General features: G+C 42.5%; 1 protein-coding gene across 1 annotated transcript; it reads right to left on the bottom strand.

The window, feature by feature from the left end:
- Positions 1-21,593: 21,593 nt before the first annotated feature.
- Positions 21,594-70,620, bottom strand: RYBP (RING1 and YY1 binding protein). Its single transcript, XM_082210744.1, has 5 exons — positions 69,897-70,620; positions 68,436-68,561; positions 30,161-30,337; positions 29,614-29,712; positions 21,594-25,861 (listed from the first exon to the last, which is right to left on the bottom strand). The coding sequence occupies exons 1-5, from the start codon at positions 69,926-69,928 to the stop codon at positions 25,609-25,611; spliced, it is 687 nt and encodes a 228-aa protein (XP_082066870.1). The 5' UTR covers positions 69,929-70,620; the 3' UTR covers positions 21,594-25,608.
- Between the last annotated feature and the right edge of the window lie 1,469 nt (positions 70,621-72,089).

Genomic DNA, 72,089 nt, shown 5'->3' with positions numbered 1-72,089 from the left:
CAAATCAGCACTGATACATTATTATTATTATTATTATTATTATTATTATTATTATTATTATTAAGTCTAGGAATGAGGCGACTGATTGAGAGAATGAGTTAAATGTTTCAAAATGATGCATGCAGCTACTACACCTTCTGCTCCACTTTTCCACTAGTCCCCTTGGGCAGCCATTTAATTTCCATAAACAGCCCTCTTGGCCACAACAGTTGGAAGAGCAGCACTGGGCAGAAGTAGCGACAGCTTCACATGCCATGCTTGCGTAACAGCCTTTAAAAACTAGCAGGTAGGATGGACAAGGATCAGGTGGTCCTAAGTCCAAATAATAGTAATAATAATAATTTATTATTTATACCCTGCCCATCTGGCTGGGTTTCCCCAGCCACTCTGGGTGGCTCAAAACAGAATATTAAAAATGTGATAAAACATCAAACATTAAAAACTTCTCTAAACAGGGCTACCTTCAGATGTCTTCTAAAGGTCAGATTGTTGTTTATTTTCTTGACATCTGATGGAAGGGCTGTTCACAGGGCGGGCGCAACTACTGAGAAGGCCCTGTGCCTGGTTCCCTGTAACCTCACTTCTCACAGTGAGGGAACCGCCAGAAGGCCCTCGGCGCTGGACCTCAGTGTCTGGGCTAAACAATGGGGTTGGAGATGCTCCTTCAGGTATACTGGGCCAAGGCTGTTTAAGGCTTTAAAGGTCAGCACCAACACTTTGAATTGTGCTCAGAAACGTACTGGGGGCCAATGTAGGTCTTTCAAGACCGGTGTTATATGGTCTTGGCGGCCACTCCCAGTCACCAGTCTAGCTGCCGCATTCTGGATTAGTTGTAGTTTCCAGGTCACCTTCAAAGGTAGCCCCACGTACAGTGCATTGCAGTAGTTCAAAGCAGTTAGCATCAAGGAAGCCATAGATCAGTCTATGTGTTTGTGGGGAGCCAACCACCAGACCATCTTAGGAATCCTTCACTTCAGTCTATGAGGCTATGGAATCAGGCCAATCCAGGCTGACTTTTCGGGTGTAAAAATACAAGGTGGTGCTGCTTATTGAAACTCTTGGCATGTGCAGAAGTCAACCCAGCTTTGGCCTTTTGGCCTGCCACTGCACAAGTTGCCTTTGCAAACCTTCATACTGTTCCTTCTATAATATTTGTAATGGCAGCATGCCAAGTGTCAAAGCCTGGGAGATTCCTGTATACGTATGCAGGTTCATACCATAGTCATGCCATCAACACAGGTTCTTAGGAAGATTTAAAAGGGTCCACAGAGCTACAGAATGGAGAGGTAACGCTGCAAGGCATGTCATGAAATGAGTAATGCTCACACACAGAGGAAAGATAGAAAGGTGATGCTATGCTCTCTGTCTTCTGCAGACACTAAAATGTAAGAAAAGTGTCCGTATTCTGGTTGTAAATGGAAGCCTGCAACATTTGAGGGCTCATAACTGGGAGCCTCAAGGGGCGAGATTCTAAACCAGGCATTATCAGAGCTCAACGGAAGCTATGCAGATGTCTTGTGGGAGTTCGCTCTGCCTTTTGAGACTCCAGGATCAGAGCCTCTGGGCGAGCACATGGGCTGCAACCTTTGATCTTCGGCTTTTTCATTTTAACCACACAGAGAACAATATTGCCTCCCTCTTAGCCTCAGAGCCCTTTCCAAGCTTCATTCCAGCGGCAGGATGTAAATCAGAAAGCAGAAGTGAGCGATTGCTCCAGCCGCCACCTAGGCAATTGGAGTGCCATAAATCAAGCCAATCTAAATAAATAAATAACTGAATGAATGACGCACAGGCTCTCCAGCTGGAGCTCTTTCTCTCGCCTGATTGCTATCAGTCGCAATAATTCAAATCAGATGCTTACCGGTTTTTCCTCAGCTTCTGCCCTTCCACTTACCTGGGCTGTCTGTGAAGTCCTGTGAAGGAGGAAATTCAGGAGAGGTTCTCCCTCTCTTTTTAATATTACTACTGCAGTGGAAACTCTAGCATTTGGTCTCCACATGTTCCCATTCATGTTGAGGCTATGCACAGATGAGGTGGCGGCTGACTTGTGGGTGGGCAGGAGAGGGAGAGCTAGTGACGAGGAAGCCTAGTAGAAATAAATGTATTATATTTCAGTTTACTAAATAATAATATTATTCTTATTACCATATTTTTCGCTCTATAGGACTCACCGGACCATAGGACACACCGGACCATAGGAGGGGGAGAACGGGGAGAAAAAATTCTCCCCCTTTCTGCTCAGCGCCCCTTCAGTGAAGCGCCAGGAGAAAAAGAGCCCCTTCCATTTCTCCTCCTGCTTGGCTGAAGGGGCGCTGCGCAGAGAGGGAAAACTGTGCAGCGCCTCTCCAGCGAAGCGAAGCCTGGAGAGCAAGAGGGATCGGTATGCACCGACCCCTCTTGCTCTCTAGGCTTCAGGCGGCTATTCACAAGCCTTCGGAGCACAGCAGGAACTCCTGCTGTGCTCTCTAGGCTTGCGGATAGCTGCCTGAAGCCCCTGGAGCGCAGCGAAAGCAACACGAAGCCTCCAGAGCACGGGGGAGCTCTCCCTCTGCGCTTCAGAGGCTTCACGTTGCTATCGCTGAAGCCAAGGAACCTGCATTCACTCCATAAGACGCACGTACATTTCCCCTTAATTTTTGAAGGGGGGAAAGTGCGTCTTATAGAGCGAAAAATACAGTACTTCTACTACTTACATTTATAATCCAATCAGGGTACAGATACACTATGCCTTTAAAGTGCATTCAAAGTACATTTCCCTCTCAAAGAATTCTGGGCTCTATAGTTTGTTAAGGGCTGCTGGGAATTGTAATTCTATGAGGGGTAAACTACAGTGCCCATAATTCTTTGAGAGAAAAATGTGCTTTAAAGGTACAGCATGTCCTATAAGTCTCACTGAAACAAATGAATAGAGCAAGTCTACCCAAGTCCCCTTGTGACTTATCCTCTCTTTCACTTTTTCTTAAAACATAAAACATTAATTTAGATTTAAATATGAAATATCTTGAGAGTCCCATGGACTGCAAGATCAAACTGCTCCATTCTTAAGGAAATCAGCCCTGAGTGCTCACTGGAAGGACAGATCGTGAAGCTGAGGCTCCAATACTTTGGCCACCTCGTGAGAAGAGAAAAATCCCTGGAAAAGACCCTGATGTTAGGAAAGATGGAGGGCACAAGGAGAAGGGGGTGACAGAGGACGAGATGGCTGGACAGTGTTCTCGAAGCTACCAGCATGAGTTTGAGCAAACTGCGGGAGGCAGTGGAAGACAGGAGTGCCTGGCGTGCTCTGGTTCATGGGGTCACGAAGAGTCGGACACGACTAAACAGCAGTGACATGAAATATATCAAGTCACCTTGCTTCCCGTGGAGACTTGGTCATAATTAACTTCAGTTGACTTGTGGTCAACACATTCAAAGGACTTAAAATGCATGTAATTCTTATAACCAACCTTTGTAATGCACAATAAAGTATTACCCCTCAGTTATGAGGGGCAGGGAGAAAGTAAACCAAGGGTGGTACCCTAAGTCCACCCAGTGAGTTAATGGCTAAGGTAAAACTTGAATTGGAGACTCTCTAGGTCAGCATAATCTTGTGTCTTTTTTGAGAAAAGTAGCTTAATTTCAGAAAAGTGCAAACAGAGGTTGCAGCCTTTGGCCACTATGGCACACCAGATCGGAGAATAATCCTCTCTGCCACAGTGTTTTCACTCTTTCGTCTTATTAAGCAGGGCTTGCCAAATCGGTTGATTTCCCCTCATAAACAACTATGCGAGTTCCCGGTGTCTGTCCCAGACACTTTGCCAGTGTGACTAGACTTCCCTCTGCCTCCTCTCCTAAAAGCCTATTGAAAAGAGAGGTTAATGTGTGGCACTCGTGTGATGACTCAAGGCCTCTGTGGAATTTCTACTTTTCAGAGGGGGAAAAGAAAAAGATTCAGACAGTCACAGCTGCAGGATAAGCTGCTGGCAGAGCTGGCAGTTATGGCAGGCTAAAGCACACATCTGAAAGGGCCTGTCAGTCTGCATTGCTCAAAAAAGATGCCGCCTCCCTTCTAGACCAAAGGTTTCCACTGGAGAGTGAAACCTCTTAAGTATTTCAGTGGGAAATCAATAAGACTCCCCCGCATGACATTTTTTTAAGAGTAGTGGGGGCTCTTGCTGAATTGCCATCTCCTGAATTTTTGCAGCGCTGCAGGAGAGGTTGGCTCACTGGGGCAAACCACATTTGAACTGCCCTCTCGCCCTATGCAAGCTTGGCTCAGGAGAGATGGCCCACTCTGGGATTTATAAAAAAATAATAATTCATGGATCATGGTTTCTCATTCTTGAAAAGAGGCAGGGGACCTTTTCCAGCCCAGTGGCTACATTCCCTTCTAGACTAACCTCTGGGGTTGTACCCATCACATGCCAGTGGTGGGTGGGGCCAGAAGCAAAAATGGGGGGAGGATTCTTATCCCTGCCCTTCTTTCTCTCTCTCTCAAATCCTGTTCCATTCTATTCCTTTCTCCCAGCTCCCTCTGCTTTCCATTCCAGTGCGATTCCTGTCCCCTAATGACCAGTGAAGAAGTGAAAAGCCAGGTTAGGAGCTGTACACCAGCATCATCCCATGGACGGAAAGTTGGGCTTTTACCTAGGCAAAGTGGTGGCAAAATGCACTTCCTTCATTTGCACACGGCCAAAGTAGATATTATGGAGCAGCCTATCAGGAGCTGCCGAGGTTAAAACCATACAGCTGCCCCAGGTGATAAGTTATGACAAGGTTGGGATAGTTCCTTGGGTGAGGACTGGCCACATTAATGCAGGCTAATGTTGAGCACGCTGCTTTACGGAAGTGAGTTGTGGGCAACTTACACCTGCTAGGATTGACGCCTCGGTGCCTTCTATATGTGCTGCATCAGGAAGGTTTTGGGCATCACAGGGCAGGACAGAATCTCAAACTAAGATGTGCTCTCCCATGCCCACATTCCCAGCAGTTCTGTCTCCGCGACGTCTATGCTGGCTTCATCATATATGTAGAATGGAAAGGGGCAGGATCCCCCAGGACGTGCTCTGCAGGGAGCTGACTTCAGGCACCAGACCCATGGGTCTGTGTTACAAAGATACATATCCACAGATGTGGAAGATTAACCCTGCTGTGTGGGAATCCCTTGCAGATGACTGCAGTGCCTAGAGACAGACAGGTTGTGCATCCACAGAAGTGACTAGAGGAGGAATGTCTGCTGGGAGGAGTGCAGTGAGAAGAAACTCCATGGTGCATCTGTAGTAGCACAACTGGATGCCTTTGTACGCCCCAGCTGCAACAAAACATGTCTCTCTCATATCGGTCTTTACAGCCACAGCAAGCGCTGTAACTCTCCAATGGTTTGACCTCACTCCTGAAGTCTCCTGAGACAGATGGATGCCAACAGCAAACATTGGGTCCTCTTGGACAGAGAGGCCAGCCAAATGGCTTCGTGTTTGGGATGGGACCTTGCCTGAGCAACAAAGTCTTCCTGATTCTGGTGTGTTTCTTGGCTCAGCCTCGACACAGGGGTGCTCTACCCTTCTCATGAAATGGAGTCTGTGGAGAAGGGGAGCGATTCCTGTCCCTCTCCTCCATCTTACTTTGCTGTGCTTGGCCCTTTTAAATATTTCGCCCCCAACCTAGAGTGACTTCTGGTATCAGAGATGGGGTGGGAAAAAATTGTTTACATTATTATTATTATTATTATTATTATTATTATCATCATCATCATCATTAGCGTTTATTCATCATTTTCTACCAAAACAAAGGCTCCAGAGCCAGAGCAACTTGCAAATATTTAAAATACTAGGCAGAATTTTATTCCTTGTTTTTCATAAAATCCAAAATTCAACAGTATGTGAGGGAATAGGCAGAATAATGTGACTAAGCTTTAACCTTATTAAAGAGGTGTAAGGCAGAAATCTTACACCATTGCGGCCACTGTCTCCCCTTTCCCCTTCTTTCTTTATACTAGCAGTGGGGGTGGGGGAGGGACATGAATAAAATGGAAATGAAACGAGAATGCTGGACGTACAGTTAGGAGTCCTTGGTCCCGATTTGGCTTCAGCAATGCCAGATGTGCTAGGTCTGTTTAGCAACCCCTCCTTGATGGCTCCAGATGCTGAGCTGACCCCCCACACTAGCGTCACTCTGACAGTCTCTCATTTGCTTTGTAACATTCTCAGGGGCATATTACTTGAAAACCGATCCACACAGAATTGAATTCCATTTCACTAAGGAATCGGCTTTCCTTTCTCTTCCAGTTTATTGGTGCTCAGTCTGAGTCACGCCATTAATCTTAATGGACTGTCGTTTAGCTATGCGAGGGAGGGAGCTGCCCCTTGCTGCTTGCGACATTTTGTCAACTTGAGGATGGACAGAAAGCTGCTCTTGCATCTTCCTGAGAAGCAGCTGATACTCAGCATGAGCCTACACAGGTCAACTCAGAGAAGTCCTATTAAGCTCTACAGGACTTACTCCCCAGGTAAAGTGTGTATAGCAGGGAATGACTCACTTTTTTTGACCCAAGGGATGCAGTCACTCCTTCACCAATCCTCCCAGTGAAGCATGCCAGTGGTTGGTATAAGCATATCTCTCTCTCTCTCTCTCTCTCTCTCTCTCTCTCTCTCTCTCTCTGGGGGGGGGCCGCTGTGGTCTAAACCACAGAGCCTAGGGCTTGCTGATCGGAAGGTCGGCGGTTCGAATCCCCGTGATGGGGTGAGCTCCCGTTGCTCAGTCCCAGCTCCTGCCAACCTAGCAGTTTGAAAGCACATCAAAGTGCAAGTAGATAAATAGATGCTGCTCTGGCAGAAAGGTAAATGGCGTTTCCGTGCGCTGCTCTGGTTCGCCAGAAGTGGCTTAGTCATGCTGGCCACATGACCCAGAAAAACTGTCTGCGGGCAAATGCCGGCTCCATTGGCCTGTAAAGCGAGATGAGTGCTGCAATCCGCGAGTGGACCTAACGGTCAGGGGTCCCTTTACCTGTTACTCTCTCTCTCTCTCTCTCTCTCTCTCTCTCTCTCTCTCTCTCTCTCACACACACACACACACACACCGCACACACCTCTTCATCTGATCCATGTAGATCAGCTGAGACTTATGACCTCTTTCCCCACTCATCAGACCATTTGTCTAATTACCAAGGATGGGGCACTCATCCCAGCATCGTGTTTGCTTTCCCACAATCCCACTTTTATCACAACTTCCCAAACTTCAGGAAGCCAGAGGAAAAAAATTGTGTTAGGGAGTGGATCCATCCCTACATTGCATTTTGCCACCTGTGGTGTAAAGGATCACACCTTTAGTTTGCTGAAGCAAGACGACCAAAATGCAATGGCATTCTTAGAAACTACGATCCCTTGTAAGAATAAGGCAGCCCCAGGCTGATCGACAGCTGTGCAGGATGGCTGTTGTGGACATCTGCTGACATCTGCAAGAGGCAGCTGGGATTTAATTCCTGTCATGGTGCTACAAATGTCTACCAAAGCAAGTAGAAGTAGCATCAATGCTTGGAAAGATAAGTTTGCAGGCAGCAGCAAAGTCCAGTCCCACATTGATTTCTAAATAATAATAATAATAATAATAATAATAATAATAATAATAATAATAATAATAAATTATTTATACCCCACACATCTGGCTGGGTTTCCCCAGCCACTCTGGGCAGCTTCCAACAGAATCTTTAAAATACATTAAAACATCAGTCATTAAAAACTTTCCTAAATAGGGCTGCCTTCAGATGTCTTCTAAACGTCAGATTTTCTTGACATCTGATGGGAGGGCGTTCCACAGTGTGGGCGCCACTACCAAGAAGGCCCTCTGCCTGGTTCCCTGTAACTTCTCTTCTTGCAGTGAGGGAACCGCCAGAAGGCCCTCAGCACTGGACCTCAGTGTCCGGGTTGAATGATGGGGGCGGAGATGCTCCTTCAGGTATACTGGACCGAGGCCGTTTAGGGCTTTAAAGGTCAGCACAAACAGTTTGAATTGTGCTTGGAAACGTACAGTGGTACCCACAGGCACCAGGTCTGCCTTTAAGAGTTATTTGCTCTCATCTTCTTTTAATTGTTTTATTGTTTTATTTTATAAACAATTGTTTAATTGTTTTATTTTATACTATGATATAAATTTTGATCAGGCACCATCTTGAAATCCAAACAGGATGTTTCAGGTGACCAAATAACTATCAAATATAGTGGTACTTCGGGTTAAGTACTTAATTTGATCCGGAGGTCCGTACTTAACCTGAAACTGTTCTTAGCCTGAAGCACCACTTTAGCTAATGGGGCCTCCTGCTGCTGCCGCGCCGCCGGAACATGATTTCTGTTCTCATCCTGAAGCAAAGTTCTTAACCTGAAGCACTATTTCTGGGTTAGCAGAGTCTGTAACCTGAAGCGTATGTAACCCGAGGTACCACTGTACTGGGAGCCAATGATGACCAACCATTGGTCATCACCCTGCACTCAGCTGGGTGGTTCCTAGAAGCTGTCAGCATGCAACGGCAGCCACACCCTGGGAATGGCTTTGACTGGCTGGCTAAACCAGGTGAGGGTAGCTGATGGGTCTCAAACCCTTAGTGAAGATAAGCTCCAGTGGATTGATCAGATAAGACCAATAGTGGATCCAATGATCAAGAAGGCGGTTTCTGCATGCGCTGTAAAGGGAGGTGAGGGAAAAATGGAAAACTCTGATCCTAAACCTTCTCAGCATTCCATGATATCTTCAAGAAGAAAAGCCTGCACAAATCCGCAGTGGAGTCCCTAAGACTGTTGGCTGGTGCCTTGAATGCCTCCTTCTGGCAACTCCTGCAGCCAAGCTGGCGCCAAACATGCTGCTGGTACAGGAGTGAAAAAAACTGAGAAATTTGGAGAAATTGTTTTAATTGTCACACAACAATGGCTATTACTCATGTGTATGTAGATAAATAGATGAGAGATATCCATCCAATTTGCATGTAGTCTTGTCCACCTATTCATAAGTCACCATTTATACTCATTTTATTATGAGTTGTTGTTTTCGGTTCCTGCAACCTTGTCTGTTGCTTTGAGACATACACAATAAGCCCATTTAAAGCAACCATTTCCTTAAAAATAACATTAAAGGCCAGCATCAACCATGCAAAAATAATAAAGCAGTCTAACTCTTAATATTTAGGAGCCAGACCACAGTTTGCAGTTTGCTCAACTCAAGAGAACAGCTCTGTCCCTCCACTCAACCTTGTCCCAATGATGGAAAATGAAATACATTTCAAGAAAACTGACTCATTAAAGGATGGTTTCTAAGGAGGGGGTCTTGGAAGCATGTTCTTCACACAACAGCATGTGTCAGTTAGAGTGGGGCTTTGAAAACTCCCATGCATAACAGAAGTGAAGAATCCCCCTATTGCTTAATGCTTATCTAGCACCAGAGGAGTGCTAAATGCGCCATCAAAAAAGCCCTCCAGCACAAGAGAACTCACTTTTGCTGGTTAAGATGATTTCCTATTTTCTTCTGTGGCCTGAACATAAAAGATAGGCTCACTCCAGCCCCCCCCCCTTTTTGGCAAAGCAATGCACACAAAACACATTATCACAGAGAAGCTGATAGTGCTCTGTAGTGCTGTAGGCTACTGACAACACTCACCATTATAATATACTTCAACTGGTCCTGAGGCTCCTGTTTCCTGCTGAGACTGAACCAGATCTTTTTTCCTCATAAGAATGTCTGGATGTTTTTCCACTACAGCCAGAATCCAGAAGAGAACCATTCTGAACTGGATGCACATTCTAGTACCTGAAGAATTTTCATTTTATTTTCGGACACAAGAAATGCAACAATTTAAGGAACCCGAACTCCTTTTCCTTTTTGTCTGATATCAGAGGTATCAATGTGGGGTGCTTGGATCTTTTTTTGGAACGGCAAAAAATAGTTCAGAGCAACAGCTGATGAAAATAGAACCCAGATCTTCCAAATGATATAGCAATTACTGCCATTTGGTGTTTGTGTTTTAACAGTCACTTAAGGAGTGTGGAAGTTTGTGGGTTAACAGGCAAACCTGTGGGGAAAGAAAACCTGTGCTGTTAGAACTGTTTCTGAGCCTGCTTCCATATTTAAAAGATCATAGAATCATAGAATCATAGAGTTGGAAGAGACCACAAGGGCCATCGAGTCCAACCCCCTGCCAAGCAGGAAACACCATCAGAGCACTCCTGACATATGGATGTCAAGCCTCTGCTTAAAGACCTCCAAAAAAGGAGACTCCACCACAATCCTTGGCAGCAAATTCCACTGTCGAACAGCTCTTACTGTCAGGAAGTTCTTCCTAATGTTTAGGTGGAATCTTCTTTCTTGTAGTTGGATCCATTGCTCCGTGTCCGCTTCTCTGGAGCAGCAGAAAACAACCTTTCTCCCTCCTCTATGTGACATCCTTTTATATATTTGAACATGGCTATCATATCACCCCTTAACCTCCTCTTCTCCAGGCTAAACATGCCCAGCTCCCTTAGCCGTTCCTCATAAGGCATCGTTTCCAGGCCTTTGACCATTTTGGTTGCCCTCCTCTGGACACGTTCCAGTTTGTCAGTGTCCTTCTTGAACTGTGGTGCCCAGAACTGGACACAGTACTCCAGGTGAGGTCTGACCAGAGCAGATCTACATTTGTGGATTCTGATTTTTTCGCTAAACGTGTTAATATTCTGTTCTAGGTAGGAAAGAAACAAATAGAACCTTAATAGAAAGCCTAGGTGCCCAGGATTTTCTCTACTACCAGTCGGTCAATGTGGCACCACTTGTGGTTCACTTTCCATGCTGTAACGATACCATCCACACTCAGTTATAATAAAACTAAGACTGATGCTCTGCATACAGCCATAGAAACATAGAAGTGGTTTTTTTAAGCATCCAGAAAAGAGCATGCTTTGCCGATCGTAATCTTGCCATCTGTGTCTTGCCTGCCTATCTTTTTCTTTCCCCAAATGCCACAATTTCAGGATCATTTGCTATCACGAACATTTCACATCAGTAATTCCCCACTTTCCTTGCTATTGTACTCCAATGTCTGCAAATTACATTATTGTCACAGCATGCATGTCAGGCACCCATCACACTTGACATCTCTATGACTATGAAACCCTCCCTTTGGATTGGCAAGCACAGCACAGCAGTTATTTCTAAAGCCTATCCTTGTTTCACACAAAGCACATTTTAGATTCCAGCTCTGCTTCTTGCTTGCAAATTCATAGTAACATGTGGGTTTTCCATGGAATGAATGGAATCCAGCAGCAAATAATGAATGAGGCATCAGAACATGACTTTTTGCAGTGAGCGCCATCAATATTATTGTGTTCGCCAAAGTTATATATACACCAGGGGTTCTTATTGCTATCACTTATCAATCACAGTTCTCACTTCACTTATTGGGTGAAAACACTGAATGGTGGGAGCAGCTAGGCTGGCTCATTGCAAAGAAATCTTTTAGAAAGATACCTGCATATTTTGCTTCGTAACGTACTTTGAATTTTTTATTTATTTATCTATTATGTTCTTATAGCCTATAATAACATTGCACAGTAATAAAATATACTACCCTAACCCAGATGATGGTGTTTAAGGCAACAGGTCCACAATAACATCCAAATAACATAGTAAGTTCTTATCCCAGAAAACCAATCTGTATAGAAAGTGATAAAACAGTTTGTGTTAACCTGTTTTCATATTTATTTGTATACATAATAAAGCTTTGTCAATCAGTTACAAAGGAGTCTTTGTGCTTCAAACCATGTGCCAATTCCAATTTATTAGTTGTTGTTTTTTGGGGGACATATACTATTTTATTGGACCAATTTGTCAGAGAAGAACCCTCTAAGTTCTTCTACTATCTCATTACTACAAGCCTTGTTAACAAAAGAGAACTCAATAGAAGTTTGAGCTGCAAGTTAGCATTACTTCCCATGAAAAGATTGAACAGCACCAGTCTGGACATTTAGAGACGTTTTGACTCCAACGCAAAATTTTCTTTCTAGGAGGGCTAGAGACTTACTTTTTATAAATGAAAACCCAGAGCCTGAAGCATCTGCTGGGGGCACAATTGGAGACCTTTATGATGTGGGTGGCGCTATGGTCTTAACCACTGAGCCTTGGGGTTGCCGATCAGAAGGTTGGCGGTTCGAATCCCCGTGATGGGGTGAGCTCCCGTTGCTCGGTCCCAGCTCCTGCCCACCTAGCAGTTCGAAAGCATGTCAAAGTGCAAGTAGATAAATAGGTACCACTCCAGTGGGAAGGTAAACGGTGTTTCCAAGTGCTGCTCTGGTGTTGGGTGTTCCGTTGTGCCAGAAGCGTTGTGCTTAGTCATGCTGGCCACATGACCCGGAAAAACTGTCCACAAACATCAGCTCCCTCAGCCTGTAAAGCGAGATGAGCACCGCAACCCCAGAGTCGTTCGCAACTGGACTTAACTGTCAGGGGTCCTTTTACCTTTACTCTTTATGGACAACATGGTACCCACAGGCACCAGGGTGTCAACTTCAGAGCCAAACAGTGGAGGCAATGGCCTAGATCAGGGACCCTCTGCATGTTGTTGAACTCCAACTTCCATCAGCCCCAGCTGGTGGACCAACATCTGGGAAGCTGACAAGATGCCCATTCCTGGCCTAGGCTGTCTCTTTGGTGGTCCCTCTCAGCTGGAGGAGTACCCTCCTGCCAAAGCTTTTGTGGACACCCCCCTTCTCCCATGATATGAGGCTTTAAAAAAAAAGCACTGAAAGAAGCTAACCCACTTGTCAAATTTGTAAAAGAAAGGGGAGATCGGCATTTTACACAGCACAGCTATGAATCCCTATCTGCTCCAGACTTAGACTTTGGAACAATAATGTGCTCAGACTGTATCAGTCGAAGAACAGGAATCACACCCCTGAAGGGTCTGTCCTCCACCCCTAATATTAAAACTACCATGCAAGTAAAATACTAGCACATTTAGAATAAAAGTTATCTGCTATAGCCTTCTTGCAGCTGGGTTGGTCGTTTTCTATTCACAAGTCAATTTTCACACTGTTCACACAGTCTGAATTGGTCCAGGTGCTGGAGGTCAATAGTCTATTGTAATTCTGAATGTGTAGATCAGCTGACTTTAGACCCGAGAATGCACCGTGCCTGCCATGAAGATGCTGCTGCTTCATGGCCACTAATCCACCATCCCACCATAACAAGAGGAATCACACTGTGATAAAGGCACCAGATCTTCAGTATGACAGCCAAGCCTTAGCCTGAAATTACCACGATGGAGTTCTCTCATCAGGGTGTATTCTAGTTATTCCTCGTTCTTCAAGCCCCTCTGGCACATCTCCTTTCTCCTCTTGTCCTACTGCCCCTTGTCCTATGCCCAGTTTTCTTCATTTTGTCCAGCCTCCAGATCTGCAAGCAGTGATAAGTTTCAAAGCCTCCATTATCAGGTTTCATTTCCTTTGGACAAGGGCACACTTGAGCCATGTAGCACATACTCATTGCAGTATGTGCTTGGTTAACAAATATCCCAGCAAAGGAAGCAAAAAAGCACACCTTCCTCAAGCTATACCTGAGCACTAGGTTTTTTGCACCGGCCCCCAGATCTCCCATCCCTTCTATTTTTTAACCATACTTTGTTTACTGGACAGCTTTCTCCCTGAATGTTTGCCTAAATTTACAACTTATACAGGGTCCCCCCCCAAAAAAAAAATATTTGTGTCATGGATCTGTGCCCCAAGTCTTCTAAGAACCTAGCCATACTATTGGACTACACCCCACGTTCTATTTTATTGCAGCCATAAACCCTGAGGCTGCATATACAACATACATTAAAAGCACATGTCTTCTAAAGAATCCTCGAAATTAGTTTGTTAGGATGCTGGGAACTGCAGCTTTGTGAGGGGTCGGCTACAGGATTATTGGGGGGAAGTCATGTGCTCTAAATGCATGGTGTGTGTGTGTGTGTGTGTGTGTGTGTGTGCAGCCTTAGTGAACGCTCTCTTTCTCTCTCTCACTCTCTCCCTCCCCCCCCCTCCTTCTCACAACTCCTCTTTGCCATTTCTCTCTAGCTTCCTCCTCTCAGCTGGAGGAGTGTTATCCTTTCAAGGCTCTGAAGGGTCTCTCATTCCAAACACTTGAGAGAGAGATTCCCCACTTATCAAGGGGCAACCTCCTTCTCATTATCTCCCACTGGCGAAACATCAATCAATACCCCCTGGGCTGGTTGCCAGCAAAGGAATGGTAAGGCTGCAGCCATAATACTCTGCAAAACAAACCTTCCAAACTGGAACTCTTCGCCAAGAAAAACACAGATCCCACAATCCCCAAAAATGGTGCACACTTGCAAAGATATGCACTATTCTCCTGCTTTCTTCGGAGCCCCCTGTGTGTGAGGTTTTGAACAATTTGGACTGCACATCTTCCGTAACTGCAAGGAACCCAAATTTGTTTTTTTGGGGTATAGGACTGCACATTGAATTTTACATGCATGGAATGAACAAATATGACTAGCCCTGTGTATAACCAGTAGATCAGTATTGGAACTGAAGAGTATGAGTCCAAATCTCTCTGCAGCCATGATGCTCAGTATGTGACCTTGGGCAGTTTAATATAATTCAGTCCTGCCAGATTTAAAGTGTTGAAAGGACAAAATGGGACCATCCCTTCAAGGGATGCCAAATTAGAATTTTTTTTGGCAGAGCTCGTGTAAGTGCCGTCACACATAATTGACCACAAGACATATGAAAACCATTTGAATGGCAGTGCCCATCAAATTTAGGAGGCCCTGATCCCCTCAAATATTTTAGGGCCCCCCACAAAAGGATCCCAGCCCCTAGGAGTTGGCCCCTATGATCCCTTCTTAACTAGGGTTGCCATATTTCAAAGTGAAGATCCAGACAGAAAAGTTGAGCTTTTCTCTATTTTTTTGGTCAATGTTGTTGAGCTTTTAAAGCTATTTGGGCGGGGGGCGGGACAGCACTGCTGACAGCCCAATACAAAATGTGGCAACTGTCACTCCCTGGAGCAGAAGTCTATTTGCAAATGCAGTTTACTAAAATGCAAAGGCCTTGTACTCTCTTCCTGATAGAGATCAGGAACAGAAACAGCTGTTCAGTGAACTTTGAAAACACGTGACTTTTTGTTTGTTTCAACAACGCTTCAATATGGCAACACCCCATACTATGTGAGGCCCTCACCTGAGGAAGAGCTGATGAAAGAAATATTGCAACAAGGAGCTGGTACAAACACTGCTCCAGGCTGTTAACAAACAAACACGTCCTCATCCACACACTCAGCTGTGAGCATGTGCAACAGCTCTTTAGACCTTGGCTAATGGCATCTCCCACCAGCTGCATTCATAAAACAGGCGATTTGAGCAGCATTCTCATAACCCACTTACCTAAGAATAAACCCCCTTAAACGCAGTGGGACTTGCTTCTCAGTAGACAAGGACAGGATCACAATGTGTGTTACTATTGATTCATGAAAGACCTTTTACTTATATCTCAAGGGGATTTACAAACAAGCCATTTGAACAGCTAAAAGTAGTTTTTAAAAAGGTACACCACCACTGAAGATATGTAGGTTTAAAAAAAAATAATACAAGGTGAACCCCTTGTCATCTAGCTGAAAAAGCTTGCTGAAATTAAAATACCCGTGTGTGTGGAAAGTGCAAATAATGAAGTGTAACCTTTTCATGCAAACAAGTTCCTATATTCTCTCTTCTGAAGGAAGTTCTGAATCCAACCAACCCACAAATTATTCACTCAGTGGGATCTGGGATTATGCTTGCGTGAGTAGCCAAGTCAGAAGCCTTTCCTGTCCTAGCATTAGGCTTCACACATTACATGAGTGGCATGTGAGGAGACCACACTACAGTAGCATTGATGCCAACTGGGTAACATCAGAAGAGGGAATTGGCAGAGCATGCAGAACTGGAACAATGAGCACACCAGTGCTATGCCTGCAAATGGTGAAAAAGAAACTAGGCCTCACAACCTTCCTTCAGGGCTGCAGCTCACAAAATGTCAGCTTCAGGCCTCCAGATTGAGCATAACCAACCCCATCTAGAGAAGCAGTTCTGGCAATCTCTTACCACCATTTAAAGCACAAATTGGCAAACTACGGCCCCCGGGCCAGATCAGACCCACCTGGGTCCTAAATCTGGCCTGTGCCACGAAGCCAGAACCCGCCACGAAGCAGAGACTCCCAACGATGGCGACAGGAGGAAGAGGCCGAGCGACGGCGGCTCTGCCACTCAAACCCCACACCTGGTTTACCTCAGCGGCGTTTGATTGGCAGAGACATCCCTGCGCTGCGCTGAGGTAAACCAAGTGCGGCCTTTGATTGGTAGAGCCGTGGCTGCTCAGCCTCTTCCTCCTGTTGCCGCTCGGCCTCTTCCTCCTGTCCCCGTCCCCACCCTGGTGCTCCTATGGGCCAGAGAGCAGAGTGGACAAGCTCGCTCTGCCTACCCATGAGAAGCAGCAGCGGCAGCCCCTGGGAAGGTAAGAGCAGCGGCTGGGGCTGGGGAGGACTACTTGCCCCCCTCGCCTCTTCTTCCAGCTCCAACCCCCCCCCCCGGGTGCTGCTTCTCTGGCCTGCCACAAGGTCTGAAGGACAGTGGACCAGCCCGCTGCTAAAAAAATTTGCTGACCCCTGATTTAAAGAGTTGCACTTGCCAGGAATTTTTTTAAAAAATTGTCTTGTCTTGCAGTTCAGGTACACAATTGTGAAATAAGGAACAATGTAACTCCCCCGACAATGCAGAACATGAGACCATGGCCTTTCCACAACTTCCCTTTTCCCATCATGGGGGCCAACCATCTCCAAGACTCCCACATTCTCACATTCAGCCAAGGGTGGGATGAAATCTTATCTGCTCCCAATTATTCTGAAATCCAAAGAGGATTTTTTTTTTTTGGCATGTTGCCATCTTGATAGTGACGCCTCTTTCAAGTTCTGCAAGTCAGATGACCAGTTCTTGGATTACAACATCCAAGCAAGTGCCCTGTGGGATTATGTTTTGTGCAAACATCCCTGAAATGAACAGGCGTTTGGCATGGCCACCTGAAGAGAGTTTGTAAAGACCCTCAGTTGTCTGCGCCCTTTTAGCAGAGTTCAGCTGCCTTGACTTCCACAGTGCCTTATGAGCTCAGGGTGCAGGACTAGATGGCTCACTGGCCTGATTCAGCAGGCTCTCCTTATGTTCTTCCTTTGGTGTTTAGGAATAAAACAGCAGCAGAGCCTACGCACCTCTTTACAGGAAACAATGCCAGTAGAAAATGGTAAAACGGCAGAACACCATTCACCTTCAGTTATTCAACTTGCCCATGAAAACAAGAAAGGCAAAACAATACTTAGAGTGGGGTAGGTAGAAACGAAGTGCTAAAAACAGCTATAGAAAAATAACACTGGGATTGCTTACAGGTGCCTAAATGCAGCTAAACACCACCTCTTTACTCATGGATTCCTGTGTTGGAGAGACAGCAGGTGCCACAATGGTCAGAACCCCATCAAATGCTATATAACTTTTAAGGCACACCAGCACAGTCAGTTTAAACTCGATAGCTCCACTGGCACAGAGTCTCAGTCCTGAAAACCTCTTGTATCTTTCTTCTTTCTTCATAAGCCTATTCCTGTAACTCTTGCAAACTTTTGGAGTAATTTACTTATCTTGCTTTTCTGCGTGACTCTCCAGAGTATTTGTTTCCTGAAATCCCAAGGTATCTGGAAGGCACTCCTGCTCACCCATCTTGGTTCTGAGGCTTCTAGCATCAATATATCAACATGTTCTCTCTCTCTCTCTCTCTCTCTCTCTCTCTCTCTCTCTCTCTCTGATTTCTTCCTTGGTATCCCCTCCCCACAATGCTACTTCTGTCCCTAGGGGGTCAGATAAATAGCAATCTAGCTTCTGTGAAGGAGCCGTTGTCGAACATTCCTTATCCGAGTCATTGAAATGTTTGTGAACATCCTTCCGCCATCACCCCAGCTCAGTGAACAGAGGTTACAAACTTCACTGTTACATGCAGCGCAATACAGATATTTTCCCCACCCCCGACATTGGACAGCTGTAAAAATAAAGAAGGGAAGGTGTTTCAGCCACGTTTACATGGACCCAATTGAGTGCACTCATCTAAAGGAATTAAAATGGTTGACCGCACAACCATCTCTCTCAGTATGCAAGGTGAAGAACATGGAGCAACAGCAACAACACATTTCAAATTAACCCCACCCTTCAATAAGGGTATGGCCATTTTCAGCTCTGTAACAGGAAATTTTCTTCAGAATGAACTGCATTTTCAAAGCCAAATAAAAAACTAACCACTTTTTTGCCTTCTAGCTTTCTCTGGCGTAAACTTGGGATTCCACTAGTTTGCAGCTTTCCTGTCGCAACATCCCAGCCAGCTCTGGTAGCTGCAGCCAATTAATACTTCCTAAATGCTACCGGTTGTGTGGCACACAAATGTGTATTACACAGGGAATTTCACAGTACTTTAGTGAAATCTGTCACATTACACGCTTCAGATATTTGTGACTCACCTGCCTGCAGGAGGAAATGAAGGCCAAGCAAGCACGGCGCTTGCAGAATGATCAGGGTTTTCCGTTCGCTGGCTATGCTGACCGGATCATTTTGTTAAGCATCTCTCAGGAGTGTTTTCATTTTCAGGAAATCTATGGGCATATTTCTTCAAAATACAGTTGGGGGCTGCATTTATAATCCTCTGAATGAATAGACGAGCAAGTTGTTCACAGCAAGAAGCTAAACTGAAAATCTATTGTGACTCTGTGGGTCGCAGCTCATCCACACAATTTTCAACACCTAACTTTAATGCACATATAGGAGACCTGTAAATATCAACAGATAATCAAAATCACCAAGTTCATCCAAAATGTAGTTGCTCATTTTTGAAGGAATCGTAGGACTAGTTAGAATATTTCCATTTAGAAGAATTTATGGGGCAGTAATTTTAGAAAACTGGCTATTTTAGTGCCCTACCCAAAAAATATGTCTGTAGGGTTGGAAAGGCGAAACACTGCACATACACACTGTATGAAGTCGCAGAGAATAACTGGTCTTGTGACCTTCTTCACTATTAGCTTGGAGAGCAATTCCAAAGCCTGCAGTTTCTACAGAAACCAGTCTCCCACTAAGCTAGACTGGGAGTGGGGAACCTCTGGCTCTCCGGATGCGACTGGACCCCCAACTCCCATCAGTCCCAGTCAGCAAGGTGAATTGTGAGGGATGATGGGAATTGTAACATCTGGAGAGCCATAGCTTTCCTATTCCTTTCTAGGCAGTCCATGGGACACACAAATAGGAACGCACATTTGCTGCAATGGGAGCGATAACTTTCATCTAGAAGTCACTTTGCCTCCTGTTGCTTCCCAGCTAAAAATATATATAACTAAGTTAGGTGGGAGTATAAAGAGATGAGCGCCGCAACCCCAGAGTCGGCCACGACTTGTCCTAATGGTCAGGGGTCCCTTTACCTTTTTATCATGTGTGCAACAAAAGTTTGTGAGAACCTGAACATTTCTGTAGTAAAAGTATGATCTCAAGAAAAAACGTATTGCTAAGATCTTGCTCATTTAATACAGATTGTTCCCTTTCTTGCCTGTCAACTGTGTAAGGCGTGTTCCAGGATGTGTCTAACATGTGCTTTGGGCTCCCTAGAGGAATAGCTAGCTCCTTATTCTTGGCACAAATTTTGACAAGCTTCCAACTGAGATTAAAGCGTGTAATGGCTTACACTGCTCCTTTAAGCACTGCCTCTACAGCTCTTTGAAGCAATTTCTATGTACGCTGGTTCTCACCCACTGGAGGATCTTGAGTTAATAGTTTTAGGGATGTTATAACAGATTGTGAACTTTTTGACAAGTATTATAAACTGTCCTTTCCTATAAATGAGGCAAAGACTAACTAGTTGACATTGCCTCCTTGCTCCTGACTCAAAGTCACACTTGATAACCAGCTCTTGCTACTTTTTAAGAAAAGGCTGTTCATAGAAACTTCACCCAGTCGTAATGATTAAAGTCTGCCTGGGTTATGTAGCCTGGGAGAGCAGCCCTGGTTCTGTGGCTTTTCTCTATAAAAAAAAAGCAGGTTCAGGTTGGATTCAGACAACCATTTTACCCAACAGTAATTTACATGTAACTACTTGATACTGGTTACCTTAGCCCAGGCATAGGCAAACTCGGCCCTCCAGATGTTTTGGGACTACAACTCCCATCATCCCTAGCTAACAGGCCCAGTGGTCAGGGATGATGGGAATTGTAGACTCAAAACATCTGGAGTGCCGACTTTGCCTACGCCTGCCTTAGCGTAGAAGGCAGGTATAGAAAGGTATAGAAGGTATAGGTATAGAAAGAGCAAACTATGGGTGATTTCTCTTAAACAGGAGTAAGTTCTTCAATGGGATAGCTCAGTAAGTAGAGTATGAGACTCCTTAATCTCAGTGCTGTGGGTCTGAGCCCCACATTGGGCAAAAGATTGCTGCACTGCAGGGAGTTGGGCTAGATGGCTCTGGTAATCTCTTCCAGCTCTACAATTCTATGATACACTTGAATAGGATGTTCCTGCTTGTCACTTTCATAAACTTGCCATGCCAGATGCAGATATGTCGTATAATAGTACTCTATACCCACACTCAAACTCTGGTTGCTGAAAAGATAACACAACTCTACTACTGAATAATGGAGACATAGCAATTCCCTTTCAACAGAAATTGCCACCTTTGACAGGTACTAATGGGCAGGAAAATTTTGCCTAACCAATATGTGGCTTTGCTCATCCAGTCACAAGTGTTTAAAAGCTAGCTTTTACTGCTGATGTTTAAACCTGTTTCCACTACTGAAAGAGCCAGAAAAGCACAAAGAATTAAAAAAAAAAAAAACCTGATGTACTACATGGCCACAAAGCAGTATTTCAGAGAACGAAACTGTCAGCATATCACGATGCTACCTTAAAACGTTTCAAATGATCAGCTATCTAACTGTCTCAAGGTCTTTGGGATTCTGAGTAAAGACTGTCACTCGTAGGATTAAGTACAGGAAACAAAGTCACCTGGTTTGGACATCAGGCTAAGCTAAACCAAGGGCTTAGGACAAACATGTGAGCTCACAGGACAGAGAACACAACCATCTTGCTTCTCTTCTCCTGGGTCAATTTCCTATTGCATCATACTAAGCCACACTTGGCTTAGCACATAGACTGAACCAGGGCTCATGGTTTAGCTCTTTCCAGACTAAGAATGAGCCCAAACCAAAAACAATCCTTCATCACAACTTGTGGTAAGTCTGGAGAGCGCAAAACCATGAGCCTTGGTTGGCATAACAGCCATCATCCAGCAAACTAAGCCAAGCTGTGGCTTAATTCAGTACAGTGCAGGCAACCTAGCTTATGTGTTCACACTAAAACATTTCACTAAGCTTGACACACAATCCAATCTATCAAGATCAGCTGTCTACACAGATTTGCTTAATTGAAATATCAATAAATATACACTTTTTCTTGCAAACAAAGTAAATTAAGCAATACCAAAATCAAACACGGTCTAGAAAAATGCTAGCACAGCAAACTGACTAGTCCTTTCCTCAACACCAAAGAATAGAAATTCAGGTTTAATTAAATGTTACTATTTTATTTGTGAAAAAACTACAAGCAGAATTCATAAATAGACATTTCTATTTAAAGCAGGAAAATGATAAAGTGGCTTCTAATAACAGTCGTGCACATGCCGGTAACAGGAATATATTAACATCTTTTATTTGCTAGACAAAGAGCAGTGTCCAATATAAATTTTCCGAAAACATTTAAGACCTGTGAATTTTTCTGACCAGTTCACAAAACCACCATTGACACTTTTAGCATGAAGATTAAACAAACTTAACAGGACTGTCAGCTCTAAAGACTTTACAGAGCAGAAAACTTTTAAAAGCGTTATACAAGCTGTCTTTCTGGGCAAATGAAAAATATAGCTCGTATAATACATTAACGTAAAAATCCACAAGATAAAATTATGTCTTGACATACTTAAACAAGCATTCTCTATTTGTCTCCAAACAAACAAAGCTAAAGAAATAATGTAACCATCTTTACACAGTAAATTAAGGTTACAAGTCATACACAAGAACAGAACTGCTTGCGCATTAAAAACTGTTCAGCTCCATTGTCATATTCTAAATGTTGGCTCTTAAAACCATTTTTTTCGGTTACATACAAGCAAAGGTTATTATAGTCAGCAAGTAATAAATTTTCAATAATTTACGTTTACGGTTGTTGTCGTTTTTAAAAAAGTAGACGGAAAATGGTACTGATAAGGCAGCTGGAAGTGTCTCAATGAGTACAACTACTGCCCAATTTTTAAATCTAACTGATTTTTAACAAGCAAAAGATTTTCAATTAAAACTGCCTATCCAATTGGTTTTCTTCTTATTCTTATTGTTCCCTTTGCATGACTATTTCAAACTGAGCAAGTCAAGCAAGCTGTTGTGTGTATGGTGTGCACGTGTGTGTGTGTGTGTGTGTGTGTGTGTGTTTGTCTGTGTGTATATATAAAGTGTAAAAATTGAAACTTGCAAATGTTAACACTGTGCTTTGTCCTCGCCTGCTTTCTGTGCCACTTGCTACGAAGCATTTCTGGCCCTTTTTCTACACTAGTATTTTAAAAACATGCTCTCAAAACTACTGTATGGCTAACTGAAATGCAGAAAGGTGAAGGAAATTCCATTTTTAAACATGCTTTTCTTTAAAAGAAAAGGGAGGGGTTGTTGTTATCGATTGCAGAGTTCGCAACGCAACAGCTAAAAATGCGGCCCAAAAGAAGTTTGAATGCTTAGCTGACAATTTCAGCCAAATGCAGTTTCAGCAGTCACACCACTTGTGCCAAAGACAGATTTGCATACTTTATTCTAACAGGTTAACATGCCAGAGGCACATATTATTATTATTTTTAAAAAAGGGAGAAAACTAAAGAAAACCCAAAGAGGATTTCATTGAATTGGTAAGCCAGTGAGCAGTTTGTTACTGTTAAAGCTTTTGTTACCTAACCTAAAGGGCATATTCCACCAGGCAGAACCCGCCAACCCCTGCTGCTATGCACTATTTGAATGACGGCCCACAGAAAGCCACACTAAAATGACTGGAGCAGCAGCGCTTGGTGGGTGGTGCTCACCATATTAAGCAATTTTATTCAACACACACAGTTTTTTTCCTACTCCAAAGGCCTTATTCTAAGAAGCCACCGAAGATGCACTCCTATTGCCCATGCCCGTAGATCAGGTTTTTGCTGGGAAGGGGCCAAATGCATACAGGCCTAATTCTTTCTGGTTCATTCATTTAAAAAAAGCTGTGCAAAATACACACATCTGGGACTTAAGTTCAAAACATCTCTTTAAAAATTATTATTTTTTCTCTCTCCAAAAATAAATTATGGCTGACCAATTTACCTCCCTGAGATCCTTTAAAGGAATAGGAAAACTTGGGAAAGGAATGTCTTTACAATATCATACCAATGCTAAAAAATGTGGATTGATGTGGACTATTAAAAACTACACCTATTGTATTTCAGAGCTTACGAGAATCATCTGGTTTTCCTTTGGTTCTTGTTTCTTTTTTTTCTTTTTAATAAATACTTTTAAGAATAAGAGTTCAAAAAAGAATAATTCGATATATGAACAGTGAGAAACCCACCATGTTCAGAATTGAACTGCAGCTGCCAAGGCACTGCTCTGCTAATCTTACCTCTTTGAGCAGAGCGGCTTTTATTGTGTTAAGCATAGGTTAAAATTTAAGATTGATATGAGAGGAGCTTGTGTTTGTTGCTACTTAAAACTAATCTGATAAAAATGCAACTCTATACAACAGAAATAATTTATTTCAAGCAAGAAATTAGTACAGTAATTTTTCTAGCACCGAGTTCTGCCAAGTGGCCCACCAGGTGTCCATTTTGATAATTGGGAAAGGGGCTACTGAAATTACAGCGAAGCACTCTGGGTCGCCTAAAAAAGCACACACACCATGAATTTTCTAAAACAGTGTTCCATCACTTCATTCTAGTGTTTTAAGTAGGGTAACATGTGAGCTAGGAAAAAACTGCAACACAACTTGAAACTGGAAAGCAGCATACACTCAGAAAAACCTTTCTAGAAAAGAATAAGAAGCTATTTGGCCATTCTGCTCCTAGCTTGCCGGTATGCAAGTTCTTCTCAACTTTAGCCCCCATAGCAGTTTATTTTATCTAGACATGTCTAAACACCAATAAACCCAAAGACATCATCATTCGATGACGGACTGTTGTTGTTGTTTTTAAAAAAGAGATCTCTCAGGATACACAATGAATTAATTAGAAATGAAAGAGCAGAGTCAGACATAAAATATTTGCATTGAGAATAAGCTGTGTGGCATAGTGGCCTAGTTATGATAGCAGGGGCAAGGGTGGCACCCTTAATATTAGGCTGTTGGCTGCCTTAAATCACAAATGCTAGCAGATATCCCCTGCCCCGTAGATATTCAATGTTACCCCCATAACCGATACAGAGCTGGAAAATGGCTAGATAAAATGTTGTGAAACAGTTAAAGTGAGATCAGTTATGCGAGAACTAGGCAACGTTAATGTGCAGCCATCATGTACATTAATACTAGGTATTCTGAAAACAGTGTAGACTGCAATTTTTAAAATTTGTACACTACTGTAGGAAAAGGCTGGAATTTTATTGTTTTGTAGATATCCTACTGGGAATGCAAGTTACCTGGAGCACCTTTTGGATTTAAAAAAAGGAACAGAAAATAAGAAAATAGACATCTATCTTTGTCCAGTACTCTTCAGCCAAAGCACAAGAAGAAAGCCAGGTCCTATCTCCATTTGAACCTCCAGGAACACTCTCGTCAATCTAAAACTGGTTCCGGTTTTGTTTAAGCACTTTCCAAAGGGCACTCACCGTCCCAGATCTTAAATTGTTTCACTTCACAGTGTTTCAAGCACCAGCGTTTCCATGTATTGGTTTCAAATAACCCTATATATATATTTTATTTATATATATATATTTATTTATATTTATATTTATATATAATTTATATCAAAACTGATAGTACACAGTATAACTTGAAGAATAGGGAGAACTGAACTCAACAGGATATGCTGGGGTGGGGGAGAAGAATGAGAGGATGTAGTTTGTGAATACAATAAATAAAAATCCTCCGGCAGCCCTCCCTTCCCACCCGCATCATATCCCCTCACCCAAAACAAAACAAAACAAAAAGCTTCCAATATTCATGGGGGCGGGGGGGGGCGGGATGACTGTGCACAGCAGATTTATAAAAAAGTAGAGTCAGGAGCACATCCAATTATAAATGATTGTTAGGAAAATCATATAAAACAATGGAATACGTAAGTGTCAAAAAGTAATTGTCAGGGTGCGAAATTCGTTGGTGGCCGGATGCCGGTAGCCTTCTCAAACGATCCTGGTGTCATCAGTTCAAGGGGACGATGTTCATAAAGTACGTTGAAGCACAGGAAGAGGAAGAGAAAAAGTGGCACTGGCAGCTTTTCCAGGACTACAGCCTAGTGGACAGATGGAATATTTGAATTTCATACCCTGATTTCATTGAGTTCCCCACAATTTCATGTGCAATTCTCAGAAGGATTCATCGTTGACTACGGACATGTCGCCCTTTGGCGTGGAGGAGCGGGAGGAGCCCTTGTCTGTGCTCTCTGAGCCTGAGCTGCTCTGGTTCTGCTGTTCTGATCCTGCACTGGAGGTCACTGTCGATGAAGATGTGGAGGAGGAGCGAGTCTTTTCTTTAAAGTCTGTGATAATTACTGTGACGTTTCCCACTGTGACTGCCAGCTGCTGGGCGGTACTTCTGTCCACATTTTTCAGTCTGGGCCTTAACAATAATAAAGAAGAATCATAAAAAAGAATGCCAATTACAGACAACAGATGAGCCTTCTGTTAAAATGTGTGTTTTTTCTCTTGGCTAACTTACAAGGAACAGGTCAAAAGACAGCAGAGGTATCAGCGCACTGATGAATGGCTATGCATTAAACGAATCAACTGCTGCCCCTCCCCCCACTCAACACCTGACCTTTTGCTCTCTCTAAATGATGAGTCCAGAAAGGCTTTGCCAAAGCATGCTCAATCCCCAGTGAGCACACGTAGCTGGGGAATCAATTTTGGGAGCTTAGCCAGAAAGAACGGAAATATGACAAGAGCAATCTAGGTATCAAGAAAGCCTCAGGGTCCCTTCCGGAATACAAGGATTCTGTGCTTGGAATTTGTTATCTTGTCAAGTGCCCCAAAGCCGTGATTTTGCAATACAAAACCACAAGAAAGCACCTGCGAGTGGTGCTGTCATTTGCAAAGGGGATATCTGCCGCTACAAACACCACAGGCACCAGCACAACTTGGCATTCCTTTCTACCTGCTGGGAATTTATACAGAGAAGCAACCCAAATAAGCCATGTAGAAAATTGCTCAATAGTCCCTTCTGAATATGCCTGGAGAAAACAAGGTTTGAAAAATTCACAGTCATTATGCAAATCGTTAGTTCTGTCCTGTCTAGAAATAGAAAGTTGCAGTTTATAGCTCATGAACCTCTTAAGAGAGTTCACGCTATCACGCAATCAACATGCCAACTCATAAGGCACCCACTTATATTACATGTACATTCATCCTGTAACAACAACTCAGTACAAAGAAGTGGATTCATTTGAAGGCAGTCCTGCGTTTGTAACTACTGTAATTAAGATTTTAAGAAACCGTGAGTGGCTGCTTTGCAGCAGCTAAAAAATGTACTCTATGGGGAGATTTGGGAGGAGTTCAAATCTTAAATAGCTGACTCAAGGTAAGAAGGGTTAATACAACTAGAACCAGTAGCAGTTTTAAAAGGAGTTATTTTTATAGGGATGCCAAATTTAGTCCAATGCAGACTCTTCTCCTAGTTTGGCGATTCTGCAACACCCAGACCTTAATTTAAATATATGACCACTTCAGCTAAAGATATGAGGTCAATCTCCTGCTGGGAAGTATGGGTTGTGGACAATAATCCTTAATCAATCTTTAATACACATATGAACACAGTCAGCACCACCAAACTTTATTCTGCAAATGAAAGTTTGTATACAAGTAAGTTCTACTCAGAGTAGACCCTTTGAAATTAATTAATCTAAACCACGGTCAGGAATTTCAATGGATCTACTCCAAGTAAGATTAATATTAGGTATAGCCCACAGTTTTGAGTACCTTATCTAACCATGCCAGCAACAATAAGACTACTGACTCTGAACCTCCTTTCACCCTTATCAATTCTTAGTAATCCCAGTTCATATCTGTATTGGATTTGAAATTGTTTGTATATATGCAATTGCTCTAAAATTCTTTTTATTGTTCTGCTAAATTGCTTTGAGATGCTTCATAGGAAGTGATTCAAAAATAAGTATCTTATTATACAATAAAATTAATAATACAAAGATGTCACTGAGATGAAGGGGAAAATATGTCGTCTTCAACTAAGCCTTGTTCCTAGTGCCAAGGGAACAAAAAGGTTGCTTTTTTGTGCCAAGGTAACTAAGTGGTCGCTTCCCCCTTCCTGAAATTCTCAACTCTACAGGAAACCATCTCTAGACCCACAGTCTCCAGCAATAAAACAAAGGCATAGGGAAATAGTTTTGTCTCGTCTCCATTGGCCTGGTCTGGAGGTTCTTCTCACCTGCCCACCTCAAGCCAATGGGGTGCCAGGGGAAAGCCCCGCTGCTCAAGCAGAAGTCCTTGCACAGGGCTTCCACTGGTGGGACTCAGCTGGTTGTCAGGCAAACCAAAGCATCAAGCCTAGGGCTTGTAAAGCCCCTTGCACAACATTTGCAAACCACCCAGAAATCAGTTAGTTGTTGGATGCTTGGGAAGTGCTGCAAAAGAGGCTTTGCAGATGCTGCCAATTAGGAGTGTCTGCTAAACCCCTTTTAGCCAAGACCCACTCTTACCTGCCACCTGTAGGTGGGTGTGGCTTGCCCTGAACAGCCTAGCAGGCAAAGTGAGGAGGCCAGGAAAGCCAAATTTGGCTCGTAGGTAGGATGTTCCGCACCCTGCCATATAATTTCAGACAGGCTGGGATGCTTTAATAAAGCAGAGAGCCACATCTCATCTTTCCACAGCCCATCTCTCCTAATTTCAATGTGCTTACGCTTGATGATGCACCACGCTGAGGAACACCCTCATGACGCCCTACTTTTACTCATGCAGAGGAAAAGGAATTTCAAGTCAGGGTTTGAATGGCTCAAATCTAGGTTTAACATCTCTCAGTAATTTTGCTTGCTACCTACTTTAAGCTCATAGGGTATTCAAAGGTCAAAGTTAAAAATATGCCATAAAGTAGTAGCCACAACCCAAAACAAGGAAACAAAATATTGTGAAAAAAATTGCAAATACCGTTTCTAGATGAGTAGAGCTTGAAGTACTTGAGGAAGTTACTCAGTTTTAAAAGGATTAAAAACAAAAGGAATATCCAGTGCTGCATAGCATTAAAAACATTTTCATCCTATTACTCTACAATTGCCAGCACAGTAGCTTTCCATTAAAGCCAAACTTGCTGGTAGTTGCCCCTCCACCCAAAGAACAAATTAGAGAAAGGAAAACTCGGTTTACCAACTGAAATAAAGCTTTAAATGGTTCAAATCACATCGGCTAAGGTGCTACAACTGTCTGGAAGACAGTCTGTCTGCATGCTTTATAATGAAAGAAACAGCATTTAGATAGCATTAATGGTCATTTCACATGTTATCTCAACAAGGTAACTCATAAGTACTGCCAGAAAAAGAAGTTGCTATAGAATCTGGATTTGTTTCCTTGTTCTCTCTGGCAATGATTCCCCCACCCCACCCCCACTCTCAACTGCATGCAAGAGCAATTAAAAGAAAACTATAGACATTGTGGTAATTTTCTTATTTTTTTCTGGGGAAAGCAGGTATTATGCTAATGAATAAGCAAGTGGTGGGGGGGTGGAAGGCAAAGGAAGGACTGAAAAAAGGATTGACAATCAGAGTCACCTGTGGCAGCTCTTTTAAGAAGGAATGGTGTTAAGCTTCCTATTTGTTTTACCACATGTACATTTTTTTCTAGGGTATTGACACCCAAGCCTCAAAGGAACTATCCTTTCTTTCCCATTTTGATGAGAGGCTTATTGATGGGCAATGGAATCAGACCTCGCAAAGGAGGCTGCAGCCTCTACTGTGGGGGTGATCTTGTGAAAGGGAAACTGCAATTACCACTATATAGGTTTTAGCCTGCCTGACAGCCTGCAGGTCCCAGCACACACAAGTTATAGAAAGACCCAACATTCAGTGTCCACAATCTAGTATACAGTATCTGAATTGGTGAGCTGAAATTATCCCTAATTATAACACCACAACTACCAGAAAAATGGCACTGCAAAGTAATAATAATAATTTGAGGCACAACCCCTTGTCACACTCCATTCCCTGAACCTAGTGATTCAAGGAAGTAAGCTAATGCATGGGTTGCAAGGAAAAATTACCACCCCACTCCCCATTCAGTAGCATGGAACCTAAAAATTTCCCCACTCCAAATAGAAATGCTAATTCAGCAAGCCTATAATCACACAGTTCTTTACTTTAAAACAGTTACCTTGAGGTATGATTTGAGTCACTGGTCTTTGTTGTCATATTCCCAGACTGTATGCTGTTTGCTTCACTTGGGGGATCTTTCACAATATCGGACTTTGGCCTGAAAGAAGGAGACAAGAAGAAATGCTAAAGGGCTTTATACTGTAAAAATATCAACTCTGAAACTTTGACAACTTGTGCCAGAGTGCGCCTTCACACACCCAGCCACGATACAATGAACGCATGCAACCCTCCCACTAGTCAATAAAGCTACAGGCTGCAGTTACAGAAGATAATAATATACTTTCCTCTCCACCCACCCTGGAAAAGGACAAAACATGTCAAGTGAATCAAGAGATTGTGGTGACACGGGCAAGGGAAGAATGACTGAATAAAATCATCTGAGCGTCAGTGGAAATGTGCCTGGAAATTAAAGGTATTCTGGATCTGAGTGATATTTCAAGGCTGAGAGAACAAAAGTGTACATTTCTAGGAATTAAGCATAACGTATTTGATGAGATCATTTGCATGAGCATACAGAGGGGGGAAAGGAAGGTCCAGAAACGTACTTGGTCTTCTTGCTGGTACTCTTCTTTATAACACTTTGACTAATTTCTTTTTCTTTGTCTGGTTTTTTCTCTTCCTGCTTTTCCACCTTCTCTTTCTTCTCCTTTTTAGGAGGCGGTGGTGTAGCATATTGCTGAGCAACTTGTTGTGCAACAAGCTGAGAATTTATCCTAGGTTTCCTAAGAGGTGAGATGGGGAGAAAAAAGTCAGTGACTTTATTTATAAAACGGGTGTGTGTGACTGTAACCAAACATCAATAAAACAAACCTATCAAAACAAGCAGTATTTCTAAGTGGTACAATCACATGTTAAAGGAATGGTTCATGGTGCTTAAGAACTTTCTGAATATTCCCTGTATATAAAATTGAGGATCCTTGTCATCATTGATTTTAGTGAAAATCCCTCTACAGATCTTAACAGAATATAAATGAATGAAACCCTGCCCATTATGTGCCCAAACAGAAGCAGCCCTGGAACTTGAACCTGCCACACTGTATTCCTTCTTTAGGAAATTTCTAGCCATCATGGTTTCTGAAAAACTGCCACTTCAGAAGTTTGGGGATGAAGATGTGCCACACTGATTACCGAAGGCCAAGAAATCACACTCATTCAGTCTACACTTTGAAGTGCTATGCCAACAGACAGCTTTCAGACTGCTTGTATTGTTTCATTAAATGGACACTAGCAAATTGTTAAACATATAAAGCAGAGTTAGTAATGTCTCATTCAACTGTAATTATTCAGAATAAATCCTTCTTCCCTAAAGCTACAAGCCTGACAACTACAACACAGCGATTGTCAATCAGAGCAAATCTAAAACAAATGGTACATTGAGTGTGCCATTAGCAGTCTTGTCTCTGCCAGCCTCCAACTGGCACTGTGTCTTAACATTATTTCCTGCAAACTTCCATGATCATTATAACATATTGACATGTAAACCTGCATGGCCAACAAGAAAGCAACAAATATGAAAGGCATTTTTAGCAAGTTCTGCACATAAAAGATGTACTGAAGTTGATAGGAGCCTGTTGTTGTACTGACTAATAAGTAGCTGCTGTAATAACAGCTAGCAATCTTTCAGTCTATAGATCCAACACATTTTCAAGCCAAAGTACTTGGAGGTGATGGTGTGGTTTTTATTTGCAACCACAGGCATCTACAGACTCCAGTAGGTAAAGCAGTGTGAGATATCATTCTGGCAGTGTGCATTCAGAGAATGGAAATTGAGCTGGTGAATGGCATCCAACTTTGCCTTTGTATGTAAAAAAAAGAACGGGTTAAAATCCACCTCAGATGCACTTTCCATTGTAGGATTTACATAGAAATAGGTATTCTTCCTCATTGGTAACATAATGTGGTTAAAAAAATATGATCCCATGTGTTTTTTCAACCAAAATCCAACCAGAAGGTCCTCCTTCTGATATTCTCTACAATACATGGCTTTATTTTGGGACAATTTACTAGACCCGAGACACATTTGAATTATGCTTGGGTAGAAAAATATCTCTGAAATTGATTCAGGGGAGAAGATTAAAGTGCTATTCTCCTGACACAACACACATGAGCTCTGTTTGGCGCATTCTACTACTTCAAGATACACTGGAAGGTATCCTGGGGTAGAAAACTAACCCTAGAACTGTCTTTGTCAGTTTTTTAGTTTTCCTGGATGAAAATGAAGATCGCATGACCTGGCACATGTCCTTTAGGGGATTTATCAAATGTATACATAAGTTAATATATTAAGTAACTAAAACAGGGTATCAAATCTCAAAAATTAGTTTATAGTTGTGTTGAGAGGGCTGCAAGGAAGCTTGCAGCAGCAAAGGAAGCCGTCAAACCCATTCCCAAATTCCTCCGTGCAGCCTCTCTCCAGAGCAACACTGCATCTAGCACTCCCCTGAGGCGCCAGGCAGCAAGGGCAGAGCACCCGGAGAAGCTCAGGCGCCTGAGTAAGCAATGCCTCTGAGAAGAGTCGCTGAAGAGCAACACTACAAGGGTGGGAGCATTGGTGAAGACTCCCTTGCTTGCAGCAGGGCCTCATAGCTCTTTTCACAGTGCCAAGCAGAAGGGAAAAAATAATTTTAAAGGTGCCACCCAACTACGAAGGCAGCTGCACTACACTGAATAGGCCCCTTTCAGAATGATTTTCTTCTTCACTTGGTGCTGAGATGCTCCAAGCTGAACAACAAAATAACACTCTGTTTAATCCTTTTCTAATGTGGAGCTACACAATGTGAGGGACCCTGAGGGAATTGAAGTAGCATCTTCCTCACCTGTATCAGCACTCCTCCTTCTGCTCTTCTTCTGCTATGTCTACTAGGGGCATGGTCATTTGGGGAGAGTGCATCCTCAAACTTGGAGTGACCTCTTCCCCCCAAATTAAATAAGTACATTCCACTTAAATAAACAGTAAAAAAAAACCCAGTTACTCTTCTAAGTAAAAAGAAGAAGAGTTTGGATTTGATATCCCACTTTATCACTACCCTAAGGAGTCTCAAAGGAGCTAACAATCTCCTTTCCCTTCCTCTCCCACAACAAACACTCTGTGAGGTGAGTGGGGCTGAGAGACCTCAAAGAAGTGTGACTGGCCCAAGGTCACCCAGCAGCTGCATGTGGAGGAGTAGGGAAGCGAACCCGGTTCACCAGATTACGGGTCTACCACTCTTAACCACTACACCACACTGGCTCTCAGCTGGAACAAGAGCTAATAATAAGCCACTTCATTTGCTTGATATTCAAAAATGACAGGCCCAATTACAATTAAAAGAAGACTACTGCTACTGATTTCCTGAGTCCTGGATGAGGTTTCACTTGCCACTGCATTAGGAGCCTTGCTAAACATTTATCACCTGAAGTGCCATGTATATATACAAAGCATATAGATTTCCATCGTCAAAGAAATAACAGCATGCAAATATCTCATTTGCTCTCAGGATTTGCAATATCCCTCATATTTTGCAAAATGGATTAACTGGACATTACTAGTTTGATCTTTCACAGCCTTGTTCTTTACAATAAAGTATTGTATAATAAAGGAGAAATCACCCACAAAACACTATATCCTTGCAGAGCTGACACCACATTTTTTAGATTATCCTACCCAAACTTACAGAGCCTTGGCTATTTTTAGTACTTATTTAAAATGGGAGCTTCCAGTAATGGATGCAGATATGAACTGTGAAAGTATCAGCAGAAAAGTAAGGTGTCAATCTTCCACTCCCTCACTGACCAAAACATTTTCATCACTTCACGGGATCTTGAATTCCTTTTGCTGGTGTTACCCAGTTTGCAATGCTTTTGCTATATAATTTGAAACCAGTCTAATCTGCTTAGGTCTACAGAATACCTAGCACAACATGTGATTTCTTTTTAAACATCAAAACGTGACAGAGAGAAACAATATGCAACAACAATATGAGGCCAATGCTTACTGGAGAAAACACTGAAAATAGATATTTACTTAGCATGGAAAACCGTTATTGATAAATGTTTTCACGGGCTAATAACATCTATGGATTTATTTGCAAACATGACTTTCTGGCAAAAGAAACTACATTAAATACTACCTGAAAACTACTTCAGCGCTGAGGAATCATAGAATTGTAGAGTTGGAAGGAACCATAAGGGCCATCTAGTCCAATCCCTTGCAAGGCAGGAATCTTTTGCCCAACTTGAGGCTCAAACCCATAATAATCCTGAGATGTAGAGTCTCATTGGTCTACCAACTGAGATACTCACATGATAGGCTCTGGTCTCCCCTACTTCTGCTTTGTGCATCATGGTTCTACTAGGGCACTCTACTAGAAAAGTAGATTTTAAAATGAAATGGCAGTACTATGACCCTCTCTAGAAAACTAAGTAAAGGTTTAAAAACGTAACCCAAATTTCTAGCAAAGTTCCAAAGAAGAAAATAATTCCAAGTGAATACACTGCATAAAAATCCTTATTATCCAAAGTAAATGTAAATTCAAGTTTTAGCCACAAAATGTAAAAAATTGTCACAGGCCAAATTTGACAGGAGTGGGTCACAAATGAATTCAGCAGATTTGGTGTTTTGAAGTCCCAAAGTCAGGACTGCAAGGCAGGTAGCAGGCAGCAAGGTGCTACTAATGGGAGCTCCCCCCACTTCCTTTCAAAGGAAGAAACCTTCCCATTGGTAGTGCCTTACTGTCTGTTACATGCTCTTCCAAACTGGCCAGGTTCATGTGCATGAGAGAGAATTCCCTGTAGAAAGCTTTTTTGTACACTTGAACCTATAGCAGGATCCTTGTCACATCAGCTGGTGCCCAGGGGGACATGGTATGATCCTGCTGAGTGCTGGGTTTGGGTGTGCCAGAGACCTCCATGCAGTAAGCTCAGGCACGTGCCCAGAACAAGCTGGCTCCCCCTTCCATTGCATTGGCCAATTGGGGTGTCTGTGTCCTGCTTAGTGCTGGAGGCTCCCTTAATGTGCTTTGCAAAAGCCTTGCTTGAAGCAGCTTGTACTTGTCCTTTAAGTGAAGAGGCAGAGGCAGTGGAGGAGTACAGGAGAGTTGTCTCCCCAACCCTGGTGCCACTAGCTTGAGGCTGAAAGGAGAATAGTGAGCTGCTTCAAAGGGCTTTCATCCCCACTCCGTCTACAAGGTTTCCATTATTCCCACTGTATCTGTGCAGTCCTCTAAGACCAAAAATCCATCTTGACTCAGAAGCTTCTAGCATTAGCATATAGATAACTTGTACCTGTTGTATCTCTCTAAATGTCTTTGGCACACGTTTTACCCTATGGTGCTATGACCTCTCTGAATTACTATTATGTGTCCCTGAACTCTCAATGCCAAATTCTATCCTCCTCATTTGAGCAATAATATACATTTCCCCTGCATCCCCGGGGGATAATTTGTTCCAAACCAGATGCTCTTCATAATGGGGCCGGACACCATCTCATAATAACCCTCTATTCTATTCCACCCTATACAATGCAGGCATATTTTCAACCTATACAATTTACCGGGTCTTTTGCCTCTTTCCCCATACGTTTAATTTTAGAATAACTCCTGCCATATTTTGAATGTATGTACACACTTCCCCAAATTCATTACGCTGCCCTCACATTAAACAGGTAGGCTTTATCAATTTAGTTGCCTTATGTAAAAACGTATGTCTACTACTTGAAATCTGTTTGGAGGTTTGTTTTGGCATTGAACAGTATAAATAATAGTGCTGATTAATGATAATGAATTAATTATAAAGAGCATTTTGTTTGAGGGCTGTTGATGCCTCTTTCCTGGAGTGCCTATTAGATTGCAAAGGGAATCGCTGCTGCTGCTGCCCAACTCATTTCAGACCACATTCCACCCCAATCGTTCTGCCTGGACACTGAGGTCCAGCGCTGAGGGCCTTCTGGCAGTTCCCTCACTGCGAGAAGCCAAGTTACAGGGAACCAGGCAGAGGGCCTTCTCAGTAGTGGCACCTGGCCTGTGGAACGCCCTCCCACCAGATGTCAAAGAGAAGAACAACTACCAGAGTTTTAGAAGACATCTGAAGGCAGCCCTGTTTAGGGAAGCTTTTAATGTTTAACAGACTATTGTATTATAATATTTTGTTAGAAGCCGCCCAGTGTGGCTGGGGAAACCCAGCCAGATGGGCAGGGTATAAATAATAAATTTATTATTATTATTATTATTATTATTATTATTATTATTATTATTATTATTCAATCTCCTCTAGGAAAGGTTAACCTGGTACCTTCCAGGTGTTGTTGGGCTGCAACTGCCATAATCCCTATTTGCCATGCTGGCTGCGACTGATATGGGTTGGAGTCCAGCAGCATCTCCTGGGTATGTTATAAACTATAAAGAACATCACAGAGAACCCTAGGAGCCATTTCTGAGAGTCAGAGGAAAACCCTCTGGCTTCTGCTTAGCTTAATCTAAAAGGGATTTGTTTTAGTATTTTAACTTCTGTATGTTTTAAAGTATGGTTATAAATTTTTCTTTTCACAGATCTGGATAATTCCAGCACTCATCTAAGAGTTCAAAAGCCACCAAACAGGGTATAACCAGACAGAATGGCAATGTTACAGATATAACCTTCCTCGGAGATGAAGCAACAAAACATGAAAACACAGAGCTGCCAAAGTGCTACTTATGAATATATTTTAGTAAGAAGGGTCCCTAAACATTTATGAATGCGATTCTCTTCCTGTAACGCAAAGCACAAAGCAAATCACAAGTTTACCTATTGACTTTGGAAAATTGAACTACATTCGCCCAACTTTGTGCTCCACATGAAGAACTCTGTTACAATGCAATTGTGTACTACACAACCAGATAAACTTTTGCCATGTGCTTGAAAAGTAAACTTTATTTATTATTTGTAATTATGAATGGCCTAATAAAAAATACCAGACAAAGCATGTTCAATAAAATACTCTGTAAAAGCCAAACCAGAATGAAACAAAGCAATTTTGAGAGTTCCACCCCCTCCCTAACATAAAGACACTCATCTACCATAAGAAATACAGTATTTTGTTTATCTTTCAATTGCTGCTGTCAAAATGAATCAGTGGCTCAGAAAAAAATCAGTGTAATTTTTTAATGCTGCTTGTTTCAAAAACTGTACAGCACATTAGATAATATAAATTAGTATTAATTCCAAAACCTATGGATACAATCATGCTTTGATATGAGATTCTAAACTTCACTTCATTCTATCTTCGATGCAAGCAGTGCCACTGAAGAATGCTTAGCAGGTGCTACTTTAAATACTGCTATACAATATGGGCATTTCTTGTCAAAATGTTGTCTTCATCTGCCATTTCATGCAAAACCCTGTTTTTAAAACAAAACCCAGAAAAATCATGATATGCAGAAATTCACATATATCTGACAGAATGGAATGAGCACCAGCAACAATTTAGCATTATTCAAATGCTCAAAAAAGTTGATAGAATCTGTTATTTCTTAATGCTTTTAGACTAACAGAAAGGCATACCCCACAGGATCTCTACAGTTAAATGTGTACCAGTCTGCAGATTTCAACTTCCTTCCCATGTCAATGAAAATTTGACAGAATTACTAGCTGCATTAAGTACTGAGAATGATAAACATGATCTGTATTGGATTATTTAAAGCCCAATTAATGATCTGTATTAGATTATTTAGAGCCTAATTAATCATGTCATCTTCTTGAAAAAACTGAGCTAAACTCACAAAATCTAAATTGATACACATTCAACACAGAAAAATACTTGTCAATTCAACAAATAGGATTCTAAACCTTTTAAAAAAGCAAACTGATTCCACTCAAAAGAGTTTAATTACACCAGACCAAATAGTATGCTATTCTCCTGTGCGAGTCCTGTGACCCCAGCCAGCCTTTTCCAGTACATCATAAGAGCGCAGAAAAACTTAGTGTTGCTTACACAGGAAAATCTCAGTAAAAAATAGTTCATTCTTTATAGGAAACTGCTTTCTTGTGTAAAGGGGCTTTGCTTTCTCTCAGGTGTGATTTAGATAAAACTGGGCAAATGAGTTGGACGCGACTAGCACTATGGTCTAAACCACTGAGCCTCTTGGGCTTGCCGAACAGAAGGTCGGCGGTTCGAACCCCCGCGATGGGTTGAGCTCCCATTGCTCGGTTCCCGCTCCTGCCAACCTAGCAGTTTGAAAGCATGCCAAAAAGTGAAAGTAGATAAATAGGTACCGCTCCGGCGGGAGGGTAAACAGGGTTTCCGTGCACTGCTCTGGTTTCGGTGTTCCGTTGCACCAGAAGCGGCTTAGTCATGCTAGCCGCATGACCCGGAAAAACTGTCTGCGGACAAATGCCGGCTCCCTCGGCCTGTAAAGCGAGATGAGCGCCACAACCCCAGAGTTGTCTGCGACTGGACGTAACTGTCAGGGGTCCTTTATCTTTGAGCAAATGAGTTATTTGGGAAAACTCAGCCAAATGGACAGGGTATAAATAATTTATTATTATTATTATTATTATTATTATTATTATTATTATTAGCTTCTCACTCACTGGTATATAAAATCAAGTGAACCAGGTGAGGGTGAGGAAAGAGTTTCATAGATAGGAAACAGGGAAGAGTGGAGGGATGGAAGCCTCATGCCTCCCAAACTGAATCTTTGACCTAGTTTTTCAACTTTTCCTTCTTTGAAAGAAAGTACTCCTTCTTCCTACACCTCTGTTATGCACAAAATAAAATCAATTTTGTATACTTCAGGAGCAGATACATATATATTTGAAGCTTTCCATAAAAAAAGAAAATAGATACATGTCACAAACTCAGAGTAGTAGTTTTTATTTTATTTATTAAATTTGTAGCCCACCTTTCATCAGAAGTTTACAGAGCGGTTATTATGAAGCATGCACTTGGGTCTTGCTTACTGTGGTCTGAAAACTGTTAGGATATTTTGCACAATAGAGAAAAAGCTAACATTTGTCATATATGCCAATTAAACACATACTATTTTGTATATGTTTTACAAAAGAGACAACACAAAGCCTGCTTAGTAATAGTGGACAGAGCTACAGCAAACACTGATTTAAGCATGAGTAAAGAACTGTACATTCTACAGCTCTAGCCCAATCTTGAAAACCGAAATTCTACATTCACTTCTCATCTTGGGACACGAAATAGATTAGCCGAGTGTTTCCCAACCTTTTTCCAACCATGGCCCCCTTCCGACCTGGTTTCCTTCCTGTGCCCCTCCCCAATGGACGTAGCCAAGGGAGGGCAGGGGGGCAGCTGCCATCCCCCAAATAAGTAAAAATCAATACAAATCTGAGGTTCTGCCCCCCCCCAAAGCCTATCCCCGCTAATAAAAATCCTGGCTACATCCATGCCCCCGTCCTACCAGTAAAAAAGTAGTCATTTAAATGTTTTGTTTGCAAATAGAACATGTTTTATTTATATTTTTTGTAATTTATTCAAAATTACCCTACTGGTCAAAATGGGAGCCTCAGCGATCATCCTCTCCCACCAGAAACAAACCAGGATTGCTCCAAGAAAATGCACGTGGCAAAAAGTAGCACTAGGCCCCTTGTGAGCCACCCCCTTACCCGCTTGTGATTGGCCAAGCATCTTGTATTACAAATACCCTGTACAAAAAGTACATTTCCCCTACAGCTGTGATGTTAAAAAAAAGGAAGATGACCAAAAGTTTCAAAAATGCACGAATCCTGACTTATATGCTGCTAGTATTATACCTAGTCTAGTCTGCACGACAATTTAGAAAAACCTTATGAGGAACACGGAATCAGAATTCAAAATGACCTGAACAAAATGAATTTCAGTAGGGACAAATGTAAGGTTCTGCACTTAGGCAGGAAGAACCAGGTGCACAAATACAGGATGGGGGACATCTGGCTTACTTAGCAGTACATGTGAAAAGGACCTAGGGGTCTTGGTGGACCACAAGAGTCAACAGTGTGATGCAGCAGTGGAAATAATCAAATGCCCTTTCCCTTGCTACTCTAAATTACCCACTCTCAAAGTAGTTGTGTTTGTGTCACTTTTTTCCTTAAAGTTATTGGGAGTGCTGTTAATTGTGTACCTAGCCCCACTTAGCTGTATACCTCTTTCCTCCAAGCTTCTTCCATCTACTGCCTATTCTGCACATTTTTTAAGCCTCATTTTCTTTGGGCTCTCCGATCCTCGGAAACCCTATTCTCTCTTTCCAGACCCCACCTTGTGTGTTTCAATTGAACTTTTCCTTCTTTCCCAGATGTTGAACTGCTTTATTAACTCATCAAATGAACATTTCGGCTCAGCCAACCCGTCACAGACGTCATTGCTACAAGTAAATACAGATGTGTCCAAAGCACCTCACATTTCTACTATCAGCTAAAAATTAGTGAAAAATAAGTAATTCCATCTGTAGGCTAATTCTAGCTCTGCAGCTATAGCTCTCACGCAGAATGAAAGCAATAGGTAGAGCTGACTCAAACAGAGACTGTGTAGATGCCACAATCAATGAAATAATTAGCTCTATTACCACAATTAGGATAATAATTTCTATGATGAGAATTCAGAGCTTGAAAATGCATCAAGTTAAAAAGAAGTAGTTTTAATTGGATTGTCGTATACTGTATTTTCCTTTTGAACAGTCATCTTCTGAAGGCATGTAACAGAAATTCTAGCCATTTCTATAAGAAAACTAAGTCCATTTTATTAACTGGATTACTTTGCTTTAGGTTCCTCAAGTGTTCCAAGGGTGCTTCAAGGTGCTTTGATAGATCAGAAAAGAGAGGCTTAGAAACAGGAGGGAGACATTGCAGGGGGTAGGAGTAGAATGTTGCCTTATTTATCCCCTCTGTAAATGGGCTCCCACGGCTGAGGGTTAAGTGGTGAATGGCTGTTTCCAAGCTGTCTGGCTTCTCTCCATGATTTCACAGCTGCTCCAATACAGACTGCTGCTGGAGAATTTCACATGTGCGCCACAGGCTCTGACAGCAGCCTGCCAAGCTTTTCTTCTCTGCTCCCACAGCATTCATCACAGTCATTACAGCACATGCAGCCCTGCCCAAACTGCCACCAATGAACACTGCCAGTTCTCCACAACCGAGCAGTAAGTGGCTGTCTATGTCTTGCTAGACGCAGCGGCAGCAGGTGTGAGAGGAGGAGAGAAAGGAGTAAACAGTTAATGGCAACTAAACCAGAACATAAAAAGAGGGAACTCTGAGAACAGTTTGCTTTATCCCGCATCCCTTGCCCTCTCATTCCTTTGCTTAGCGGGTTCCAAATCATTCTGGGAAACCCTTTTCATTGCCAAGCCGAGCAAAAATATAGGAAGACCCTGCTGAATCAGGCGCCAAAAGCCCTTCTAGTCCAGTACTCTGTTCTCACAATGGCCAACCAGCCAAAGGCATAACCCAAGAGCAAGAGGGCTCTCCCCACCTGCAATTCCCAGCAACTGGTATTGAGAAGCATACTACATTTGGAGGTAAGAACACGGCCATCATGGCTAGCAGCCATACATAACTTCATGCTTCATGAATGTGTCTAATCCTATGTTAAAGCCGTCCAAGTTGGTGGTCATCAGCACCTCTTGCAGGAACTAATCCCATGAATTAACTGTGCACTGTGTAAAGAAATACTTTTGGCCTGAATCTTCCAACACTCACATTTATTTAGTATTTCAGATTAAGTGTATTTCTGTGCCACTTTCCATTCAAGTGAATCCCAAAGTGGTTTACAAGTGGCAGCTGGTAACATTTTGACTTGGTAGGGTGAGAAGTTTTTAACCTGCTGCTGCCTGAGTCTTGGAAGAAAGACTGCTCCCTTTTTACCTGGCCTAGGGGGCAGGGCCCACACTCACTTTGAACAGCTAAAATAGGCTCCTGGGAGGCCACTCGGATGTTGCTGGAACAACTCTTGGGTTGAGGCAACTGGCTAAAATGTTTTAGAAGGTTCTAATTTTGGTACCTCTGTTTTTGTCAGGTTGGTGTTGGATAAATATTTACAGTGGTGCCTCGCAAGACGAAAGGAATCCGTTCCGCGAGTCTCTTCGTCTTGCGGTTTTTTCATCTTGTGAAGCAAGCCCATTAGAGGCTTAGCGGATTAGCGCTATTAGCGGCTTAGCGGGCTTAGCGGATCAGCTGTTAAGCGGTTTGGGAAAAAGGGGGGGATAAGGAAAAAAACCCCGCAGGAACTCGCAAGACAATAGGAAATTCGTTTTGCGAAGCACCTCCAAAACGGAAAACCCTTTCGTCCAGCAGGTTTTCCATCTTGCGAGGCATTCGTCTTGCGGGACACCACTGTAGTTGGGGTTGGTAGTTACTTTAATTTGGGTATAACTGTAAACTGTTTGTTGTTGGTGGTTTCTATTGATTTATTTGTTGCTTGTATAGGATATTTTATTTTTTCATGTCTGATGTGTTGTAAGCTGCCCAGAGTGGCTAGAGAAACCCAGCCAGATGGGTGGGATATAAACAAAACAAAAACCTTGTTGTTTTCATCACAATATGATTTGTATAGCACATGTGCCAAGTGTCATTGTCTCCTCCTCTCTAAAGAACAAACAACACAATTGTTCTCATCTGTGGGCATTTAGAGAGGGCCTAAGTATGATTTTCAGACAAAACTGACTCCATACCTCTTATTTAGAAATTAAGTCATACCACATGACGCAAGTTTCTGAATTCATGTATTGTTTACATCTAAACATCCATCGCAAAAAAACTGAAAACTTTTAAAATGTAAGTAAAACTTGTTTCCAGTTACATACAATTTTCTGCCCCCCAGAAATCAATTTAATTATTCATTATCCAGAACAAATTTTCTCTAAATTAGATGAACTGAGTATTCCAACCAACAGACAAAAAATGTTTTGGTTTTCTTTTTTCATTTGAGCCAGGGTACACCAGAGCATAGCAGAACATATCTGCAATGCTTGGTTCAGTCCTGAAAATGTGAAATACTAATCTCTGCTCATGTGCAGAGTTCATCACACCAGATTAAACATAGTCAACCTCCATTATGTCTGAGTTTTGGGAGACTATCTTCCTGGTTTGGTGAAAGAAGTGGACACATATTCAGCCAAGCACAGAAACCGAACTTCTCTGTGATAGCTATACTACTGCATCTGCTGAGTGACCCACAGCTTATAAGTGTGTAGGACAGGAAAGAGTGTATGGCTTTGAGATTCTGAGGAGGAAACGTTTAGAAATGTTTTGCCTCCACTGCAAATGACGACGACAAAATAACAGATCATAATAATTGCAGGTTAAACAACAATATTCCTAAATCTTCAATAAAACAATACTAACAAAACACCAGCTAAACATTGTTATGTTCACTCTCCCCCGACCCACACACTCAATAATTATTCACTCTCCTCATTTCATAAAAGCAAACAGAGGGTCCTGATCCAAAAGAAATGCCTACAAACTGTAGTGTAAAGGGCACCCAGTCGCCTACACAGCAATTACACAGATGTGTGTTCATGCGCAGTAGCCCTACTCCCAAGCAGGCTGCTGTCTTCCAAAGCCAGGTTTTCACTGAGAGAATAGGGTAAAATTCATTCATTCTTCCTTAGGTATCCACACGCTCACTCAGTACTGCCACCGTTGTTCCCTGCAAGCAGTACCAGCAAATCAAGAAAGGTGGTGATAGCCTTTAATCGATTTATGAATTGGGTTGCAAACAACTGGCAGCACTCCATACCCCATCATTCTTACCAACAGTTTTGCTATAACTCAAGGCAATGCCACAGAATGCCATAAGAATGCCACAGAATGCCATTCTAATGCAGATGGTTAAACTAGTCATTAACTAGTTTTCTTGAAGGCCCACTTTGTGGAGAGAGTGGTGGACCTGTGCTTCAGCCTAAATCTCTTAAAAGTGATCTGCCTGAAAAGTTCTGTTTCATCACAAGGCTAGCAACGGTTGGTGTGCAGGGGAAAGAACATGTCACTTCTCAGAATCCAGGAGCCTCCAGTTGTTGTATGGGCAACAAAATTAAGCCAAAGTAAAGAGTAAAGTCAGCAAGCCCTAGGCTCTGTGGTTTAACCCACAGTGCTACCCACGTTCAAATCCCCGCGACGGGGTGAGCTCCTGTTGCTCGGTCCATGCTCCTGCCAACCTAGCAGTTTGAAAGCATGTCAAAATGCAAGTAGATAAATAGGTACCACTCCGGCAGGAAGGTAAACGGCGTTTCCGTGCGCTGCTCTGGTTCGCCAGAAGTGGCTTAATCATGCTGGCCACATGATCCAGAAGCTGTACGCTGGCTCCCTTGGCCAATAAAGCAAGATGAGCATCGCTACCCCAGAGTTGTCCGCAACTGGACCTAATGGTCAGAGGTCCCTTTACCTTTTAAAGAGGAAAGTCAGTATCTGCAAAGCATTGGGGGGGGGGAGGCAACACCACCCACCCAGCCTCCTGTCAGCAGAGCTGCTGCCACTTACTGACAGGGCAGGGGCCAGGTGGCCGGAAGGCCTGAGCCAACCTTCCCACTGGCTCACCTCTCTGTCTCTTGGTAACTGTAGAAACTTTGCTGGCAGAAGACAAGGTGTGCAACAGCTGCTCTCCTCACTGGCCACTACTGCTTCACATACGTTCTGGGAATTCCCTCCAAGCTAGGCTACTGAATTACCATTTATCTGCCACTAAAATCTTCTCCTTGAACATTTCACATACCAGTGTTGCTACATACAGCAAGTATGTTATGTCACTACAAGCACACCTCCTTTGCCTTACCTGACTAATAAATGAAACCTGCAGATTGAGTCATACTGTAATGCACAGGCGGATCCCACCAGTATTACTGTGATTACAAAACATGAGGACAATGCCTGCAGAGATATGCAGAGACAATGCTTGCCTTTTCACTGTTTTTCATTGTTGGTGGCTAAATTCATTATTAAGATGAAAGACTGAGGAGTCTACCTTTTCAGAAAAGACAACGTCTAAATCTCTTGGGACGCCACTTGCAAATCATGCTTCGAAGACATTTCTTTTCAAGCAATTTAGGTAATGCAATTCACGACCAATTATAATCAGTAGCATGATCCTTAAATATAAAAGCAAAGCTTCAACAATTGCCTGTTGAAAGGAAACAAGTATAAAGGCAGGTCTCCTATGCATATAGTGTAACATTCAATTTCTCCTGCATTCTTTGCATCTCAAGTTTTCTATAGTAGGTTTTTAAAAAATAAGTCTTAAAATTATATATTGCTTCTTAACAATATTCTCAAATCAATTTGTGAGAATGCTGATATAAATATCTTCAGCAACAAGACCTGTCAACCCCAATCCACACTTCATATGGATTATTCAAGGGAGAAATCTGGGAACAGACCTTGCACTCATGCTTTTCCTCAGTTAAGAGATTGGGTTGAAAATGAGCAGAAAGGGAATGCAATTGTAGTCCACAGCAGTCGGAGGTATGTCAATGGGGAGAAGTTAAGGGGAGTGATATTCAAACAGGCTCAAATATAAAACAGAACATAAACTACAGAGCACATGCTAGGAAAAGTTAACAGAACGGAAAGCTGCAATATGTTCTCAAAATGTGCAAGTCTGGGAGACTTCTGACTCAATTTTTTTGCAGATTTATTCGTTCAGGAGGTCCATTCTTAACCCAAAACTGTTCTTAACCTGAGGTGCGCTTTCGCTAATGGGGCCTCCCGCTATTGCCATGCCATTGTTGCACGACTTCCGCTACTAGGAGACCTACTTCTGGGTTAGTGGAGCTTGTTACCCAAAGCGTTCTTAAGGAGGACGGTATGTGACCCGAGGTTCCACTGTAGTTAGTAATCAGTTCAACAGACTGATCTGAATTTTGGCAGAGTAGGCGACAGTACTCTTGACGATGGCATGGTCATGCCAAATTTGGGGCAGAAAGGATAAGAAATGGCTTGTTTCGAATGTTTGATGAGAGACTTTGGAATCTGACAGGTGGTGCGCCTTCATAAGACTTTGTTAAGAGTGGTTTTTCTGGATAGACTTCTCCATTTGTGCTGCATGCTCTGAGAAACAAGTTGTGTTAGGTCAAAAGAAACACCTAGTATGCACTTTTGTCTAATAGTGTAGCATGTTTGGAGTTTTTTTTACTGAAAATTGATTTTTATGATTGATAATTGGTGACAGTTCATGAGGGTGTCCCCTGCACACGCTCAGTATGAACCTGTTTTGAGATAAGGTTAAGTAGGGGAAGGAGGTAAACGAACAGAATTTTCTGGCTAAGCAGTAGCCTATTGGTTCTGACCCAGTGCCATGACCAGCAATTCTGCAAAGGTGGCCAAGAGACAGAGAGGTTGGGGAGGGGGGCTCCCTCCCTCTGAGGGAAAGTCACCAGGGGAGGTGTTGAAGGGAATTAGACAGAGAAATAAAATGTTGGGGGATTTTAAGTAAACTGAAGTGAATGTAATAGGACGGATGATAGAAAATTGCAATTTAGGGGAAGGAGATAAGCATAAAATGATAAGGGTAAGGGAAATGGCAGGAGATGAGTAAAAGTGGTTTGAGAGGCACAGGGTAAGAGAAAAATATAAAACAAAATGCCCTCTTTGTTTAGACCACAAATTCTTTCTAAAATGAGGAGCTGAATCAGAATACCCGCACAAATAAAATGTGTATTTAACAGGAAACCCATAATTCTACGGGTGCAGCTTTCAGAAACATTCAAAATGTGAACAACTAAGGATTTCTGCCTGACATACCCATAAAATACACAGTTTTCGCTAAAAATGTCAGTCTGCTGCATCTGAAGAACATCGTGCTCCTTCACCACAGCAACATGTAATGGTAATCCAGGCAGAAATTCTACAAATTGTTTACACAATATGGATATGACACATCATCCTGTGTTGTGGTTAGTTCAAGCTTCACCACTACTTTGGGGGTAGATGCCTGTCAGTGTCAAAGAGAGCTAGACTTAAGTCCTAAATTGGTGTGAATAGACTCATGGAGTCTACACAACAGAAACTACAATTCCACACTAAAAGCACCCAACTGGCAAAAATACTATCCACACAGATTGGCAAGAATGGGAAGGGCCTTCAAGGTCACCTACCACAACCCCCTGCCTAGTGCAGGGCCACAAGTAAAACATTCCTCTTAACCCCATCTGTACATTTCACACAGGGTAAAATCCTGTACTGTCAGTTACTTTGAAGTACTATGTTTATGCCACAGGAAGGATTTAAGTTTTAGGTTACTGAATTGCACTGTAACGATATGCAAACTTAGTAAAATGCAAGCCATGTGTAAGGACTGGGGTTAGAACGCTGAACAACTGCACATACTTTATATTAGTAGTAGTATTTCTCTTTCCGTAACTTTTGTTGTAAACCTGAACTCCCATCAAAATGTTGTCCTCATTGGGAGAAGGAAAAAGCCTGAGGAAGGGGCAATAGAGTTCAGAGAGCTCTGAACAAATTATATGACAAGGTATGAGAAATGAACAGCAGTCCGCCAGAATTGATTCTCTATACTTAATTAGCATATCTGCTCTCTAAAAACAGCAGGGACTTTTGGGGACTGGGAACCTTGCAAGGAGGTACAAAGCTTTAAAATGAAAACTTACTCCACTGGTGACACATTTAGGAGAAAATACACAACAATTCCATTCAGGCATCAAAGCATCCTTAATTTTTTTTTAAAAAAACAGTCAATAAAACAATTTAAAATCATTATAGTTAAAACAATAAAACCAGAAGTTCAGTGCTTTATCAGGGGGTTGAACTATTTGACCTTCAAGGTCCCTTCCATTTCCCACTATTTTGTGTGGGTGGTTTGATTGCCATTTGGGCACTGGTCATGCAGAATGGTAGTTTCAGTTGCATAAACTCCCTATGTCTATTCCAGCAGACAGACCAATTTACCCTTCTGCCAGTGACATCCATCAATCTCTTGAGGTAACGGTGAAGACTGAACTAACTTCAACATAAGATACCATATCTTACACATACTGCCTAAATAATACATCTATTCGGGGCGTGGGCACTTAACAGTTGCACAACTCCCAGCATTTTGGAGCTCAAGTGAACACAAAAAGTCATTAACACAACATGAACTGAATTTCCTTCTTAATTGAATATATCATCTGGAACTTCTCAGTTTCTGTCCTCTAATCTGCAGAACAGCTTAGCACATAAGATGCTTTATTTCTGTTACATTAGCACTTTTTGAAAACCTTTCTCAACAAGGTACTGTACTGTATATGTAAAAACCTAATGGAAAACCATACCAGAGGAACTCTTCCGTTCTAACAATACGAGTGTCAGAAACCAAGTTGAGGAGTTCTCGCTAAGAACTCGCAGTTCTGCTGTGAGGCTGTGCCAACTGTAAATTCATGCCAACCATCCTGGCACCATCAGTTATAGACATTTTCTATTTAAAGACTCTCACATCAATGCCAGTGTAGCCTTTCATTATCCAACCCACTTAATACCCACAATCTCTCCGCAGTTCACTTGCTCTGCCTCTCCACTGACCAAGGAATATAACACAGGCTGATGTGTGGATTATTGGGATTCCTATTTTTTCCTCTCCTGCTGGCTAAGTGCTAAGCACTTGGCAGTGTGCCTGACCCACAACACGTGTGGAATTGTCAGCCTAAATATGTCATCTGGAGAGCATTGATGGGAAGCGTAACTAAATGTTGCCGTCTTAGCAAGAGCTCCAGGCTTACAAACTTTGCAGTTTTTGTAAATTCCATTAAAATTAGTTTGTTTGGGGGTTTTTTGAATGTGAGTAAACATGAATTTTCCCTCCTGTGTTATGCAACAGATGAAAAGTCAGGAAGAATGTGATCTCTTACTATTTGCAAAAAGCAGGTTAAAAAGAATGCAAAAAAACTAATTTTCCCACTCATAGGACTTTTTTTTATATGTTTTGTGTGGGGTTTTTTAAGGTTTTTATTTATATACAAAGAATGGATACAGCATTTAACTAGAGAATACAGAAATGATAAAACTACCAATGGTTACTTTAGTAGACTTTTCTGAAACAGGAAAATCACAATTTATAATCTGGTAAGCATAGCTCATGGTCTACTCTGACTGGCTTTCCCAAATCACAAGCAGCAGATCTTTTCTAACAGGCATAGTACAGGCATAGGCAAACTCGGCCCTCCAGATGTTTTGGGACTACACTTCCCATCATCCCTGACCACTGGTCCTGTTAGCTAGGGATCGTGGGAGTTATAGTCCCAAAACATCTGGAGGGCCGAGTTTGGGGGTGCCTGACCTAGTACCTGATCATTTGAATAGCAGATCCCAGTAACTGAATTTGGGGTCTTCTGCATGCAACGCACATGCTCTACCACTAACCCATGCCTCCCCTCTAACTTACAGCCAAATTAGCCATGCTACAGTTCAACAAACCAGGAGGAACGGAAACAATGGCCCCCATGGGCAAGCCCATACAGACCAGAGGTGTGGGTTGGACAGCATTTGGGGCTACAATATTTTTGGTTTTTTTAATAGAAAAAAATGGACCAATAAAATAAAAGGCAGATCTGGCTGGCTATTAAAATTAAAGACTGGTGCAGCATAATCCTAAGCATGTTCACTCAAAGGTTCACCAATAGTGCAACAGCATCAGACCTTGCTCCTTGCCCTCCAAGACAGCCTATAAGAAGGGTGCTCTCCTTGGCTTCTGATGTTCTGTTAAAATTCTGAGGCTGAAACATTTTTATTGCAATGATGGTATGAGGAAACACAATTTTAAAAGTTACTTGCAAACCATGCTGTGCACCTTTTTTTGGGGGGGTCAGAAGGGCAAGTTAGAATTTTTAAAAAGTGGCTTTAGCACAAAACACAATGAGAAACAAAATATTTTCCCCAGTCTCCTGCAAAATCATAACTTAAGTAAATAAATGAAAGCTGTTTGATCTCATTTTATTTCAGCAGGCTAAAACATTACGAGTCCTTATAAGCAGTCTAAATTTTAATTTTTTCTAAATATATCTAGGTTAACTGTAACTTCACTCTGTGTATTACAAGTTCACAGGAAAACAATTTATATTTAAGTATTAATATTTTCTTCCAAAAAATGACAGTATGTATGCAAGAAAAACTTCTAATTCTAAAATTATTTTTTGCTTCCCTTTTGCCAGAACTTATTGACCTTTTTTAGGGGAAACAACCACAACCAGCCCAAATTGTTGAACTCTGTTCCGGAGAGTTCCAGCTGAAGAAAAGCCCTGCCTTTATTCCATGTTCCCTAGCCTCTCCCCATCCCCACCTTTCCTTGGACAACAATCAAACCTACACACCTTATTTCTGTTAGTTAAAATGCTAAACAGGCTTCTCCATTCAAGTGGTATTCTACACATCAGCCTGAAAGAAATGCTATGTCCATTTCACACATATACAGAATATAGAATACAGTGGAACCTCTCCTCACATACGGAATCCGTTCCGGAGGTCTGTTTGTGAGTCTATCCCGGTCACTGGGAAAAGCGCCATTCTGTGCATGTGCCATCGGGCAGAAGCCGCTTCTGCGCATGCTCAAATTGTGGCAAACCCAGTATTTACTTCCGAGTTTGCTGGGGTCGCAAGTCAGATTGTTCACGAGTAGGGGCGGTGGTAAGTCGAGGTTCTACTGTAATCTATTAAAAAACTTGATTCTGCCAAAAGGCATGAACAAAAGAGGAATTTCTAGATCCTAACACCTCTTTATTTCCTACTATGGATACAAATGCACATGCTGATTAAGCATTGTTAGATTTGCACAACTGTTAGTTTTGCACAAACACCAAGCTTTTTGGAGCTCATTATGAAAAATAGCCACTTGCCTGAAGTGAGCCGAGAATTGCCTTTAAGCAGGCAGGCAAGCAAGTTCTACAAAAGAATACGGTATTTTATAGCAGACCACAAATGATGAACTAATAAATATTTTGGGGTGATCATAAATATTATGTGCAGAACAATCCATGTTTACTAAGAAGTTAAGTTCCTCTGAGTTCAATGAAACTCACTCCCAGGTAAGGGTGTAGCCTGTGCGGACTTATTGGGATGACTGCTTTAATACCACATTACTCATTATGTTTTCATTGTTTGTAAAGAAAGGAAGGTAAAGTAGAAGTTTTCATGATAAACAAAATCCAGGCTATACAACAAATAAATACAGATCAACCAGCTGTTTCTTCCATTCAGGCCACGCATAAAATGTCTTCTTGCAGCGATAATAACCCAAGAGAAACCTTGCCGGATCAGGCCAAAGGCCCTTTTAGTCCAGCATCCTGTACTCACAGTGGCCAACCAGATGTCTAAATCGAAGGCTCTCTAAATCTTCACTGTATTCCTACTGTTCAGGTATCAGAAACCAAATAGACCATCATTTATTAAAGTTTGGGGCTTTATAAACTAGCTGTAACCTTCAAAGGGGAGTTGCTCAAATCCCTTGATCGTTTATGGTTTCCCATTTCTGAATTTCCCCCAGCTCTACAATGCCCTTTTCGCAGGGAGGTGACCAGAACTGTCTACAGTATTCCAAACATGGAATCACACTCAATGTGCATAATGGCATTATTATATTGGCAGTTGTTTTCAATCCAACCCTTATGGCTCCCTAACATGAAATTCATCTTTTTTACAGCTATCACACACTGGGTCAACATCTTCATTAAGCTATCCACTATGAGCCCAAGGTCTTCTTCCTTGTTCCAGGAGCTCAATGCCATGAACACACACTCACAACTTCTGTCTGACTGGTAGATAAATGTACGAGTGACATTTCAGGAAGTACACTGAATAGTGCCCACACCCCTTCTAGCTTGCTCCATGCATCTCTGTAGTTTATTGAAGTGGTGACCTAACAAATTCCAAGGTCCAAAATAAACTAAAGGGAGGGGCAAAGCAGTTTGCCCTGACATCCCACTGAACTCACTCCATTCCTTGTTACCTTGACTCTTTGTCAGTGGGGCAGAAACACTTCATCAGCTGGGCCTTGCCTCTTGCTTGTTCATGGCACATTACTGCCTATATATCTCACCCAAAGGTAGAATCAAACAAGCTCAGCAGAGAAGAAGCTGCAAGGGCATCCAGTAGTTGTTGTTTAGATTGTACCACAGAGATTGACCTTTGGTGGGGGGAGGGGGAGTATGACAGTAATTTACTTCATGTTCAAAATTACTAGAAGCCAGAAGAGAAAGCTGGTAGGATTTTAGCCTACAGACATAAGCAGGCTAAAAATAGCATGGTTCTCTCTGGAATTAAGCTAGGTGATGGTGCAATAGCTCATAGTTCAAGATACAAAATGATTTTATTCAGTTCTATAGAATACCGGTACAGTGGTACCTCGGGTTAAGTACTTAATTCGTTCCGGAGGTCCGTACTTAACCTGAAACTGTTCTTACCCTGAAGCACCACTTTAGCTAATGGGGCCTCCTGCTGCTTCTGCTGCCGCGCCGAAGAACAACAATTCCTGTTCTCATCCTGAAGCAAAGTTCTTAACCTGAAGCACTATTTCTGGGTTAGTGGAGTCTGTAACCTGAAGCGTATGTAACCCGAGGTACCACTGTACTTGTTGGCTTTTCAGCATTTTGATTAATCAAGCCTTCTAACAGTAACAAATGTTCAGATCAAAATCCTAGAGAAACTTGTAAACAGGCTGTTGCCTGCAAGGCTTGCGGACACCTGCATGAAGCACGGGGCGTCCTCCGGAGGGCGCCCCATGCTTCGGGCTGCAGGCTGCCGCCCGCAAGCCTTACGAGCCCGCGGGAACTCCCCCTGGGCGCGCAAGGCTTGCGGATAGCTTCCTGAAGCCTGGAGAGCGAGAGGGGTCGGTGCGCATGGACGCCTCTCGCTCTCCAGGCTTCAGCGAAAGCCTGCATTCGCCCCATAGGACACACATACATTTCCCCTTCATTTTTGGAGGGGGAAAAGTGCGTCCTATAGGGCAAAAAATACGGTATCTGTGTGAATAGCACACGTTTAACTTTCTACCACTATTTGCAAAGAGTGGTCCACAAAATTTGGCTTGGCTTGCTAGCTAGTAACAGTTTTGTGGTTGCTGTTAAGACCTTCCTTCCCCTCTTCCCCTAGTCCTTTGTGCATACCTTGTAGTGTCTGTGTCCTGTTGCTCTGAACTTTGAAGCAAGAACATGCCTGTTTAAAAGTCTAGTTCAATATGAAATTCCCCTCTTTGAATGGGTGGGAGGAGAGAAAAGCAGAATGAGCCAGGAAGCCCGCACAAAAAGTGCAGTGTGACATAGGAAACCCTCTTGCACTCTCTAAAGTAAACAAAAAAGAGGGTTTCATGGGTATTGAATGGGGGGGGCTTGCACCTCATGAGAAAATATTTAGAAATCTCTTTTGAAGTATTACAAGGAAGAAATTGATGTCAAGAGCTTTAGCCGATATTGTACTATAATAGATTAGCTATAGAAGGTGTCATGCTGTGACACGATTGTTTCACATCACACTATATGACATGACATGATGTTTTCCTATCATGTAACGAGAACAGAGGCTTTTGACAAGAACTGACAACCCTACACCTATCCTGACATAATGGTTACAGAATGCATCACAACTGCAATAGTGACTTGGCTGCAACTCTGAGAACCAACCACATGAAGAACAGTAATTCTGTGCATGATTTTCTCCAGCATTTGTTGGGGGAAGGGGACCAATGAATTACGCTATGCCACAATCTGTCACTGTAAGTTTCTCTACCACTCAACTGTTAGACTTGAGTAGCAATTATAATATAAATCAACACCAGCTGACTGCATCGTTTCTCACAGAACAATTGTCCTAATACTTTTAAGAAGTTTCCACAGACAATGAATGCAGATGTGCTAACGGTTTGTGCCAAAATAAATAATTAAATAATTGCTTGAAGCAATACGTTTACCACCTTCTTGTATATATTTTTAGCTACCCCATGAATGCCAATTGGCACTGAATATACATTTTATAAAATGAAAAAATAATAAAGCTAAAGGAGCAATAAAAAACCCTATACTGGGGAGGGGGGGTGTTTGAGCAGAGGTCTCCTTCCACTCAACTCCACCGGCTAAGCAGCCTCCCGCTGGCTGCAGAAATGAAGGAAGCATCACTGCATTGGCATGACATTCCCCCTTCTGCACAGGCCTACTCTGATACACGGGCAGGGCCACTCACCTGTCAACCTTTGGGCATCATAATGTTGTGACACTGATAGGTGTGCAGGGAATCCCACCCACCTGTGAAATTTGAGGTGTGGTGAAGGGGGTAATAATGGTAACTGACAAAGCTGGATTGAACCGTTGAGTTAAATTCTGCTACTTTGGCTGCATGTACCAGTTCCCCATGGGGAGGGCACAGCCAACAAAAAAACTAACCCTACCTATCAGCTAATATCATTTATCCATTGTGCTGACAACAGCTGATGGGACAGGTGAGAAGGGTTTAGGAAAATTTCATTACAAGCTAGACTACACCTCCTGGCAGGCCAAAATTTACCTGCAGGCTGGAAGCTCACCACCCTTGCTTTAGATTAAGAATGCAAGAGGAACCCTACAGGGTCAGGCCAAAAGCCCACCTAGTCCAGCATCCTGTTCTCACCGTGGCCAAACAAGCGCCTATGGGAAAGGGATAAGTTACATCTGTCACCTAAGCTCTGGCCACCTCTAGGTTAAATAACTGCTGTGCGCTATATATATGTGGGGCTGCCTCTCAAGAAACTTCAGCAGGTGAAGAATTCAGCGGCCAGGTTGCTCACCGGTGCAAGATAGTTTGCATATATACTGCCAATTCTGGAACTGGCTGCTAATTACTTCAAGGACCTCCTCTTCCCATACAAACTGTCCCAGACCCTGCAATGATAATTTGAGAGCCTTCTTCATGAGACTCCTCTGCAAGAGGCCCAGAAGACAGCAACATGAGAATGGGCCTTTTCTGTGGTGGCTCTCCGCTTACGAAATGCTCTCCCCATGGAAGCTCACCTAGCTCCTTTGTTACATACCTTTAGGCAGCAGGCAAAAACATTCCTCTTCTCCCAGGCCTTTGGCTAATTAAATAACCAATAGCCTTTTAAACGGGGGGGGGGGGGTTCTATTTGTTACTATGTTATGTATTTTTGTGTTTTTATATTGGTAACTCACCCTACAATCCTCAGATGAATGGCAGTATACAAATTTAAATGAAAACAATAAAGATAACAATAATTCCACAAGCAGAACCTGAGTGCAACAGCACTTTCCCCACTTGTGATTCCCAACAACTTATTTTGGGAGGTATACTGATAACAACAATGGAGGCAGAACTGGCTATCACAGCTAGAGTCATTAATTATCTTTTCCCAAAAGGAAAAGCTAATTAGCCCTAGTTTGGGACCTTAGTATTTTCAAGAAAAATTAAAAGCATCATACACTAATTAGGAAAGTAGCACAAAATAAAGTGAGAGAGACATATTCAAGCCCCACCTCTTCAAAGGACTCACTGCATAGCTCTGAACAAGTCACTGTCTCAAGTCCCACTTCCTACATATAAAAATGGGATTATCAGTCACTCATTTTTTTAATTTTATTTTTTAAATGATATTTATAAACCATTTTCCCTCAGAGTTCCCAGGGAAGTAAATACCAAAATATTCAAATCAACTGTTTAACAATATTCAAAACTAAGAGCATATGAATACACATATTTGTGGTCAATGAAGTTAACTTGGTAGCAGGACACAATATAAGTGTCTCAATCTATAGTGTGCTTGCCTGAAATGAAAGTAAGGATAAAGCATGTCACGCATCTAAAGGGAGGTCAGGCTTGGTGCCATAGCAGAGAAGACCCTCTCACAGACCACCCCCCATTACAGTGGGACAACCACAAAAAGGGTCCCTTCGGCAGATCTTAATGCATGGGCAAGTTGTTCAGGAAGAGGCATTCTTTCAGATATTTGGAGCCCAAGGGCTTTATCTATCACTATAAGCAACTTGAATTGAGGCTGGAAGGTAATAGGTAACCTGTGCAGTTCTTTCAGATTAATGGTTATAAGCAGTATATATAAGCACCCTAGCCACAATTTGAACTAATTGCAGCCTCCAGACTGTACTCAAAAGGCAATCTACCCCAAGGAGCCAAAATGGCTCCCCCAGCCCCCGCCAATGGTCAACTAGCCAGAGTTGGGAATAAGCTCTCCCATACACTGAAGACACTTGGGGTTCAAGTGAGTGACTCCAGAAATATTCTGAAGCTATGAACCTGCTTCTGCAAGTGTAGTGCAACCTCTTCTGGAATAGGATGACTTCCCAAATCCCACCTGCAATAATTGCAGCCCCTCCATTTTGCCTGGGTACAGTTTCAACAGGAGACTCATGTCCCTGCCACAGAGGTACATTAAGCCAGGGAGGTTTAAGGCAGTGTTAAAAACTCAGGTATACTGTATAAGCTAATCGCCAAATGCCACCTTAAACCTAGGTTACGAGCACTACAATAAAATATTCAAGCGCTTTTTTGCAGTGGAATTTATTACTATAGTGGTACTTCAGAAGTTGAACGGAATCTGTTCCAGAAGTCTGTTCGACTTCCAAAACGTTCCGAAACCAAGGCACAGCTTCCAATTGGCTGTGGGAAGCTCCTGCAGCCAGCCAGAAGCAGCGGAAGCCCCGTTGGACGTTCGGGTTCCAAAGAGTGTTCACAAACCAGATCACTCACTCCCAGGTTTGTGACGTTCAGGAGCCAAAACGTTCGACCTGCAAGGTGTTCAGGATCCAAGGTACGACTGTATTATTATTATTATCAATTTCCTTTCTATACTGTTTTATAGTTTAAAGGAAGAAATCTCAAAGCTGTTTACAACACATTAAAATATCAAATAAAACAATCCAGAATAAAGCAAATTCAAGCTTCAAGGAAAATATTTCACACCTTTCTCTAAGTGACATTTTGCTTTCCCCCTATTTATTTACCTACTTAATTTATACAGCTGCTTCACAGAAGTAGTCCTCTAAGAAGCCAGTGTGGTGTAGTGGTTAGAGTGTCGGACTAGGTAGGGCCTGGGAGATCACGGTTCAAACCACCACTCCATAATGAAGCACACTGGGTGACCTTGGGCCAGTCACAGCTTCTTAACTTATCTCACAGGGTCGCTTGTAGGGATTAACTGAGGAGGGGGGTGAACTCCATGTACTCTTCGGAAAAAGAAATGCAATAAATAAACTCTTCTCCTAACCTGCTTAAGAAAGCTGGAGGGGCCAGCCAGATGGAGATGTTGGTTGGCCAACCTAGCATCCAGAGATCTCCACGTGGTCGCAACTGGACCTGCGCTAGTAGCAAAATGAGCCTGGCTAATTTCTAACGCTGGTTTGGTGGTCATTCCATTTTACCAGGGAACCCTGAAAATAGTTGCTATGTGTGTCTCCTAACAACTCTCAGCACCCTCCGTGCATGCACTGCGGTTCCCAGGATTCTTTGTGGGAAGCCATGACTGTTTAAAGTGCTATGATACGGCTTTAAATGGATAACACAGGTGGGTGGGCCATGCATCAGTGAGGCAAATTTAAAAGTGAGCTCCTTCACACTTCAGAGAGCAGCAAGCAAAACCATCATAAAGATTACTATTTGTTGTGTGACTTAATACTACATTTTAAAATGCCTCGGTATTGGGGTTGCATTTCAAAAAACAGTTCAGAACAGTAAAAAATCATTCTTTATCTGGGATGCGAGACTCCATGGCCCTCCAAATGTTGGGTTCCAGCTCCCCACAGCCCTAGTCAGCATGTTCAGTCATCAGGGATTATGAGTGCTGTAGTCCCAACTGTGACCAGAAGGGCACAGATTCACAACAGCTGCTTTAGATTAATGTATTTTTAAATGTTTTGCTTTTTAGAAACCCAGGTTTTAAATTTAAAAAAATGAGGAAAAACTTGGCATGTATTATCTGAAACCAACTTTTCCTCAGGATAAATGCCAAATCTGTCATCAGCCTGGTCTGGCAAGTTCATCCACAACCAAACAGCTACGGGCTAAGCAGCATTTGTTCTCAAGCAACTGTTTCCTCATTAAGTGAATGACTGAATTCCTATCCACCAAACTTCCTTGCTGTTACCACTCACCAAACTGGTTTATTCTGTTGCTGTCTACACACACCTGGAAGGTATACTGAAATTTTGTAGTAGGCAGTGTTAGAAACTCAGGTATATATGCTAGGCACCAAATGGCTCCTTGGTTCTAGGTTGCCACAATGGAATTCAAGGGGTTGGACTAAATGACCCTCAGGAGCTCCAATTTCAAAGCTACAATTCTATGATCTTAACTACATTGGTTAACTGTAGCTTGCTCTTACAACAATTCACATGTCCCAGTATGCAGGAAGAAGAAACCCACATAGAGGAAATGGAAATGCTATTAACTATGGAGTAAGGCAGACATTTTTGAACTGTGGTCACCAACCTAGTGCCCAGAAACCTCTATGTGCAACTGGAACCGCACCAGTAGCAAAACATATATGGCAATTGGCTAATTTCAAACTCTGGTAGTGGGTACATGGTAGTTAACCCATTCTGGCAGATAACCTACTTTAATACATTCATACAAGGTCAATTTGAATCCTTAATCTATAGCCATTTCAGCAAGTTAGATAATAGAAAAACCTATCATCTTATGCAATGAAGGGGTTATCATATAATTTTTAACCTATTTACTTATGAGGCTGTCAACTGATTCTAAATAATCAGGACATTTACTCTCTTGCTCTTAAATGAATTAGGTAGGGTTTTTAAAAAATAAATAAATCATTGTCTTGGAACATATATTTTGAGTATAAAAAATTAAAAGCAGTGGTTACTCTTAAAAAACAGCCCAGCTGAGTCTTGCAGCTAGCTAGCACCTTGCCAACTTAATTAATGTATAACAAGTCCTTCCAGGCAAATAGCTTGCCAGTCTTGCCTCTCAAGACAACATTCAATGCACACAAGTGTGCTGGCAACATTTCTCTTCCTTGGCTTACACTTTTATTTTATCCTGCAACATTTGGACAAATAAAATATTGCTCAGAATGCCACTGAAACACGCTGAAACATGCAAATGTTGCCTACCATGCAGCAACATCTCTGATTAATATTAATTTAAGTTTTTCACTTTGTTCCGTTCTGCTAAGGAGTCTGGAAGATAACAGCAACTTCTATAAGCTTTGCTAAATAAAACGCTAAAAATAATCATGACACCAGATGAAGTTATGTACTTGCTCTCCTTCCCTATCCCCAATGGAGCTGCAATGGCTCTGTAATAGTAGCACAGGGACAAGAGAGCTAATACACAGCATTAACATTACAGAGGAAAGCCTCCCCTTCTTCAGCTAATGATGTACTCCATACAAGTATGCCCAAGGGACAAGAGACTGTGCCGGCTGATTGACTCCATCACAGGGCCATCGTCCATCAATGTATTGCCTCTTCTGTTGAAATCTTAGGAAGAGAAAGTCCTCAGCTAGGCAAGCACTTTCAAAATTAATAATGGTAATGTCACAATGCAGCTGGTCAAACAACATAAGCAGAATAAACAGAATAAGTGAATAAACAGAAAACTTACCTTTGGCAGCCATGCACAGAAGTCATATACAGTTGTACCTCAGAAGCTGAACAGAATCCGTTCAACTTCCAAAACATTCAGAAACCAAAGTGTGGCTTCTGGCTGACTGCAGGCAACCGGAAGCCGCAGAAGCCCCACCGGACGTTTGGCTTCCAAGAGAACGTTCAAAAACAGGAACACTCACTTCCAGTTTTCGATCGTTTGGGAGCCGGAACATTTGACTCCCAAGGCGTTCAGGAGCCAAGGTACAACTGTACATTCAATCTAAGAACAATGCGTCTAAGTTTTTGGACCCCTGAGCTTTACAGAATTACAAGTAGCCCTCAAACGACAACACAAAGGGTGACATCCAATGTTTCATCACATTTACTCACTGAAATCTCGGTATTACCACCAATGGCTATCACTCAAACTATTCAATCTATACTGTACTATGTTCCAAGTTAACTTGGAGGAGTCCCTGGAACAGATTCAGAAGACCTGCAAGGGGAAGAGGGGAAGCTCTGTTGGGCAAGCAGAATTACATGGTTAGCGCTACGCTAAATGCAACTCAAAGTACAGTGGTACCTCGGGTTAAGTATTTAATTCGTTCCGGAGGTCCATACTTAACCTGAAACTGTTCTTAACCTAAAGCACCACTTTAGCTAATGGGGCCTCCTGCTGCTGTTGCAACGCCGGAGCACGATTTCTGTTCTTATCCTGAAGCAAAGTTCTTAACCTGAAGCACTATTTCTGGGTTAGCGGAGTCTGTAACCTGAAGCGTATGTAACTTGAAGCGTATGTAACCCGAGGTACCACTGTATTTGGGAGGGGACAATGCAGATATATCTTTAAAAGGTAACATCAGTCTGTCCCATTGAATTTCTCAGACTGAATCCATGGCACTAAATGCCACTAAAATCTATTACATGCTTGTCAACAAAAATCTGAGAACTGAGCTATTCTAGAACACCTGAGGAGAGGAACAAGATGTGATCCATGCAGTTAGGAGTCAGATGCCAAACGGTCTGTTAACAACAGATTAGGAGACTGTTGGGGTGAACCAAAACCAATAGCCATAGGTTCATTTGGGAGGTGAAACAAGAATCAAAGAATGAAAGCATAGATATAGAATCTGTCAAAAAGCAGGATGAAACAAGGAATTAGGAGGCAGGCATAGATAAGCCAAAAACACAATCAGAAGATGGACTGAGATTGGTGCAAAAAGGCAAGAAACAGTGGCAGCCGGAAGCCAAATTACTGTACTGTTTAGGCAAGGATCTCCAAACTGCTGTTGCTGAAGTTTATATCTAGCAAGAGTGATAGCAAGCACCGGTTGTTTGCTTTGGCGGCAGAGCCATGGAAATTATAAAAGTCACCACATCAGACCCTCTTGCTAGAGTCAAACCTAACCTGCAATGGAGCTACCAAACACTGCCAAGGTTAAGTTTTCCAGTTTAAGTCCTGGTGTCTCTTACATGAAACCTATGACTGTGGTAAGCAAAATTAAGGCCCATTGACTAGACTTCTCCAGGTCTTATCAAATATTATACAGGAACTTATGAAACTTAGCCCAGAAACACAGGACACAAATATACGGGGGGGGGGGGGTTCCAGTCAAATAAGAACTGCAGCAAAGTTCAATAGGAGCTTTTCTTTGATAATTAAACTAAACTATACTGTGCTTGCATTCATGTCCTGTCTTTCTTCACCTGACTTCCTCCATTGTATAATTCCAGATCCATGAAGGATGAAGACACCAAATAATCATAAAGAAACAAGATCATTAAACCACTAGAAAGGTTAGTAGGTGATAATTTTTCCAATGCAAAATAAGCTTAAACTAAAGAGCCTGCCTATATGCCAAGATTTTGGTGCCCTGCCTTCAGATGAGACTTGAAGGAAGAAACCTTTTTCCGATGTGGTGCTCTATTTTTGGAAAATCCCTTTCAGTGAGGCCCATTGTACATCTTTTCAGCACCAAGGAAAACATTTTTTTCAGGCATTCCTAAATCTCGTTAGAAGTTGGTCATCTATTCCTTGATTATTGATATTTTTACTGCTCTGAGGTTTTATTGTTAATTTTTATTGCTGTTTTACCGATCAGGTTTTGTTTAAACTGAATTAACATTTTTATGCTTTCTTGAAAACTGCTTTGAAGATTATAATAAATTTGATTCAATGTTTATTTGTTCAGGAAGTTTGAAAACCTAACGATACAAAAATCATTGATTCCCCCCCCCCTTCCCAGATAAATTGGGCATTTGCTTAGGATATTGTATAACAGACCTAACAGACCTAATATATTTTCTGTTTATTACTGAGCAAAATATAGACACATAAAGGTTCTCTTGGTTTGTCTAGAACATGTCACCTTTTAAAAATACATCCAATTACATCCAAACTATTTGCCATACAGCAGAGTAACATGTCAGGACCAGACAGTCAAAAATATCTCTATGGGGGGAGGGGGAGAGAACCCTGAAGCTGCACATCTAACTTGTGTGAATTCAACGGCAGGTCAAAAGCTACTTGTTATGGAAGAAACACACACCTTTCCAAATGACCTACATTCTGCAAAGAGACCCACTGACCTACAGAACCATATGAAACCTCATAAATTAGGTCACTGGGTTTCACTGTTTTTAAGCATTACACTTTGAAAGAGACACACAGTCACTAAATCTAAAGACAAACGCACATCACAGGGGATCTCCACATGCAGTGATATAGCAGTTTTTTAACCAAATTGCATAACAAAAAGCTATTATCTTTTAAGTCACATGACTGGCTTCCATTTTTCTTTTTCCTTTTTTTAAAGAGGATTGAAGTGAAAGACTATTTAGACCTAAGTTCTCCACAGGTGAATTTTATGGCTTTCTGGCTAGCCTACTGAACAATGAAACTGTCAGAACAGTGAAAGGAAGACACACACAGGAGTTTGTTTTCATTTAGGGGCCTACCAACAAGGACTACCAGCAAAAAGGATGAACTGCCCGTACTTTATGTCCATAAAAGAAAACACCACTCCTACAGCACTCAAGACTTTCCAACTTTGAAATCCTTTATTTCATCCATGACAGCTTTCAGCCAAGGCATTTGGGGTTTATTTCCAAAGCTATCTGAAGGGGCAAAATGTCAAGCACACACCCCTTTATAACTTCCAAGAGAGCTATGTAGTTCTGGATACTCATTCTGCCAACCTCCTGTGCAAGACAGTGCAGCCTCGTTGGACACCAAGGTGTTGTTTGAGGTAGTTCCCCCTCTCCTTCCCAACACTGCCCCATCTAAGGCAGTGTTAGAAAATGGGATATGAAAGCTAGGAGCTAAAATAAACCTAGGTTACAGGCACAAACAACAGATTAATAACAAGAATAGAATACAAAGCTGAAAATGAATGAACGGCAGCTAAAATATTATGTTCATTTACATGGTCTAGTCCTTCCCCTGCCCACCCCCATAATATTCTTCAGAAAGTCTATTCTCCAGTCTTCAGACAGTAGCTGGAAGTGGGGAGGCAGGAAAGGTGCTCCTTTTTCCTTCCACTTTGCAGTTTTAACCTGAAATCTTAAGCGCAATACTGCGCCCAGAGCAGTATTCTCTGTTGCAAAATGCCCCTAGAACAATGGAAGTTTCTAATACTGATCTACGGTGTAGGGAAATTCATTAGAAAAAGAAACCCATAAAAGAGGCATAAGGATTCTAGAAATAGGCAAAAGGTTTTCTGCCTATTTTCCCTAAGTCAAGTTATGGCCCAATTCTTAAAAGTATTTTTTCCCCACAGAGGAATGATCTTAAATTTTACTATGGGGGGGGGAGCATGCAAGCTTTGCAGAGATAGGCTGTAAACAAAAAGGACATTCTTGCCTACTGATTATTAAGAATATAGAAGGATTATTCCGGGGGGAAATCCACACGCTTAAAAATCCAATTCTTTACTCTTTCATGCTTTTCCACCTTTGAATTTTTATTTCCAAGATAGTTGTTCACATAACTATCTTATGTGCACATAAGATAATCTGGAAGTCTTGATTATAGAGATAAAAAATGCAAGACACACCAAGAACATGGGAATAACTTGAGTTCTGTGCTTTCAACTGTATTGGTAAACTGTGCTGCAATCAATTATACAGTGGCACCTCGGGTTACATACGCTTCAGGTTACAGACTCTGCTAACCCAGAAATAGTACCTCAGGTTAAGAACTTTGCTTCAGGATGAGAACAGAAATCGCGCACAGCAGCGGAAGGCCCCATTAGCTAAAGTGGTGCTTCAGGTTAAGAACGGACCTCCGGAACGAATTAAGTACTTAACCCAAGGTACCACTGTAGTATTATATAAAAAGGAAAGGATTGTTAAAGTAGCACTGTACTTTACTTTTACTTACATTGTGCTTACCAAGGAAGTTGGTCACAACCATTTTAAGGACAGGTCTCTCAGCATATTCAATCAGCTTCCAAAAAAATCTTAATTCACTCAATGGAAATTAATGCCTAACCATTCCAGGTCAAAGACAAAAGGTGGTTAAGATGTAGAAGAAGGAAAATGGGAAATAGGTCTCATTTGTTACAAACTGGAATGTGCCCTCGAATTTTTATTCTGTCTCTTTGCTTCCCTTTAAGAAAGATGGAAAAATGGAGGGGGATGTATAGAAACTTGTAGCTTCTGCATGGCTGGAATGTAAAAGGTAAGAATCACATCTGTTGCTCTGCCCCGTTTTGCAGGCTAGGCAAAAGCACTTCAGGCGAGTGCAGAATGATGAGGGGCATTGCCTGGGGAGAATCCTAAGGAACAAACAGTTAGACCTAGAAGGCAGCAATTTGCCAGCAGACTAGAGGTCCCTTACTCCTGCTTTAGTTAAATTATTAAATTTAAATTAACATGTCCACTGATGTTGCATCTGGTTTGGACTACAGAGTTAAAAACAACTGCAAAGTGCCACTTTTCCCGGTACGTATAGTTATAGCAATACGAAACTAATTATGAACACAAGAATCCTATTCAGTTTTACACTGATGGTGTCAACCGAGAACCACCGAGCTGAATTTACAAACAAGATAGCTCAAAAGATAAGATTGCAAGGAAAAAGACAATATGACAGCAAGAACACGCACATCACACAAAAAGCAAGAACATGCACACTGCACAAAAAGCAAGCCGAAGCTATTAAAACTAATCACAGAAAACAATTTGCAGTTATCGTTAACAATAGGAATGTGGTCAATAAAGGAGTTTAAAGAAAACAAGAACTGAATGCTGAAAAGATAGAAGCAAAAGTTTAGTTGCAAGTAGCACTCCTGTATGAGTTTACTCAGAAATAAGTTCCGCTGAAATCAGTGGAGCTTCTTTCCAAATCTGTGGTACAGAACTGCAGTATAACTTTTCTGAACTGTATGTAGCTGTATAGAAAATGCTATATGAAAAGGCAAAACAAAATACATGAAAAACAATAAAATTATTGGGTAACTCCATAGAGAGCCTACTTTTCCTTGAATGATGTGAACTGTTGTTAAAACTGACTGAGTTGTTGAGTTTACGCAAGTCACACCTTTAAGGTTGCTTATTTTAGTTTTTTAAGAATTTGCTCCTTGACTCAGCTATTCAGAGCCTACCACACCACTGTAACTGGTTCTACTATTGTTCGAAATGCTCTTACCCAATGTTTCTCCCAATGCTGAACCAAAATCTACCCCCCTGCAACCTAAGCCTGTTAACATACAGTCCTGCCCTCTGGAAGAGCAGAAAAAAAGTTTTTGCCCTGTTCTGTGAGACAGACCATTAGGTATTTGAAAAGTTCTTTGCATCACCCTTCAGTTCCTTTGATTTTGCCTTATCGGACTTACTTTCCATACCACTTACCATCTTGACTCCTCTTTACTCATTCCTATTTGCCTAGACAAGTGTGCAGAACTGGGCAGCACTCCATATGAGATCTGACTAGTGCAAAATAATGTTACTTTTGATTTTATGGGGGTTTTGTATATAATTTGTTTTTATTCTTAATTATTGTAAACAGCCCAGATACCTTTATGTTATGGGATAGCATGTAAGTGTCATTAATAAACAAAATGGAACTATTTCTTCCCATGACTTGAAAACTGAGTCTATTAATGCAGACTAAAATTGCATTCGCTTTTATTGCAGCTGCACCACACTGCTGACTCATGTTCAGGTTGTGCTTTACTACAATCCCAAGATCCTTTTCACATGCCAAGCCATGCTTCTGAAATTTAAAGTGCATCAGGTACATTCAGTAAACCATTTCCAGATGCAGCTTCAAGTAAATTTTATTCCTCTGCCACATCATTCACTATTTCATGTGAAAATAACTCAGAAACAGCAGAATCATTTCTTGAGTGAGAAAACCAAGTGAGACTTTCACTTTTGGTCATGACCACCTACCTCCTTCCCCAAAACACAATATCTCAAAGATTAATCAGCTCACAATCCACATTAACCTTTATAACTGAACCCAAAATCTATTAGCTGGTGCACAAAAGACATATTCTGAACCCCAGATCAAAAATAAACCTAACCACCAAGACTACTGCTACCATCCTATCCTAACAATTTCATATGGTTAGCTTAGAACATAATGCAGAATGAGTGCTTAAATCCTTCAATACTCTTAGAATACTTAGATGCCCTAGACTGAGCAGGTAAGACAAGGGAATATAGAAGGTGGTGCAAATCATCTTTAAGAGAGCTTACCTTCCCTATTCAAGTATTTAGATAAATAATAAATGCTTTCTGTCATTGGACATTCCAGCTCATGTCTCTATCCCTAACAGTATCACTCAAAAACAGGTATCTTGCTGCTGATACTCTGGAGGACTGACTTACTGGTCCTTAAGTAATCCTAGTAGATATTCGCAACTGAGATTTTCTACAATACAAGCATGCACACTGATCGTATCATCAGATACAAATATTCTGAGTAATAGCAAACCATAAAACATAGAATTGTTGTACATTAAGTGTCAATGAAAAAAATGCAGGTTTCCTGAAACACCAACATGCGTCATATACAGTAACTCCCAAGCCACAACCAAAACTCACTGCAGAGTTTAGATAGTGTTCAGTTACTATCATTTGAGTTATTTACAAATTTATGTCCAATACTGAGTTGGTTTATAAATAATACTTAAATATGCATTTTTATTATATATTTATTATGAAATATCATTGATAAGCACTTACTTTAAAAGCATATAGTGACATACTGAAAGCGTACTTTAAATATGGAGTGGGGAACTAGTAGCCCTCCATATGTTGTTGAATTTAAACTCCGTCTCCCTGGCTGGCCTTGATGGTCCAACTCCAACATACTGAAGAGCAACAAGTTTCCCATTTATATCTTAAGTGAATGCAATCATACTGACTTTGGTGAAACCGCACTCATAGAGGCAGAAATATAGCTAGAAACCTAACAAGAGGTCAACATAAGCTTTCTGCTGCAGGGAACACATAATGAGAAAGTAACGAAACATTTTTCTAATTCTAATGCTCACTTGACAACTATGCCTAAGCTGAAAGTTTTCCATTATTAATTGAATAATTTAATATGTAATTAAATGGGATAAGGTTTCCATATGTCTCTTCCCCTCCCCAAGAACCCATGTTACAGGACAGGTTGTTTTTCCTTAAGAGACAAAAATATGCTTTTTAACAAATAAGGATACTAATCAAATTACGCTACACAAAGGGGATGCACAACGTCTGTATCCATTGTGAGGACTGTTCTGAAAACTGTAAAATGAAGGCTTGGAGTAAATTTTGCCTCACAAAACCGAGTCCCTCATGAGCACTACAACAGCTCCCCAATAAAGTCTACTCTTAACAGTCAGGCCTTCCCAATTACAGATCTCAAGCATTATATACAACAAAAATGTTACATATACACAAATCAGAAAGAGTTCAAAGCTTACTTCATGCAACTTAAAAACATTGTTCTAGTCTGTAAGAATGAAACTGGTGGGAAACTTTTTACTACACCTTAAATTAAATTTGACACAGGAAGTACATCTAGCCCACAAGCTTCCAGTTGCCCATCCTTATTAAACACAATCTACAATATGCTGATGCTGCAAGTAGGTATAGAACAATACAACCCCAAAAGAAATCAACAGGTTTGTATGCAAAAGCCACAGGTGGATTCACTGACAATACTAAAGCCTAAATGAACGTGACTGAAGTCTACACACACACACACACACACACACACACACATTCTAGACCATGATATATATTAGACTTAAAATCAGTGTCCTGCAAAACAGTACAAAGTGTAGAAATACTCAAAATACATGCACAGTATGTACACGAGTGGACATTTGACACCTACTTAACTCGCTCATGTCACAAGAAGCCTCAATGATCCAGAAAGTTTTTCTCACTGGAGGCATGCATTTTCAGCTTTCACTCTGCCATGCTCAAAATACTTAACGAATACATTACCAACTGCTCCCAATCAACAACACAACCTGCTGTCTGCCATTCTGCAGAGTCTTCACATTAGAAAGTCTATTCATGGTAAAATTCTGTGATTATTCTAACATAAAAAGCATGCAACATATGACAAAGTTGATTAACTTTCCAAAATTACTAAGGAGAGCATACAAAATAGAACACCCAATTCAGTTAAGACAACTTGTCAGCCTAAAACTTTGAAAGAATTACCTAACTCATACTTAACACTTTAAACATTTGGGGGGGGGGGAAATCCATCACTAATACATACAAGTTAATCAAAATAGCTATCTCAGGATCTCATAAATCTGCATTATTGCTATGTTTCTGTGACATAAATCCATGTGTTAGATGTCATATGGCAGCACTCCTACACATAACTTGAACATCTTTGCAAGTATGCATAACCCATAGTATTCTTCAGGAAACTGGTTTTCCAAAGTTCCTTTATTTTACATAAAATAAGTCATTATTATTAGAACAAAGCAGGACTTTGAAGTTGCGCTTCTGTTGTGCCTCTTTATCAACCTTCAGAAAACAAAAAAGGCACTCCTCAGACTATAGCCAAAAGGCTATGTCATAGAAAAAAAACCAGCTTCCAATCAAACCTGACTGATCTGAAAGTCCCAGAGGCCTCTTTTTACCTACAAACATGACATACAGCAAATAGCATCAAATAATTATTATACAGGATACAGTACCTACAAACACTTGTGTTTAATGTGTGCATGAACACTTGTAACACAAAACACAGGTTTAAACATTCTTTCAAAGGGAGTCATTTCTCGTTTCCACCGCCATGGTAAATCAACAAGTCAGAAGCATTACAGTTAGTTACAGGAGGAAAAGGGACGACTAGCACATTAAAATATGAACAATGTACCTTGTAGAGGTGCCTTTCCTGACATCACATATGCTGCATTTAAAGGCTTCAGCACTGTTCCTAAAGGTGCAGACACTACAATCCCAAAAACCTTCGTCGGCTGCAGGTTTTGCTTGCCTTTTTGGCCTTGAGAAGTATGTGTAGGAAGAAAGGGGAGGGGGGAGAGAAGGAGGAGGAAAAGAAAGAATAAAACATGTTAGAAACGAGATCATAAAGCAAAGCTGTTTCATACTATGCTCTGCTTTGCTTTGCCTGCCTTTTATTTATTTATTTTTTTGCTCCTTGCCTAAAAAGTAATCAAATTTTCGATGGAGCAGTGAGGAAAACGTACAAAGCACCCATCAAGCCAAAAATCCGACTTTGTTCTCTCTTCTCACCACACACGTTTCTCATGCCTTACCCCACAACCTTCCCCCAACACCATACCATGTCATACCCCCGTAGTAGCAAGAGAGGAAAGGGGAACATTTCCCCCTCCAACCTTCAATCTCAAGGCAATCAATTTTCACACAACAACGACTACCCACTGAATCTGGAAGGGCAGGGAAAAGGCGATGGTGGAAGGTATCCGAGCTTGTTACCCTCCCTCTTGGGGTGTGCGTGTGTGTGTGTGCGCTTGATTGTACTTTAAAGGATTGTAGGCGTGTCCCTCCATGCGCCCCCTTCGTCTGTCTGTCTGTCTCCTTTACCTTGTTAAATCTCCCTTTGTCTGGAAGAAGTCAGTGTGAGGAGACGAGGAGCTGTGTGTGTGTGTGTGTGTGTGAGAGAGAGAGAGAGAGAGAGAGAGAGAGAGAGAGAGAGAGAGAAGCAGCCGCCATAGCTGCTCTAACACCAGATTAGCCCTGGCACCAACAGAGAGAGAAACACAAACACTTCGCCCTCCTCCTCCTCCTCCTCCTTTTTGCTTCTACACACTCCCTCCATCTTAAGAGCCACCCTGGGCACAAAACAGAGCAAACACACACACACACACACACACACACACACACAAAAACCTCCCGTCCCCCCCCCTTCCTTTCAGCAGTTAGCCACACAAGGAGCTCTCTCTGGCTTTCCTGCCCCTACAGCTTCGCCTCCCAGCACAATTGGAAAAAACAAGGAGTTTTCTGTACCTGGCTGGGAGGCAGGCAAGGCAAACCAGCTCTCGCTCTCTCCCCTTCTTTACCTACTTCCTCCATCTTAAAAAGCCCCCTCCCTCCACCACGACTACAGCCACCACCACCTCCTCCGCCACCCCGGGGCCTAGCCGTCCCCACCCCCCTCCCCTGAGCCTAAGAAAGCGGGGTGGGTGGTGGTGGGTGCTTTCGGCTGGCACCCGCGCGGCGCGCTCCTTCCTGTCCCCACCGCCACCCTCGTCTCCATCTTAGGGAAGGGAGCCTCTCTCCCCCCACACACACACACACCTCCTCTCGGCTCCTCTGCCGACTCCCCCCCCCCTTCGCTGGCCCCGCTTTCTCCTACCTGGTCGGGCTCTTCTTGTCGCCCATGGTCATGGATCGGTTGGGGCGCCGGCGGGGGTGGCGGCCCCCTCTTCTGCCTCGCGCGCAAGAAGCGGAGGGTTCGCAGGGCTGGCTCCTCCTCGAGACCAGCAGGATCCGGGCTGCTCCTGCTGCTGCCGCCGCCGCTGCTCCTGAGCCGCCGCCGCCGCCGCTCCTGCCGCTGCCAGGCTCCCCCGCTCCAGACTAGGCAGCGCACGGAGCGCAGCCTCGGCTCCTCGGCTCCTCTTCCCCCCGCCGCCGCCGCCGCTGCTGCTCCTCCTCCTCCCAGCCAAGGCGAGCACGGCTACAGCGGGCGGAGCTGGCGGCCCTCCGCGGCCAATCCGGGCAGCCCGGCCTTGGGCTCCGCTGGGGCGAGGGAAGGGGAACGTGCAGCTTCTCTCCCCCCCCCCCCACACCCCACAACCAAAACACGCACACACTCCCTCCAAGCACGCCCCCCCTGAGCCCCTCGGTGCACACAGCGCACGCACACCCCGCTCCGTCCCGGGAGGAGGAACGGCTCCCTCGGCGACGAGGGCAAGGCTGCAGGGACGCCGCTCCCTCCCAAGGCTTGGCGGTGGAAGAAGCCAGCGAGCGAGGGAAGCGTGTCGCCGTCGCTGGGCGGCGCCTGGCCACCCACAAGGCCAGCGTGTGACCCCGCCTCGGTCGTAGCTGCTCGCGTCGAGCGCGGCCCCCCTTTCAGACGTGTGCGTGTACACACACACACACGCATATAAGTGCATTAGTCACGCGGGGGTGGGGTGCGGTGGGCGCGCGAGAAGCATGACGCGCCGCCCGAGTTGCCGCTCGCCCACTCGCGTGGAGTGCGAAATGTGTCGCCCGCCTGTCAGGGTGGCCCCGTGTCTGCTTCGCCCTTGTCAACCGCACAGTGTTTCACCCCCTGGTTGTTTTTCTGGGGGAACAAAGTCGCCCCCTGAACAGCGAGGCGGCGGGGGGGGGGGTCCAATAAAGAGAATAACGTCACCCACACTGCAGTAGGAAATGGCCCGGCTCCCCTTCGGAGAGGGAAAGAGAACACAGGCTATGGGGAGGGTGTGCGATGTGAAACTTGGGTCCGCCTGCAGGCCTCTTGCTTCCTCCCCTCAGACAGTCGCCCACAAAGAAGTGGGAGAGAGGTAGCGATGCTCAGGTGTAGGGGGGGTCTATTAGCCACCCACAGGAGCAGCCTATGTCCCTTCAGCCACTTATCAAGTGCAAGAAGAACGTGTCAACATTTGCCCTTCCGTGTGTCACTCTCAGGAGGCCACACACTCAAGGTTACTTGGGCTGCAATCCTGAACACACTTTGGGAGCACTCTTATGAATACCGCGGAACTCGCTTCTAAATAAACCCTCCCAGGATTGTGTGCCAGACATGTGGAATAATTACCACTGAAGCATCTTGTCGCACTCGCGAAGTGGTTAAAGGCTTATAAATCTCCACCCTTCCCAACTTCAGTTTGCTTAACAGGAATATTCTTTCTGCCTGCAAAACCTGTGGACATCATCCTGAGCAAAACCTGCACTTTTACACACCACTGCAAGCTGCTTCAAATGAAGTTTGTGTGGTGGCGTTCAAAATTACAAGCCCTATTCTGGACAAACAAGTCAAACAACCTTGTCGTCATGACCAGGGAGCTATTTTGGGCCCCCAAAATAGGATTGCCCCAAGCAAGGAGATCACATGTGCCTACTCAGACTAAGGCCTATAGGTGAAGAGTGGATTCTCACCATGACAAGTGATTTTGAAGATGGTACCAGGCTGCAGTAATTATTATAGATTTGTTAACACAAGATAATGATACTTTGGACATAGGAAATGTCTCTCTTTACACCAAGTAGGTGTAAGTGAGAGACTTGCCCCATGCCCAAAATATAATCTTGTAGAACCCCTTCAGTCTGCCACCTATTGCGGGAGGAATGTGCCACTTACATGCATTACTTAATTAACCCTCATAAAATCACACATGAAATAAAAAGTGTGTCATCAAGCTAGCATCTCATATGAACAGCATGCTTCCCGGTTTCCCAGAGCATTTGGGCCACTTCTCTTAAATATATACATGGGTATTTATTTACCACATTTATATACTGCCTTTCTGCCAGTACATGCAAGTGGAGAATGTGATATACTCACTGGGTATATTTCATACCTAACAGGAAATGAGCATTATCA

This window comes from Podarcis vaucheri (assembly GCF_965113315.1).
Source record: "Podarcis vaucheri genome assembly, chromosome: 2".
Taxonomy (NCBI): domain Eukaryota; kingdom Metazoa; phylum Chordata; class Lepidosauria; order Squamata; family Lacertidae; genus Podarcis; species Podarcis vaucheri.
This window is presented reverse-complemented; position numbering and strand designations above follow the sequence as displayed.

What these genes read in the sequence shown, in the direction of transcription:
- RYBP (XM_082210744.1), bottom strand. Translation starts at nt 69,928, where the DNA reads ATGACCATGGGCGACAAGAAGAGCCCGACCAG. An exon ending in AGGAAAGGCACCTCTACAAG is followed by an intron (nt 30,338 to 68,435) that starts GTACATTGTTCA and finishes CTCACCTCTTAG; the next exon opens with GAAACCTAGGATAAATTCTC. An exon ending in GACTCAAATCATACCTCAAG is followed by an intron (nt 25,862 to 29,613) that starts GTAACTGTTTTA and finishes ATTATTGTTAAG; the next exon opens with GCCCAGACTGAAAAATGTGG.